Source organism: Phasianus colchicus, chromosome 1 (genome assembly GCF_987193195.1).
Source record: "Phasianus colchicus chromosome 1, bPhaCol1.hap1.1, whole genome shotgun sequence".
Classification (NCBI taxonomy): Eukaryota; Metazoa; Chordata; class Aves; order Galliformes; family Phasianidae; genus Phasianus; species Phasianus colchicus.
This window is the reverse complement of record NC_143436.1, coordinates 73,176,329-73,241,466: the sequence shown is the minus strand read 5'-3', so window position 1 is coordinate 73,241,466 and position 65,138 is coordinate 73,176,329. Positions and strand designations below refer to the sequence as shown.

Genomic DNA, 65,138 nt, shown 5'->3' with positions numbered 1-65,138 from the left:
ATATGTCTATTTTTGAATAATTCTGAAACCTTTTCATTACTGTTCACTTTCTATTTTTTTTCCTGTAATTTCCTTGTGGATGTCCTCATCATCCCTTGACGCTATTGTGTATTGAGCCATTCATGACTCAACTGCAAAGCAATTCTTGGAAGTCCAAGAATCCTAACCTGGAGAAGCACTTAACACACGAGGGGAAAATCATTCCCTTGACCTAAGGAGCAACTGTCTCTTTGGTCAGCCCTAGGCCTGTGGTATTACAGTCAAACTACTCTGTCCAGAACCTCAAACGGAGATTCTCAGAAAAGTATCAGACAGTTTGATAATATCTACTGTATGCACAGGGAACAAGGACAAGGACAACAACGAGGTGAAGGAGGAACAAGTTCACATGAGACTCTTGCTGTTTACTAAAAATACAACCAACATGATGCCTCTGATATTTTTGTTTGCAGTTCTGACCCAAATGGAGGAAGTGCAGATGGCTGAGAAGATATAAAAAAAACTTCTGTTTTTTTTTTTTTTTTTCTCCTTGTGACATATTGTGCAACTGCAGCCCTGGAGAGATCTGTTAGTGAGGAGTATCAGTTCAGGGCCTGCCTGCCTTCCCCTGGTGCATACCAGGGTAAACACTGCTCCCTCACCACCCCACTGTTTCCTCCCTAAGAGGCCATAATCTAGGATGAAGATATAATCTACTTTTTCTGTCCATTTTTTGCTGGCATATGGTTCTTCTTGCTAAAATACAGTAAGCCTTTTTTTTTTTAACAGTACATTTTGTGAAGTAATATACCTGCTTTCCTGCACATGCAGCAGAAAATGGATGACAGTGCAAGAAAACAAGGATTTCAGTAATAAAGCCTTCATCCTCTATATAAGGATGGATATATGCAAGCAAAATGAATGACTTGGTTTCTCTGGACCAGCCAGGCAGGGATGAAGGCTCATTCACACTTGGTGAGGGAGCTCATGTGTGAAAACCTTGGGGTTAATAACAATATCTAGATGTCAGACAAAGAGAGCCCTGAAGTAAAGTCCTAAAGGTGAGTAGTTCTGTTGCCCTTCACAAAATGCCTGAGCCTGACCTTTCTATCCAGGTTGTTGCTTTGGAAGTCACTTCCATACCATTAACTTCACAATACAGTCAGACTAATAACTAATTCCCAGAAATACTCAGGGAGTTAATGCCAGCGATGTTTGGTATGTCATCCAAAAAAAAGCCCTGTTTACCCACTAACTCACAGGGAACAGAAACTGGGATGTCTAAGTGACTTGTCCAAGGTCACCCAGTGACTCCTCAGCCCCATTGCCCTAGTAATTAGACCTTCCTGCTCTTGCCTACAAAGGCTTGCCTCACTCCAGTCCACTGCAGCTGTATTGCACTATGGCAAATTTCAAATACAGACAAGTGAGATCGTTCCAATGTAGATACTGACTCTTTATCTTGACCTGTTCATGCTGGACTGGACTCTGGATCTGTTACCTCCCTGCATGTGATTCAGGTTTTAGGCTTCTGTTCTGCACCGGTTTGGTGGTAACAGGAGCAAAGTACAGTCCTGAGGTAGTCACCCGTGTACAGCTAGTCATTCAGAGGCACAAAGGTCTGTTCTACATGTGCTTTACGAGGTGTCCTGCAACAAACAGGTTACATCACATCCTTTCTACAGTGGGCACAAGTGACTCATTGAGTCCCCTTTTCCACTGCTCCTCACACAGCACATGCTGCACAATGCTGCCTCAAGCTGAGAGAACCACAAGGCACAAGTGGTTCATGACAGGTGGCTGCTTATCTAAAAGAACTGGTCATCAGCTGATACTGAATTGCAACTATGTTTTAGTAAGCTCACTGAGTAAAGAGACTTTTCTTTGTTTTCAAATCATCCGTAACTGCCTCAAATTTCCATTGTAAAGCCTTCCTGGCACAATAATGCCATTATTCACATACACATTGAATACTGAATCTGGCCAGGTGGGGCTTATACCATTACCTTTTGTGTTTGCTAAATAGGGTCTAAACAGGGTCATGCAATCTTTACATCCAACAGAGATACAAATGCAATTGAAGGATAAAACCCTAATACAGTTATATGCTCCATGGGAGCAGAATCCAGCTCCTAACTGCTCTTTTTTCTGCCTGCAGGCACCTAGCATCCTCTGGTGCACAATGTCATTGTTCTAGCATATGTCCTCTTGAAAACTCATATTTCTCTGTACTGACATCACAGATGTCATTTACCTGGACTTGAGCAAGGCCTTTGACATGGTCCCCCACCACATGCTTATCTCCAAATTGGAGGTATGTGGATTTGATGGGTGGACCACTCAATAGATAAAAAATTGGTTGAAAGGCCGCAGACAGAGGGTGGTCATCAATGGCTCAGTGTCCAGGTGGAGGCCGATAATGAGTGGCATCTCCCAGGGGTCTGTCTTGGGACCGGTGCTCTTTAACATCTTTATCAATGACATCAATGATGGAATCGAGTGCACCCTCAGCAAGTTTGCTGATGACACCAAGCTGAGTGGTACAGTTGACACGGTGGAAGGAAGGGATGCCATTCAGAGGGACCTCGACAGGCTTTAAAGGTGGGCCTGGGTGAACCTGATGAGGTTCAGCAAGGCCGGAGGAATCCCAGGCATCCCTACAGACTGGAAGGAGCGGTCCTTGAGAGCAGTTCTGCGGAGAAGGACCTGGGGGTCTTGATGGATGAAAAACTTAATATGAGCCAGCAGTGTGCCCTTGCAGCTTGGAAGGCAAATGGGATCCTGGGCTCTGTCAAAAGAGGGGTGGCCAGCAGGGACAGGGAGGTGATTGTTCCCCTCTACTCTGCTCTTGTGAAGTTCCATCTGGAGTACTGCGTCCAGGTCTGGAGCCCCCAGTACAAGAAAGACAGGGAGCTGTTGGAGAGGGTCCAGAGGAGGGCCATGAAGATGATCAGGGGGCTGGAGCACATCCCCTGTAAAGACAGGCTGAGGGAACTGGGCTTGTTCAGCCTGGAGAAAAGAAGGCTGCGGGGTGACCTCATTGCAGCCTTTCAGTACCTAAAGGGAGCCTACAAACAAGAGGGGAATCAACTCTTTGAAAGCATTGATAACTGCAGGACAAGGGGAAATGGTTTTAAGTTGAGGGAGGGAAGATTTAGGTTGGATGTCAGGGGGAAATTCTTTACAGAAAGAGTGGTGAGGTGCTGGAATGGGCTGCCGAGAGGTTGTGGATGCCCCATTCCTAGAGGTGTTCAAGGCCAGATTGGCTGGGGCCCTGGGCAGCCTGGTCTAGTATTAAATGGGGAAGTTGGTGACCCTGACTGTGGCAGGGGAGTTGGAGATTCATGATCCTTGAGGTCCCTTCCAACCCTGACCATTCTGTGATTCTGTGATTCTGTGTGGGTAGGTTTGGGGTAAAAAGCTCTCCATTCAGGTGCAGGAAATCAGGAAAGGAAGGCAAGAGACTGGCATGGCTGAATTGGGACCTGCTGCTCAAAGTGAGAAGCAAGAAGAAAATGCACAGGCAATGGAAGCAGGGGCACGTATTCTGGGAGTATTGGCATGCTGCTAGACTGTGGGGGGATAGGGTCAGGTAGGCCAAGGCCCAGCTGGAACTAGGCTTGGAAAAGGGTGCAAAGAAGAACAAGAAAGGCTTCTACAGGTTCATCAACCAGAAGAGTAAAATCTAAGAAGGAGTAATTCGCCTAGTGAGCAAAACAGGCAGGCTGGTAACAACAGACAGGGAGAAGGTGAGGTACTCAGCAAATCTTTTCCTCATTCTTCACTGGCAAAAGTTCTTCACACATTCCTCTAGTGGTTCAGTCAGAAGATTGTAAGTGAAGACCAGGTTCACAACCATCTGAAGAACCTGAACATCCCTAAGTCTATGGTTCACAATGAGATGCATCCCAGAGACCTGAGGGAACTGGCTGATACAGTTACCAATGATACTTGAAAAGTCATGCCAGTCAGGTGAAGTCCTTTGTGACTGGAAAAAAGACAATGTCACATCATTTTTAATAATAGAAAGGACGATTCAGGAATCTACCAATATGTAGTCTCACCTTTGTGCCAACAAAGATCATAGAACATCCTGGAAGCTGTGCTAAGGCACATGGAAGAGAAAGACATGATATGACACAACAAACATGGCTTCATCAAGAGCAAGTCCCGCCTGACCAACTTAGTGGCCTATGATAGAGTAACTGCATCAGTGGACAAGGGAAGAGCCACTGATGTCATCTATCTGGAATTCAGTAAGGCCTTTGACATGGTACCCCGTAATGTTGTTTTCTCCAAATCAGAAAGATATGGATTTGATGGGTGGACAGTTTGGTGGAGACAAGAAACTGGTTGCAAGACCATACCCAAGGAGTGGTGGTCAATGGGTTAATGTCCAGATGGAGATCAGTGACAAATGTTGTCCCTCAGGTGTCAGTACTGGGACCACTGCTCTTTAAAATCTTCATCAATGACATCGATAGATCGAGTGCACCTGCTGAGGCAAGTCTGTGTGGTACAGTCAACATGCCCATGGGATGGAATGACACCCAGACAGGCTCTTTCAGTGGGTCCAGAAGAACCTCATGAGGGACAACAGAGCCAAGTAAAAAGGTCCTGCACCTGGGTTGCAGCAATGCCTGCTATCAATACAAGCTGGAAGACAGAAGGTTCAAAAACAGGACTTGGGGGTATTGGTAGATGGCAAGCTGAATGTGAGCCAGCAGTGTGCCCTCAGAAACCAAAAAGGCAAATGTATCCTGGGATGCATCAAAAGAAACACGGTCAGCAGGTCTAGGGAGGTGATTCTGCCCTTCTACTCTGCACTGGTGAGTCCTCACCTGAAGTACTGCATCCAGATGTGTACAGGAGAGAAATGGACCTGTTGGAGCGTGTCCAGAGGAAGGCCACAAAAATGATCCAAGAGGTGGAACGCCTTCCCTATGAAGACAGGCTAAGAAGAGATGGGGCTATTCAGTCTGGAGAAGAGAAAGCTCTGGGGAGACCTGATTAGCAGCCTTTCTAAAGGTGAGCTTTAAGAAAGAAGAAGACAGACTCTTTCACAGGGTCTGTTGTGAAAGAACAAGGGGAAATGTCTTCAAACTGAAAGAGGGGAGATTTAGACTAGATATAAGGAAGATGTTTTTAATAATAAGGGTAGGGAAGCATTGAAACAGGTTGCCAAGAGAAATGGTGGATGCCCCATCCCTAGTGACATTCAACATCAGGCTGGGTTGGCCTCCGAGCAGTCTTGTCTAACTGTAGATGTCCTTGTTCACTGCAGGGGAGTTGGACTTGATGACCTTTAAAGGCCTTCCAACTCAAACAATTCTATGATTCTATGGATCACTGGGCTTCTGGGGGAGGCCCCTACTGCTAATGGGCCTTGGAAACCAGGTATACTGTATTTTGCAAGCCATTCTGCTTCCTTTTGGGATTTGCCCAATCTCAGGCAGCAGTTAAACATTAAGCAGTTCAAACTAAGGCAACAACCTTTTGAGTTTTTGGACATTTCTGCAGGGAGATATGAATGCACATGCTGTAAGCAGCACTTTCAGAGCACATTTGACACACTGACTTAACTGGATATGTGCCACACAAATTACAAAGTTATGTGCAGTTCCAATCAAACTAAGAGTGTAAAGTCCTCAGATTTCAACTGGTTAAGTGTTCCAGGTGGAAAAAGAGAATATTTTTGGTGACAACTGGGCAGACAACTGTATTTGCAAGGCAGATAAAGATGTTTTCATCCAGGACATGATGGTGGATGAATGTAGATCAAAATCTCAGATCTAAGAACCTGAGTTGTATTTATGATTGACTTCTTACATCTTTTGGAGATTTGGCATTTCTTCACCAATTTTGTAACTTAGTGCATGAAAACATTTCAGCTGGGGAAAGAAATAAATCCATATCATTTAAAACTCCTGAAAAGGGTTTATACAGGTGAAAACACATTACATTTGTTTTTTTTTTAGCTAGTCCAGCACACTATTAATTCTTTTCACAACTTTCTCAAGTTGTGTTTGAATGACTGCTTCTTCAGAAGACTAACACTGTTTTCTAAATGGATGTCCTCATTTGCATCAAAATTATTGCTGAGGACCTGGTTAACCAGGAATCTGTTCCATGTGATTAGACGACAACAGCAAATTCTGCTTTAATTACTTTCCATATATACCACACTTCCTATACACATACCATGTGTGAAGACTACATCCTGGTCCTGCAGTGCTCACTCTACTTCCAATGTTGTGGTATCAACAGAACAGGAGCAGTAACAGAAAGAAGAGTATTAACCTTTCAGACAAGATGAGCAAGAAAAGCTGATCAAGAGCACTGAATGGGTTGCTGTATACATATATATACATTATATACATTATACATACAGGAAGCATTCTAGACTTCCAGCATGTCAACTGGGTGATCAAAATTATTGGTATTTACGAGATCTTTTCTTTCCAAGACCACCAGTGAATGGTCAGGGAAATGGCTCACTTCAGTTTGAGGTACAATATCTGCTCCCAATGCAGATTTTTCTCAGTATGAGACAGAAAAGGGAGGATTTTTTTTTTTAGCAGCAGGGAAGTCTGAAGCTTGACAATCTTGTTGTAAACACAAATTAGCAAGGAGGTCATTGTTCACATGCTACAGCTTAGAGGCAGCAGCTACTAAAGAGTAACTGTGGGGATTTCCCTTGTATCTTGTATACTGAACTGTAGCTATAATTAGATCATTTAGATATTATCTTCCTAACAGAGAAAATTCCTCATCTCCAAAATGCGTGCTACAGCTGATCCTCGAAGTTCCCCTATATATTTACTTAAAAAAAAACAGAGACCTGAACTGTGTTGCTTTTGCTGAGGCAAAACTTCTGGTTTCTTGGGAACCCTAGTCCAGGTATGTAGATTGCTCTGAAAGTAATGTCTCCTATTTATTTCCATTGAAATTATAACAGATGCAAAGAGCACCATGACATTATACGACAGAGCAAATTCTCTGCTACAAAATGCTGGCTTTCAGTATAGTCACCACCATCAGCCAATCTGCACAGATGAGCTGATCAAGACACTCTTCATTTGTGGTGTGACAGCTATGCATGTGTTGCCATTGCTGAAACACACCACCCACCACCTCACTGTGCTCACATCCATCATTTGGTCTCCATAAACATACAGCAAGCATCAATGAATGTCAGTGGGTGCCATTTTTTTCAGCATGGAGGAATTCAATTGCACACCTTTGCTTCAGATGTATTTTCATGTCAGATGCTATTTTGTCAGACTGTTCCTCTGCTGTCATCTGTCACATGGCAACAAAATGTAATGGAATATTGGTGAGAAGGTTCAATGTCTACTGCCATACCATCTGCCTCTGATGTCACTGGCCAGCATACTAAAATAGGAGACATTACTTTTGGAGCACACCTCATACATTACAAATTGTGCTGCATGTAAGTGCAAAGAGGATGGGTAATCCAAAAACAACCTGTCAATTAGTAAATTTACACAACATACCAAAGCTCCAGATCTTCTGCAGGCAGAGGACAGCTGAGGTCCTGTTCAAAGACCTCCTTCATAGCTAGGTTCCCCATCCTGCTCCCAGTTTCCCTGGGCACTAAAACCTTTCCGGGTCATTCTGTCCTACTCTCTCTGAAATTGAGTTAGCCTGTTTCCCAGAGGACAGCACCCTCTCATCTCACCCATCATAGCCTGAGCTCATTTCCACAGAAGATCTGGTTTGCAGGGAACATAGGCATCACTCAATTACCTATACTCTCAACCACTTGCCGATGGACACTTTTAGCTAATTTTCATACTCTTGAGAAATACTAGACCATGGAGGTTTCAATATTGTTTCCTTACAAAAGAAAAAATGTCAAAATTGTTTAAGGTGGCTGCTAATAAATACTTTGCATACCCACTGATTTCATCACAATAACATTAAGAAACTTTGCCCCGGAACAGAAATGCAAATGGAATCCACGGGGGTTGCTTCAAGTCATTTTCACTTACTTTGTAGCTCTGTTCCATGGCCAGCAGCTGGGTAACTATCTTCCAGACAAGCTCATTCTCTCTTTTCATTAACCAGTTAGGAAATAGTTAAGATTTAAGGTCTATCTGAGAGTTTCAGCAGATGTTTAAGAAAAGGGGTTTGCCTGGCTAGTGAGAGAGGAAGGCTGCATGCTGCTGCATTGAAGAAAAGGTCTTATTTTGAATTTTCCTCTGTACCAAGAGACAAAAAAAAAAAAGAAGAGAGACTTGGTCTTTCTATTAGGCCTTCCTTGGACTGGTGAGAGCAGCTGTCACATTGCTGTTGATCTGCCAGTGTGAGCAGTTCCAAATGCACCCCAGGCTGTGAAGCACTTGCTGCTTAGGCCATTTAAGCAAACCTGGTTTATGTCAAATCAGTCCAGAGCTTTGTTCAGAACTCCAATCAAATCTAAATTTCTTGGGCATTTGGGAAAAAGTTACCACTTTTCCATTTACCTCAGTATTTGGTGTAAAATATCAGAGCTCTGATCTAAACCCTACTAAATGCTGTTTTTAAACTCAAAGAGGTTACAGCTATTTGCACCGGTAAGCAGGAAACCTGCATTATGAACACTAGAATTATATATGAAAGTTTGTATCATCATGTTTTGAGGCTGGCCACAATTGCTGTGTTTTCTTAAATTTTTCAGCCTTTAGATGATCAAACCAATTTTTCACATTTTAATGGTAGAATAAATCAGAATTTAGTATACTGCAAGGATAAGCAGTTAGATTCAGCATGTAGTATTTCAGACACTGACATTCACACATTGGTACACAGTCCCCAGCAGCCAGGGACATTCCTCATGTATTTAGGCACAACAGGGACTTTCCATACTATTATCCCACATATGCAATGTAGATGATGATGGAAAGCCACACCAGAAGGCAAGCTTCCTGTCTGCCCACTCCTGAATCACTGTATCATACAGCTGGAGGCATCGAATATCCCCTGCCACAAGATCTTATGGTACTTCCTCTTTGCTCTTAAAGACACCTGAAAAACCTGACATAGAGAAATACAGGAGAATCAAGTCAACTTGTGTGATTCTCCACAGCTTTGCACTGTAGGGCTTTTCTATCTTTGTATGAAACAAATGTGAAAGACTTCTTCATTGCTGTATGTACTGATTTGACCACGATTCTTCTGACCAATTTCATTAATTATGGTAAACGAGATGGCTCCAAGCTTGCCATCACCTATGTATATTTGTAGTTAATTAAAAGCACATGATTACCTTACACTGAAGTTCATAAAAAAATTGGACAGGCTTGTCCAACCTGGCCCAGCCTGTCTTGCAGCTAATTCCTGCCCCACACCATCAAGGCAGCAGCTCTTCACCATCAAGTGGTCTGGCCCAGCCCCAGGAATGCACCTATCACTCTGCAATATCCAAACATTGGTATGTGACTGGCACTGCCTGGGCTGAAGCCAGGACGTGGGCACAGTGCAGAGCTAACTCGAATTACGGCAAATGATTTTATGCATTTGCATTTATGCTCTTATGCATTTTGATACATTGGCTAAATACAGTCTTATGAACAGTGAAAAATATGCATCTGTGCTTTCTGTTTTGATGAAGGAATCCGAGAATAGGTTTCAAGTTTGCTGGAAAAAATCATCTATTTCTTGGTATATTTGTAACTCCATTTTCAGACATTACATTATCTGTAAATTTTCAAATGGAATCTAAAGTTGCAATCAGATATGCAACTCAAAAATACAATCATGTCTCCCTACCAGACTTTCATAAGACCTCTCTTATCAGAGAGAAATATCCCTCGCCTCACAATCATGCCTTATTTATGTCGTCACTTTTTGGCAGTATGCACATTTGTGAAAAACTATTTTCAAGGGTGATACACAGGAAAAGTAAAATTTCATCAAAAATCTCTGATAAGCACCTTGAGAACTCACTAAGAATTGCAGCCACTTCCATCAAACCAGATTGATGCATTAGTTTCACCAAAACAAGGATAAATATCTCACTAGTTTTATGCATTGATTCCTTTTTTAAAAATGTTTTAATATAAAATATTGCAAATTAACATAAGTTTTGTCACTTACATACACTAACTATAATATACATTTTATGAGGCCTGCTCCAAAAGTAATGCCTCCTATTTTAGTATGTTGGCCAGTGACATCAGAGGCAGATGTTGGTGGTATGACAGTAGACATTGAACCTTCACACCAATATTCCATTACATTTTGTTGCCATGTGACAGATGACAGCAGAGGAACAGTCTGACAAAATAGCATCTGACATGAAAATACATCTGAAGCAAAGGTGTGTGATTGAATTCCTCCATGCTGAAAAAAATGGCACCCACTGACATTCATTGATGCTTGCTGTATGTTTATGGAGACCAAATGATGAATGTGAGCACAGTGAGGTGGTGGGTGGTGTGTTTCAGCAATGGCAACAGTGAAAGATAATCCACATTCCGGATGGCCATGCTTAGCTGTCACACCACAAATGAAGAGTGTCTTGATCAGCTCATCTGTGCAGATTGGCTGATGGTGGTGACTATACTGAAAACCAGCATTTTGTAGCAGAGAATTTGCTCTGTCATATAATGTCATGGTGCTCTTGCATCTGTTATAGTTTCAGTGGACATAAATAGGAGACATTACTTTCAGAGCAACCGATACATATCTCTGTCTCTTGTATTTTCACTTGTAAAAAAATATAATCTTTCCATTCTTGCTCAAAATTCAGAATTTACTGTATTTCTCTATCAGTGACATTCATTTTAACAGATTTAAAAATTAAAGTCTGCACGCAAAGCAGATTATTTTTAAATTGAAATAAATCACGGTATTAGAAAGCTGTTAAAACTGAGTCTGAAAAAAGAAAGACTAGATTGATTCACAAACCAAATAGGTGTATGTGACTTGCAGAGTGTGCATAGACATCTACTCATCTAGGAGTGTGATTTTTTTATATTAACTACAGGTTGAAGGATTTTTAAGTTACATGAGATATAAATGTATCCAAAAGCATATTTGGAGGTACCATTGTACACATTATCCACCTGTTTGAGAAAATTATTTCAAGTAGCAGAACAAGCTGGCTATGATCCCTCAGGTCTGTGATGCTTTACCAAGGATTAATCCCCATGTCTTCAGTTATGGCACCTGTTGTCAGAGCAATCTGACAACCACATGCAGTGCACCTGATGCATTGCTGCTCAGCCCTTGACATGGCTTTGCAACTGGTTCTGCCTCAATGACAGTAGTGGCTCCCCATCCAGGTGGATCCATTTGCAGGAAGCTGAGAGGGGATAGTGGAGACTTCCCCAGTCCTCTTGGGACACACATGCACACATGGCACTCAAGCAAGGGATCCCATGAATGGGATGAAGAGCTGGCTGGAACCCTGTGCCCAGGGGAAGCCATTCTCTTTAGATGGTATGAGGGAGCCATCCCTAGGAAAGGGACTCTCAGCCCCCGTCATCCTTCCTCCTCCTTCAAAACTGGGTCAACTCTCAGGCCATAGGCCCCAACTTCCAACACTGCCACATTTGGTCACCATCAGACATACTTAGAATGGCAGCACCATGGCCTCCTGATGTCATAAATCATCTCACAGCCTTTTGTTCTGAGGCCTATAAATAGGGGGACACTACATCCAGAACTCCAGTCACGGAGCAAGAGACACCAGCTGCAACTGTGAGCTTGATAGCCAAGTGCTTTTTTTTGCCAAGGAGGCAGGATGGTTTGCCCTTCTGCAAAGAAGAGGCAGCTAATGGGGAAGCTCCATATCTTCAAGCCCACCTGAGATAGATAAGGAGCCCATGCAGGTGGATCCAGAGCCAGAGGAAGAGCTGGTGGAAGAGGATCCACCTCTGTCAGGATGCAACCATCACCAGTCCATCACTCTCAGGCAATGTAGGAGGAGTTCCAGACTCAAACCCCACCCCCATCATTGCAGGGGCATGGCTGTCCTGTCCTCCCCACAAATAGCTACCTTGATGTCAGCAATAAGACTCCTGTTCTGTAAGTTTACCATTAGCTGGGAAAGCCCAAACTTTTGGACCTCAGAGGCTCACAAGGGACATTCATTTCCTGGGAATTCTTCTTTTGACAGCCAAGGTTCCTATGAACCCATCCTTCCCATTCCTAACCCCATCCATCACCAAGATCTGTCATCTCTTCTTCATCAAGAGAAAGAAGGGAGGGCAGGGTCTGGCAGCCTCTGAACTGCAGTGCCAGCAGAGGGATTTGAGCTCCTGGGGCCATAAGGAGCTTTCAAAGGTATTACAGAAATGGCAGTTCAGGACTTTTTGTCAAGATTGGACGATAAATATTTAATTTATATTAAAAAAAAAAAAAAAAAGGAATAGAATAGAATACCCACAAAAATAATCAAAACAATAAATGTTCCTTGAGAGTCTGCATGTGAATTCCAGTGTCTCCTCTTGGTCTCCCCAGTATGAGAAAGACATTGCCATGTGGGGTGATCACCCAGCCCAAGGCCATAGGTCTGGAGAGGGGCCAGGGCACATGGCATCCCAGGGCAGGCTAAGGGAGCTGCCTTTGATCAGCATTAAGGAAAGATGTCAGAAGGGGTTCTGAGTGTTACCAACAGCTGCTGCTAAGAGCATGGAAGAAAATGAGGCCTGGCTTTTCTCAAAGGTGCTTGGTGGTGGGAGAATGAAAGGCATCAGGCCCACACTGCAGCCTGGACAACTCCCAGCTGGGCAAAAGGAAAAGACTCTCACTATGAGGGTGCTCAGGCATGGAACTGGTGCCGTCTCCCCAGGGTATTCAGTCTTGACTGATCTTGGCTGAACACAGTACCTTTCCTGTGAAGAATGGCATCAAGATATAGAATCATAGTATTACAGAATCACCAAGGTTGGAAAAGACCCCAAGATCATCCAGTCCAACCGTTCATCTACCACCAATATTTCCCCACTAGCTGATGTCCCTCAGTACAACATTTAAATGATTCTTGAACACCTCCACGGTTAGTGACTCAACCACCTCCCTGGGCAACACATTCCAGTGCCTTACCACTTTTTCAGAGAATAAATTTATCCTACTATCCAACCTGAATCTCTCTGGTGCAAATTGAGGCCATTCCCTCTAGTCCTACTACTAGGTATGCAGGAGAAGAGGCTGCCATCCACCTTGTCACAACCTCCTTCCAGGTAGTTATAGACAGCAGTAAGGTCTCCCCTGAGCCTCCTCTTCCCCGGAATGAACAATCCAGTTCCCTCAGCCACCCCCTCACCAGCTTTGTTGCCCTCCTCTGGACATGCTCCAGAGCCTCAATGTCTTTCTCATAGTGAAAGGCCCAAAAATGAACACAGTACTTGATGTGCAGACTCACCAGAACTGAGAACAGAAGGACGATTACCTCCCTTCTCCTGCTGGCAACGCTATTTCTGATACAAGCCAGGATGCCACTGGCCATCTTGGCCACCTGTGCACACTGCTGGCTCATGTTTAGCCAAGCATCGACCAACACCCCTGGGTTCGTTTCTTCCACACAGCCTTCCATCCACTCTGCCCCAAGCCTGTCACGTTGCCTGGGGCTGTTGTGGAAAAAGTGCAGGACCCAATACTTGGTCTTGTTGAACTTCATTCCACTGGCCTCAGCCCAGTGATCCAGCCTATCCAGATCCCTCTGCAGGGCCTTTCTACTCTCAGGCAGATCAGTACTTCCTCCCCGCTTGATGTCATCTGCAAACTTACTGAGGGTGCACTCAATGCCCTTATCCAGGTCATCAATAAAGATATCAAATAACACAGGCCCCTGGAAAACACCACTTGTGATCAGTCACCAGCTGGATATAACTCCATTCACCATCACTCTCTAAGCTTGGTCCTCCTGCCAGTTCCATACCCAGCAAGGAGAGTACCTGTCCAAGCCATGGGCAGCCAGCTTCTGCAGGACAATACTGTGGGAGACAGTGTCAAAAGCCTTTCTGAAGTCTAGGTAGACCACATCAACAGCCTTTCCCTCACCCACCAGGTGGGTCACTTGATCTTAGAAGATCAGGTTGGTCAAGCAGGACCTGCCTTTCATGAACCCATGCTTGCTGGATCTGATCCCCCAGTTGTCCTGCACATGCCAGGTGATCTCACTCAAAATGATCTGCTCCATAACCTTTTCTGGCACTGAGGTCAAGCTGGCAGGCCTGTAGCTCTTTAGATCCTCCCTATGATCCTTCTTGTATATGCAAGTCACATTGGCAAGCCTCCAATCCTTAGAGACCTCTCTGGTTGACTAGGAACACTGGGAGATGATGGAAAGTAGTTTAATAATCACCTCTGCTAACTTCCACAGCACCCTTAGGTGGACTCCATCTGGTCCCATGGTCCTGTGATAGTCCAGGTGGAGTAGTAGGTCTCCAACTGTTTCTCCCTGAATCATGGTGGGGTTGTGGGAATTCTTTACTGCAGCATTTTGATACATAAAAGAAGCTTATAAGAAAGATGGAGACTTTTCTTCAGGGCCTGTAGTGGAAGGGGGGACAATTTAAACTGAAAGAAGGTAAATTTAGATTAGGTGTAAGGAAGAACTCCTTCACTATGGGAGTGGTGAAACAGTGGAACGGGCTGTCCTGAGAAGCTGCGGATGCCCCATCAGTGGAAGTGGTTGAGTGGGGCACAGGAGAAACTTCATCTAGTGAAAGGTGTCCCTGTTCATGTAAGAGGGGTATTACAGCATAAATCATGCAGCACAAATTGTTCTGTGCACACTGAATTTAACCCAGAGAACCAACAAGCAGTTCTCTAAAGATTTTATTTGCTCAGTGACTTTTCCAAAACCAGCAGGTCATAAAGAGAGAAAAGACACTATGAAGCAACTGAGAGGACACACCTACCCCAGTCTGTCCAGTGGAAAATTTGGAAGTTGGTATTACCTCCTTGTAGAGGAAGAGGTTTTTTGATATATGTATACCCGATTTGAGATTAAGAAACAACGGTACAAATGTTGGTCCGACCAGTTTATTACAAATCTGAATCAATCAGGGAGATGGAGAAGGGGAAGCCAGAGACTATTACAAATTAGGGTGTTGGGGAAGGGAAAGAGGGCAATAGAAAAGATGGAAAGAAGCAAGAATTACATAAAGAAGGGATAGTCACCACCAAGATTCAGCAGCTTCCCATTGCATGCCGTTCCAAGGGTCCGAGGCAAAAGCACAGGGGGAGAGCAGCAGCAGAGTGGCCAGCCTTAGGCAGCAAGCAGGTACAGCAACAGAGCAAGTCCAGGAGGAAGGGGCAGGTCTCAGGTAGCAGGGCCAGGAGAGTTAATCAGCAGGCAGGCATCACACTGTGAGGCATCTGATGCCAGACACCAATCCTCATGGTTGTTGGTCCCTTTTTTATCCTTCTTCTTCTGCCAATGTGGCATTCCTAGGCGCTTGGGTCATGTGCAGTACTCCCTGAGATAGCCCTCTTCCTTGAGATAAGCCCACACAAAAGACTGCTTCCCTAAGCTGTGGCTTATCTCTCTCTTGTTCTCCCTGGCCTGCAGATCTTCAAACAAAAGATTTTGCCAACTTTGACCAGGACTTGTCCATCTGTGTTCCTCAGCAAGGAACACTTTGAGACAATGGTGCAAAAAATAATCTCTTACACTCCTGCATCTGTACAAGGCACAAAAGCAAAACACTGGAGGCATCCAGGAAAAGGGGTGCATTGCGACTCTCTGATGCTGTGGTAGCACAGGCACAGTAAACCATCAACAGATACACCAACACAACCAGCTTAGTTTTCCTTAGTTCTACAAGAGTCTGTACAATTTCTTGGCACACTGTTTGCAGTTTAGTCACTGCACAGGAAACAGAAAACATTCTCTTTCATTTTTACCTGATGTTAAGTGCTGAGCACTTTCTTGTTGCTTGAGGTACATAGTGGTCAAGTGATGGAGGACAGTCACCAATATGGCTGTGCCCCTTCCATGTAAGGATGACTCCCACAGGACCTGAGGGAACAGTCAGATATTATGAAAAGGTTCCTGTCAGAATTCAAGAAGCATTTGGACAACAGTCTCCAGAATATAGTTTGAATTTTACATGGCTCCGTGTGGAGCCATGTGTTGGACTCGGTGATCCTTACTGGTCCCTTCCAAATCAGGACATTCTATTCTATGTCACCTACCTGGATTTCAGTGAAGTGTTTGACACTATTTCCCACAGTCTTCTCTAGGAGACGCTGACTGTTCACAGCTTGGACAGGTGTACAGTTTACTGGGCAAAGAACTGGTTGAGTGGCCAGGCTGAAAGTGTCACAGTGAATGGAGTTCAATCCAATTGGTGGCTGGTCACCTCTGGCTCTCCCTAGGGCCCAGTACTAGGGCCATCTTTGTTTAACAGTGAATGATTGAGTGCATCCTCAGTAAGTTTGCAGAAACCACCATGTTGGGCAAGATTGCCGATCTAACTGAGGGCAGAAAGGCTCTGCAAAGGGGTATGGATAGGCTACATCAGTGGACTGCATCTAATCACAATATGACTAAACTGAACCCATTAACATTCATCAACACTTGCTGAATGTACTTAAGGAGACAGTGGTTGTGAGCTCAGTGAGGTGGTAGGTGGTGAAGCTCAGCAGTAGTGACAGTGGTATGGAAGACAAACTACATTCCAGATAACCACACAGATTTTCACAAGCACAGCATACAGGTGCTTGTTTGTTGCTGGTGAAAACACATAGCTAATGGTGGTGACTATGCTGAAAACCAGTGTTCCGTAGCTGAGAATGTTGTGCTCTTTGTTTTAATAGTAGTTTCCCTAGAAATAAACAAGAGGCATTACTTTCAGAGCGACATTTAAGAGGAGAAAAGTCTGCATATCTTAGGACAGATTCATTTAGTCACAGACCCTTTGTGAATACCACCAGTAAACAATCTCTCAGTGCTTTAGGTGGCTGTGTCCTACTTTCAGAAGTGGTTTGGCTCCAATTTTGAAGAGATTTAGTTATGTAAGGATGCAACTAACAGTGAGATCTCTGCTTGAACTCTTGAGACTAGACATCTGGGACAGCTAGTCAAAAGACATCCATCAATAAGCTCCACATCCACAGATGCCTTAGCAACTGAAACAGGCTGCTGGTTTAGGATCCTTACAGGGTTACAGCTGAATGTTTTGAAAACTCTAAGACCAGTAATAATGCTACTTTATCCTTGGTGCTGGAAGCTGCAAGTCAACCAAAGAGTGGGAAAGACCAGGTAGCAACTCCAGTTGCTCTAAAGTGCACTTTCCACTATCAACCCTTGTGTGATTCTGTGCCACGCATCAAGTTGTGTGCAGAGCCTCGGACAGGGATGGCTGGTGAAAAGAGTATGACAGAGAAAGAAAAGCCTATAAAGCTCAGGAGAGTGGTATCAAGAAGGCTACCGGGCAGAGCTGGGAGAGTTACAGGGAAAACTCAGCAACAGTATTAAGGCATGAATGAAGAGGAAGATCTAGAGTAAGAACAGCTCCAGAACTGAAAGGCAGGACTGAAGGTTCCCTTGCATCTCAGGTACCCAGCTGTAGCAAGAAGGATTGACAGGTATTCGCAGGCTCTGCCCTGAGTTGAAGGAGGCTGCAGCCTGGGGTGTACTTTGTTTAACCACCTACAATGGCACAGACAATTAAATTCCCCCTCCATATGAATTCAATTTTCTTGAAATGATAGAAAATAACGAAATAACTAGAAAATGCCCAAACAGAGCTTCAGCTAATGCCTTCCTGTTTCTGTATAAAGTAAGTGTATTCATTTATTCAGGTGACAGTAGAACAAACATGAGCAAGGAAGACAAGAGCCGTACCTACCAGGGGCACATTTACTGTAAACAGTGCTCTCCAGACAAAGATCTCTAGAAAGGTCTGTGCCTGTATCTAACTGTCATTTTCCAGCAGTGTGATATATCCAACAGTAGACCCCTTAAGTAATGGAGTAGAAAGAAAACAGCTGCACACATCAGTTTACAGTGAGATTGAGGAGAAACATTCTAATTAACACCCCAGGAGATGTTCCTCCCATCCACACAGTGTCAGAGCTAGCAAGACTTAAATTTGCCAATGTCATCAGAGAATCTGGGAAGAAAACTCTCTAACTCCAATGAGGCATTAGAAGCTTTTGCCTTCCATCTACCCTGGGAAAATGATAGTAGAAAATAAAACTTTAGACTGTTGGACAGAAAGAGCAGGTAGAAGAATGTAACATGACATGGGCACCTCTTGCCCTTCATCAGCACGTGCTATGAAAAATATTAGTAAATTTCTGACAGACAGACACAAAATCCTATCTGGAACTGGGAAAGAGCATTCTGTTTTACATCAAGAAGCCTTAATGTTCCACTGCCTAAGAGAAGCCCAGCCCATACTGCTAGGGAATGAGCTGACACTGAGCTAGAGCACAAGCATCAATCCAGCTCCTCCCTCCTCCTGCTCAGATATCAGACTTGGCAGCACCAGGGACAAGGCTCGGATGAAGCTTCAGCACAGACCCTCTCTCTCTAACACTACAATAGGTTTAGAGAAGAGGGGAGAAGCTCATCTGTCTCTGTGGCTGTCAAGCTCTCTTCTCCATCAAATCTCTTTCTTTACTGCACCTTCTATAAAGACTTTATTTTTTAGTATTGTAATAAGAAGAAAATAAAGTCAAAAATAAAAAAGCGCCTCTTATTTCCCTGAATTTCCAAATAAAGCAAAAGATAGGCAAAAATACAAGCTGGGAAACCAAACTTCCCTCTGGCTAAGCATAATATGAATTCACCAAGTACACTTCCCCTGTACACACACAACTCTATTTATAAAAACCCTCTGCCTGTGTTGCTCCCAAGAGCAGAAGCAGAAATGGTGACATAAGGATGAGAACCGTGTTCCCCTTTCTAATATTTTTGGAGTGTTCCTCCCACTCTTTTTCCCTTTCTTTCAAAGAAAACTGTTTTGTTGTTGAAAACCAGTGGCTCCACCACTCCCCTCCCAGCTCTCAGACTTGGCTGTGCCTGCAGAGCCAATGCTATCAATCCTTTCTCTCCAGCTGCAGTCCTTGTGACTCAGATTCTCCAGAAAACCCTTGGCTCAGCATCAGAAGAAGGAGGGATTAAAACCCATGAAAAATGAGCTCGTACCAGCCCTTTTTATAAGTCTCTAATGAAGGGTCATATGAGCTGGTCAGATCTCCTGCATTCCCTTCCCCCTTCCCATTCTCTGATCCTCCTGTTATTCTTGGCTACAGGATTCTGGGCAGTTGGATCCAGAGAGGATATCCCGTTCAAAAGCCCAATTCCCAGCGTGGCCTTTTCCTCTGTAAGCAGTTGTAAAATTTATTTTCTTTCTATTTTTTTTTTCTGGGTACAGAGCGCTTGACCTACATATTCTAGCATGGTGTGACTTAAGCTCTATCACTGACCTACATTTTCTAATTGAAAAATAAAAAGTTAGGGATGGGAGGCCAGCAGATACAGATGGAAAGCAGAAACCCCACCCTGCAGAGAGAGCAAGAGAGATCTTCAAGCACTTGCTCAAAAGTAAGGCCAACACAGCTTCTTTTTATTCCAGCCCCCCAGCTCCCATCCCCTGGCTTTATCCTTTTACCCCAGCTGTTTCTACTCAGGAATGAAAACAAAAGACAGATCTGCTAATTCAATTTCAGATTGGGAAGGATTTTAAACAAATCAGTAGAGTTGCTCTAGGCTACCCCCCTTTATCTTTAGCTCACCTACAAGGGGAGGCTCAGATCTCCTCAAAGGGATTAGGTCTCTTGCCATCCCTGGAATTTCCAGGATCTGGAATCCCCAAAGATCATCATTGCCTGTGGGCATCGGCAACCATCCCTCCTTACCAGGAGACCCACAGGTTCTTCATTCCTGTTTTTTTCTCCACTTACAAAGCTGTAACTAAGTTGAATTTTTTTGGTACCATACACAAAATTTAGCATTTCCCCTGTTGTTGCAACAGCAGAATAGCTGTTCTCAAACCATCCTCTTCTGTGCCCGTGTGTAGAGCATGATGATCTGGTACCAACTCATTGTTTTCTTCCAGCATCACTAATGACTGCTGAATTAGGTCCCTTTTCTGATGATCTGAAAAGGACACAACCCACCATGGCTTTGCCCATGGCATCCCCTTTGACTGCTGCATCAATTTTAATCTTTCTGTTTCTCCCTCCAAAATTCACACACAGCAGAGCTTAAAAGACAAACTCAGCCTAATAAAAAATAGGGTTCAGATAGAAAAAAAATCTTTAAATGATAAGCTTAGGTCAGACCTTAACACAAAAATGTTAATAGGCATTGTGGAACAACATGATACACTGAATGAGTCCTATTTTCACAAGGACACAAGCTCTGGCTGTTCTATTTTCCCAAAATCAAGAATGAAAACATCCCATGTTTTCAAGAGCATGAGGAAATCCTGCCATATAACATAAAAGTTTCTGCAGAGTTAAAGCTATCCTATATGTTTTAATACAAAGGATGGAATCATAGCCTGGCAGACGGTGATGCCAAAAACCCCATTAACTTCCATCAGGTCAAAAATGCCTTCAGGAACCCCAGAGCTATATTTGGAGTGCACTCTCCATGGCTGATATGCTCATGAATAACAAAGCCTTCCCGGCAGCCATCACCCCTATGAGGGTGTGCAGTTGGATGTAGATGCATACAATTGCTGTCCCACTGCTGGAATTTTCAGCAGCAACCAGAGCTCGGCTAAAGCTGATCTTGTTCAAGTCTCAGAGAACAGTCCTTGGACTTCAGTGGAAAAAGGTTCTGCCAATATCCTTTTTTAAAAAAAAAATATCTCCATAGCAATAAAATATTACATTCATGTCTAATGTGTCTCTAGTGGACAATATTAGGTTATCTTTGCTGATACATTAAATTACTTTCCATTGCTATTACTGTCCTTGCTGCTTGCCATGACAGTGTTTATTCCACAGAATTCAAACGTTACAGCTTCACTACATAATACATGAAATATTTAAAGCCTATAAAGCCAGAGAGCTGAGGGCACAAATCCTGCTGAATGACAGCTGGATGCCTAATTCTCAGACATCTTCTCTCTGGCAACCACAGTTGCAATACCAACCTTAGGCAATGGGATCACATTCTAGGCCACCTTCCACAACTGGTTGCTAACAGTAATACAAGTAATAGTTGAATATCTGCTAAAATATTCCAATGGATTATTATTATTAATTCTCTGCTAGTGAATCAAGATGGACAGAAGGTCAGCAGATGTAAAAGTGTGCAACCCAATGGGCTTCCATTTGGGAAAGATGACTTCTTCTTGCTGAACAGCTGATCCTTGCTTCTGCAAGTTGTTTCCCTCTTTCTGTGAAGCAATTTCCTAGCAGCTATGTGCTACGGTAGTACAGAGCGGTACCACTTAATATGATAATTCCAGCCTAATTAAGGCTGTTAATAAAAAGTTAGCTTTCTTTTCAGACTTAGAAATTGTCTTCCTTCTTTCCCCAGTTATGCTGCATAAACAATTTATTACTGAGTCATGTAAAGGGTTTAGCTTATTAAAATGCATTCTTCATGGCCATTGTAACAACTGGTGCTGCTCAGGGTCAGAGCCAGATCACTGAGGGACTTCCCATTGCCCCTTAGACCCTGGCCATGATTTCCTATCACGTTGCTCTGGCTACAGTGAAAGCCTATGGATTTCAGTGGAGTGGAGTGGGTCTGACCAAAGTCCCTCTAGTGAACCCTACAGCAGGAAAGCAGGGGAAATTCCACAGGAAAAAGAGGCCCAGCCCATCAGAGCACTAACCTCCCTCAAATCCTCCTGGCTGTAGTAAAAGTTAACACCATTCAACACCCCACAAGGTAAAGCTCACTCTTTTGGCCTCAAAGCCAACATTACCAGTCTGCCTGTACTTAAAATGCTACATTCTCCCTGCAGTCAGGTGGACTACCCACTTATTTTAATGGCACAAATGCAGGAATGCCTCTCCAGGCTGGGTTCTCATTAGATCTGAGGGGGGAGTGAGATAGTCAAGGCCCCTGAGCTGAAAATACCATGTCCAGTGCACAGCAAGTGCTCTTAAGGGGCCCACCTCAGCAAAACCTGTAGGTCCACAAAGCTCAAAACACTCCACAGCTAATAAGCAGTTACCTCAAGAAGGGAGTTCAGCAGCAAGAACACTGTGTCACAGACTTGGCTGGTTTGCCCTTCTCAACAGGTAATAAAGGAGAAAGAAATTAGACTGTGACTCCCATTCACAGTCTGTCCTTATGTTACAACAACCTGACAGGTCTTCTGCTGAGACACAGCCATCTGCCATTCATTTTCTCAACTATATAAACCCACACACTATTGCTAGTGTTTAATGGGGAATTTCCTGGTGAGTACTTTGTACTGGGCAGTCTGGTCTAGCATTAGGTGGGATGGTTGGTGGCCCTGCGTGTGGCAGGGGGGTTGGAGATTCATGATCCTTGAGGTCCCTTCCAACCCTGGCAATTCTGTGATTCTGTGATGCCATGTCTTATCAGGGTGAGGAGGGAAGCACTGCTGGATTTCTTTCCCCCCTTTCCCCTGCCACATGACTTTTAAGAGAGCACAACTCTGTTTTAAGAGACAGTTGGCACTCCTATCCTTCAGACACAGTCCTCACTAATCATCTGGGCAATGAGAGGGGAAGATGGGGCTGAACGCAGCCAACATGGTGCACTGGGAGGCTGAAGCAGAACACCTACCTCCATGGTGGGGCCACCACACTGAGCACGTATCACCCAAGAGAGTGCATAAAGCGCTCTGAGCCAGTGCATAAAACCATTCGGTCCCATCCTGCGACTGATGGGAGGACGATGAGGACAGGAGAAAATGAGGGAGGATGCAGGGAGAGAATAGCACCAGCATGGGGTCGGGGGAAGCCAGGAAATCTGTGGCAGTGTTAACCAGTGGTGTGGATAACCTGTTCCAAGGTAACAAAAAAACAGAGGCAAATTTCACCACATAGAAAAGAATTTCCTCATTCTGCTGTTTATTTTGAAACCTCAGTAGCTTTGAGTAGGGTGTTTGTGAAGCCAATACCAAGTCAGGAGAGACTCCAGACAGGTGGGAGTTAAAACCCCATTTATAGCATAGGGCTGAAAAGTAGTGTCTAAGTACTGACAGGGAAACAGAGACTCAGGATACCTATGGAAAAATACAGGACAAGAAGAAGAACCAACCCACATAGTTTTGGCAGAGTTGAACCTATGCATTGTGACATCCATATGAGAATTAACAAAGGAAGAAAGGATGCTGTAAATGTGCTTTCTTTGCCTGATCCCAGACTGAAGCCCCACGAACCATGGTGTTGTTTTCCCAGCACCTCTGTAAAAGTGCCTGTTGGGAAAGCAAGTCACCTCTGAGAGCCAAGCCAGCCATCTGCTAGGACTCAGACATGAGCCGATCACCTTGTGGGACAGTCACAGCACTAATAATAGCAACAATCAGAACAGACTAACACCACTGCAAGTGGTGCCTAATACACAGTGCCTTATAGGGGCAAGAAGTTCCAGTTGCTTTGAGATCCATGACTGGGACTACCAAAACAAGCCTAAGTGAGTCAGACACCACTATACAACTGAGCCAGGGACTATCAGGGGTCTGATTCATGCAGCCCAATCTCCCATTACATACTGTGTATAGCATTTCAAGTGAACATCCACCTATAAAAGCCTAGAATCAGCACAGAGGGAAGGTGAATAAGGATCTGGGCAGAGTTTAGAACCAGTGCTAGGGCTGGGTGTCTGCATCTCTGTACATTAGCTCCTCTAGCAAAATGGTCACTGAAGGCCTGGGAGGAAAACAGGAAACAGAGAAGAGCTTTGACTAACAAGAAGTTTACTTCTAACACATGGTCTTCAGCTAAAAATGCCATGCCAAGCCCCAACTCTTGAAATAGCATCAGGGGATCATATAAGCACGTGCAAAATAGCATGAAGATTAATCTTCCACAGGTTCATGCAAAAGGCCAGTCAAGGATCACAAGAGTGATAATAAGAATTCAGTTTAGACACTCTGGATTTTCCAAATAACTTTAAGGGGACCTCCAGGTTTTTTAACCTATTTTTAAGATTTTACTACAAACAGCAGGGACTGCTTGGTGTCAGGAACTCCACGTAAGAAACAAAGAGAGATTTTTTTAAACTTAGAAAGATAGAAAGCAGGAATCTAAATCTGTTTCTTGACCCCCTAGAAGTAAGTGACCCAAATTTTCAGAAATGCAGGGCTCACACTGCAGAGCCAAAGCTGAATGGTACACAGTCTGCCAGGAAATGAAGTGAGCCACAAACCTGGAAGCCCAAATGACCTGGTTTTTTTTTTTTTTTTTTACAAATAATGATTTCCTGATCTGGCTGTTCATGACTGCAAAAATTTAAGCACAGATCCAAAGCCTGTATCTAAAAAAATCCAGCCAGGAAAATTCACTATGAGAGTATGAATACAGAGAGTTCGGGTACTTTTTTTCTCCCCTAGATGACTAATGAAAAGCTTTCAGGACATGGAGGGAAAGAACTAAGAAAACAACTCTGACATATGATGCAGCAGTCACATTGCACAAAACTGATGCACAGAAGTAACCCACAATCCTCATTTATAGGGTGGGAGGGAGAAGGTGGCAAATGAGCCAATGTTTTGATGCTGTAAAGGCTCTAGTGGAGCAACATTCATCAGGCTCCAGGAAGGTCAGTAAGCTCAAGCCTGGGCTTAGCACAGCACGGAGTGGGTGAGGTTTCTTGCCTACAGGCAATTGAAGCACAACACATTTAAGATCCCTAAGATAAGCAAATCTGACTTTGCCTTCTTATGGATGAAAAGAAGTCTCCAGCACCAGTTTTGGAACACTGTAAAAAATGCATACAGACTAGCAAAAAGCTGAACTAGTGAAAAATGGGAAAAAAGCTCGTTTCAAATCAATTAAGGGGGAAATCACAATATAATTACTGAGAGGATCAAATAAACATTTATGTCATGCTTTTGATAATGAAAAATATGTACTGAAACCATTTCAGAATCCTTTGTAAGTCATTGAAACTGACTGTCTGGTTTGTTTGATTAACGTTTTTCCAGATATGCTGCTTAGTATACTGGATCCTATTTTATCAGTCAGCACAGATATACAACACGTCTTTCCAGAACCACTGCTGACCACACCAAGAAACAACTGAAAACATTCACTTGAAACTGAAACTGAAAACATTTGCTGATGCTCAATTATTTGCACACTCAAGAGTTCTCATCAGGGCCTCTCAGGTACGTCAGTCTACCATGTCAAACTATGGGAAAAAAGGGAGGAGAGGACCAGCTGGTAAAACATGCTATGGAGCAAGACCATGAATATTAAGAGTATATGAGCAATATGCAAAGGGAGGAAAGCCCAGAAACCACATAATCACAGCATGGTTGAGGTTGGCAGGCCCTCTGAGTCCATCCGCTTTTATCTCTGCTCAAACAAGGACACCCTGAGCAGGGACACCCAGGCCCAAGTTCAGTCAGCTTCTGAAGATCTCCAGGGAAGAGACTCCACAACCTCTGCCAATGCTCTGTCACCTGATAGCAAAAAAGTGCTTCCTAGCGTTCAGAGTGAACATCCTGTGCTCCAGTTTGTTTCCATTGCCTCGTCTCCTGGCAGTGTCTACCACCGAAAAGAGCCTGGCTCCATTCTCCGTGCACCCTCCCTTCAGGTTTTTGTACGCATTGATAAAATTCCTCCTGAGCTTTTCCTGCTCCAGGCTGAATAGTCCCATCTTTCTAAACAGCTCCTCAAATGAGTGGTTTAGAAACAACTGGGGGTTCTCCAGTCACTTCATCAGCTTATTCATCAGCTTCACTGGACTCTATCCACGTTTCTTTTGTACAGAGGAGCCCAGAACTGGACAAAGCATGCTATCTGTGGTCTCACCAGTGCTGAGCAGAAGGGAAAGATTACCTCTATTGACTTGCTGGGAGCACTTTGCCTGACACAGCCCAGAATGCTATTGGCCCTCTTAGACACAAGGGCTCACTGTTGGCTCATGTTCTGCTTGTTTTCAGTCAGGACCCCCAGGTCCTCCCCTGCCAAGCTGCTTTCCAGCTGAGTGCCCCCAGCATGTTTTGATGCTTCTTCCCAGGTGTTACTTCTTCCCAACTTTGCATTTCTCCTTGATGAACTATATGAGTTTCCTGTCAGGCCATTTCTCCAGACTGCTAAGGTCTCTCTGGAGGCATGATCCACTGGCGTACACATCACTCCTCACAGTTTTGCATCATCTGTAAAGTTGTTGAGAATGCACTGTGCCCACCATCTTGATCATTAATGAAGATGTTGAATGGTCTTGGACCAAGAACTGACTAAATCCAACTTAACAGAACTGTTGAAAGCACATGAAACTCTATCTATGTAAATATCACAACTGGTAGAGTTAAGAGGTGAGTGACAGTCTAAGACAGCAGAGTTTGGCAAAACCAGGTCATACAGGCTCATCAGAAACTGATGCACAGGACACTTCTCACCTGAGCTAACATCAGATAATTGAAAAAGATATCCCTGTTCTACAACCATACAGGACACATTGCTCTCAGGTTTCACAGAGACTTTGTGTCAGCAGAGGAGAATCAGCTCCTCTCAAGATATGAGGAGCTGTGCTCCTTGGACAGATATGTCTTTCCAAACTATTACAGATTATTCCCTTCCTGCACTGTCTTGTTTTTTCCCTTCCTTATTTTGAGTCTTTGATCTAGGCCCTTTCTTCCCAACTAGCTAACATTTTCCCCTCATCTCCCTGTTTCTCTATAAGACAACCAGCTTTTCTTTCTCTACTCCCACTTTCCATGTGATCTTTCTTTCACTGGTCCTCTTCCAGCCTGCCATCGTCCCCAACCTAATCACCAAGCAGCCTTCCACTCCACACACAGCTTAACTTCATTTACAACAACTTGCTCATATTCACCACTGTGGCCCCTTCATGCCACACAAGAAGCTGTGGGTGTCCCATCACCTATCCCTCAGCTTCCTCAGTCCCTTCATTTTCAGTAGGGATTCCCACTACAGACCAAGGAAGAAACCCTAGAGTACAGCAATGCAGCAGCAGCCATTGGATGAATAAGGAGAGCTTTCAGCCCATGTGTGTGCTGCCCTTACCTGGATGATCAGTACTGAAGCAGTACTGAAGCATTTGTATGGCAGCACAGACATGCTGCTCACACTGCAGTGCAGCATGCAACACTACAAACACCAAACCCATGACAGTGTTGAATTCAGACATTCCCCCACAAACTGCTCAAGCACATCAGAAGAGAATAGCTGTCTAAAACTGCATCCTCTTCTCTGGCCTTTTGTCTATCTAGAACAAGAGTCTCACTTCCCTTACTCTGCATGATAAACAGTGTGTTATTCATCCAGCCAAGGTTGAATTAAAGCCATCACTGAAATGGTTTGCCTGCCTGTTAGAGCTAAGCTTACTGCAAGTCCTCTGTGCCACTGGCAAAGAATGACAGCATCCCAGTAGAGATAATAATTAATTAACAATCTTTCACACTCTGAACGTTTTGATTTGCATAACTTTCTGATGCCAGAAAGCCAGGATTGTAGCAATGTCTACACCATCTGTCTCTTGTCTGCTGAGGAATTTATCCCTGTTTTCAGACACCAACAGGGAAACTGGGTCTGTTTAGCATTCTCACCTAGTTACAGAACGCTTTGTGCTGCTACTGGAAATGAATGTGTGTGTCTTGCCTGGACTTACGATAAAATGCTGCGTGCCAATTTTTTTTTTTTGTATTCCATTGAAAAACATGATTACTTCAAATCTGGGGAATGTTTTATAGAGACTTCCTTACTTGGTATAAATTGCAATGTATGCCTTGCTTATTTGTTGAAAGAAACAGCAACAACAGTTTAAATGCCTAACCCACAGGGAAGTGAGAAGTTTCCAGCATCACACCTAAGTCGTGAGCCCAGCTTGCCCCTGCATCACATTTTTCCCACTGTACTGCCTGATGTGCTGGGAGTGCTCTCGCACTGCCAACTGTGCTCCACCTGCCCTTCCTAAACAGACAGGTCAGACAGCACCCACAGGAGTGCGGGAACTGCCAGCCAGGGGAAAGGATTTGAGATGAGATATCAGAGGACTGAGTCAACCTATTCCTGACCCTGACTTGCTACTTCAAGTAAACCTCTTCTATTGGCTACCTCTCAGCTACCATGTAAAAGCAAAATGGAGAAAACAGTTTTCCCCACCCTTTATAAGGTACAAAAGGCTGAATGGATGAAAATCTGTGCCTTCTCCTTAGTGAGCTGCTAGCATTGGACCACAGCACACCACAGCCCTCCACAGCAATTAACTCACCAAGACCTGGAGGAAAACAGAACCATGAACAAAAAGAGATCCAGCCTGGCCTCTGGGGGCAGATAATGGGGTGTTAGAGGATGAGAGGAAGCAAGCATAGGAAGGAGAAGGGAGGGAAAGTATCCAGGAGAAAAGTGGGACAATGGGAGAGAACAGACCATGTAAACAAACATCCCATACATTGTGGCAATTTGTATAATTAAGGATTAATGGAGAGGAATTAACTTGGGAGCAAGAACCACAGACAGCAGAAAAGGAGGGAGAGGTGCTTGTTTTTCACATTGGGCCAGTTTGGGACAGGTTTTGTTTGTGCATTTTCTCATTCTTTGCTCCATTTGGTTTTAAAGATCTTGACCTAGTTATTTCCCCTGGGAAACAAATCAATCAGTGTAACAGCTGACAGAACATCTTTTCTGAAACTGAGACTAAACATTCCTTTAATATATCCTGTGCCCCAGTCTTTGACTCCTCATTACTCACAACGTGCCACATGAAACACTCCCCCTTTGTCCCAGCCTTAACACACCTGAAATGCTAGCAGGCTCTTCTAAGCTTCCTACTCTCTCCAACTCATTATCTCTTAATCAGATGATGCTGATATTAACTTGTATGCAGCTTTCCTCATCATTCAGAAAGGAAGCTAAGGGACAGCACAGCAAGAACCATCTGCATGTCATTTCTAACTCATATATGTGCTAAAACAATCCTAGAATGGCTTAGGTTGGAAGGGACTTTAAAGACCGTCTAGTCTCAACAGCCCTGCCACGGACAGGGTTGCTGCTCACTAAATTAGGTTAGCAAGACCCCATCCAACCTGAACACCTACAAGGATGGGGTATCCACAGCTTCTCTGGGCAACCTATTCCAGTGTCTCACCATCCTCTGAGTGAAGAATCTCCTCTCAGCACCTAACCTAAATCTCCCCTCTTATAGTTTAAAACCATTTCCCCTTGTCCTACCACTATCAGACCATGTAAAATGTCAGTCCCCATCCACTTCATAAGCTCCCTTCAAATACTGCAAGGTCTGAATGAGGTCTCCCTGGAACTTTCCCCTCTTCAAGTTAAACAAGTCCAGCTCCCTCAACTTTTCTTCATAAGAGAGGTGCTTCAGCCCTCTGATCATCTTCAAGGCCCTCCTCTAGACCTGTTCCAACAGCTCCACATCTTTCTTGTGCTGGGAGCCACAGACCTGGATGCAGTGCTCCAGATGGGACCTTAACAGGGAAGAGAAGAGAATAATCATATCCCCTGGTCTGCTGGCCACCCCCCTTTTGATACAGCCCAAGATACAGACCTTCTGGGCTGCAAACACACACTGCCTATTTCATTAATTAAAATTTTGAAGAGCACTAGTCCCAAGATGGTTCCTTGAAGAACCATGAGGAACCACGAGGGGCACAACTCATGACCAGCCTCTATCTGCTCAAGGAGCCGCTGACCACAATCCTCTGGCTGTGACCATTCAATCACCTCTTCATCCACCAACTAGTCCAGCCTTCATCTTTCTCCAATTTAGAAACAAGGATATGGTGTGGGATCATGTCAAAAGCCTTGCACAAGTCCAAGCAGAAAACATCTTTTGCCCTCCCTTTGTCTACCAATGCCATCATTCTATCACAGAAGGCCACCAGATCAGTCAGGAACGATCTGCCCTCGGTGAAGGTGGACTGGCTGTCTTGGATCACTTCCTTTTCTTTAATGTGCATTTACATCTCTTCAAGGATGATCTGCTCCATCATTCTTCCAGTCAGAGAAGAGATCCTGGGTCTCCCTTTCTCCCATTTTCAAATATGATGGAGAGCTCCTTGGCAACCACATCAGCCAGTTCCTTCAGGACCCTGGGATGGATGTCATCTGGCCCCATAGACTTGTATCCTTCAGTCTCATGAAGTGGTGTATGTCTTACTCTGCTCTTACAGGGAGGGATTCCACTCCTCCAACCCCAGCCTAGAGGTGACGGGACATGGGAGGCATGGGAAGCCTGACTGTCACTAAAGAGAAGGCAAAGAACATATTGAGTATATCGGCCTTCTCTATGTCTGCTGAAGCCACTTATCTCTTCTCATTTATTATTCTCCTTTACTTATCTCACACATCCAATGTATCTAAACAAACCCTTCTTGTTATTTTTTACATCCCATGCCAAGTTCAGTTCCATATTAAACTACTTTGGTTTTCCTGATCCCATTTCTGCATGTCAGGATGACAACCTTATATCACAGAGCTGCCAACTCTGTCCCATTCCTTTGTCCCCAAGGACAGTTTCCCAGGGAATCTCATTCATAATTCCTTAAACAGTCAGAAGCTCCTGAAGTTCAGGGTCCTGACTCTGCTCTTTGCCAGGCCCACGTTCCTTGATATCATGAACTTAATGTGGGTATGGTCACTAAAGCCCAGGCTGTCTCCAATATAAATCTCTTTGATGATCTCCTCAATAGACAGGTACCACTACCACTGCTGTGACCCGTCTTCACTTGAAAAGTTAGTTGAATTATTTTTTATAAAGGGGGAAAATATGCTTGTGGCTATCTCTTTTACTACAAAGCACATAAACCCAAACTGCAATCTCCATATAGGCTGTCGGAGTGAAAAAAAAAACAGCCAACAGTGTCCTCATGGATGGTTTCTAATCTCCTTCTACCTAGCACTGAGAAAAAAGCTTCCCTTCTAGCATTTTCTTGGGGTTAGTCTAGCCTTCAAACTTCTGCGCCTGTTTTTAATCTTCCTTGACACTTCTGTGGCAACGTATATGCCCCCAAGACTTAACTTGTCCCACTTGAGCTGTTTCAGAGCACATAAATGTGAAAAAAGGATAAAATATCTGCCGTCTCCCTTGACAGCATGGGTTCACTTTAAACCCTGATGAAAGCACAAGGGAAGTTCAGCCAACTGGCTAACTGCTTCGGCTGCAGACTAACCAGAACTAAACATTTGTGCTGGAGACAAGAATATCTGCCCTATGAGTGATGTTGCAGGCCATTGCCTGGGCTATCATTCCTGGTGTTTGGGAGAAATGAAGTAAGTAACTGAAACATGGAAACTGAAGGAAAAATGAAAAGAGTCCCAAGAAAGGTTCAGTTCTGATTAATGTTGTGTTTGGCTCTTGACTCTCTCCTTCTCTTTCAACATGTCAGGTGATGGGTTAAGATATGAGGACAGCTGCGTTTATACCAAGGGAAACTGATCCTCAGAGTTCATTTGCAGTTGAAACTATCGTGGGGTTTTGTGGTAAACATCTCCCATGTGATATAAATGTTCATTCCTGTATTCCCAGCAAGGAGAAGAGAGAAGGGGAAGCACTAGTGCCCTGGTCAGGCTTCACCGAGGTCCTCTCCTCCCTCCCCACTTCATGCTTCCCTTTCTCCTGCAGACTTTGCCATCCCCAGAGAGATAGCAAAGAGAAAGGGACCAGGAGAGACAGCTCATTTCCAAACACTTGTTTCATTCAAATAGCCTTATTTTCAATAATTGAGGCTGTAAGCATTTCAAGTGGCAGATGGTGCTAAAATTCTGTCCTGGGCATATAACCAGCTGGAAGGATATCACAGGACTTCAGCCCACAAGGGAGATAGGAGCATAGGCACTGCAATACTGGGGCAGATAGATGCTATATCTAGCCCAGCATCTATCTCAGACAGTGACTAGTGCCAGATGCTCCAGAGGAAGGCATAAAACACCCACCATGCACTGACTTGCATAGTATTACACAAGAAAATATTAGCTTTTTCACCTGCTGATGATCAGGCACTGCTCTGAAGCACACAGCCTTCAAGGATGTTGAAGTTTTATTCCAGCCAATCATAGCTGCAGATGCAGCCTGGTGACTGAAAGCAGACCCCCTGTTCATGAGCTAAATTGCTGGAGAAGGATCAAAATTGAAGGAGGGATTTTTCAAAACTGAGCAGGGCTAGCTCAAATGCTCTCCCGCTGACATCACTGCCAGCCTCAAAAGGAGGCCTAAGGCCAAGATTCTGATTCAGCTCCATCTTTCTTCAAAGCCTTGACAGATGTGGGGCAGCTTTGATGGCAGGAAGGTTACGGAAGCACTTGCTCTTATGACTAACCAAAAGCAAGTGCTTCCACTAGGAAAACATAACAAAAAGCAGAAACCAAAATGAAGCTCAGTGCTGTGAACTCCCTCCTTCACCATCGACTGACTCCAGGTGACCACATTCACTGGCCATCATAGCTCCCACCTAATAATGCCAGCCAGACCACTGCATTAGAAAGGTTGGTCCCAAGTGTTGGATCTCTTCTGTCTCTCACAGTCCCTAGCTGAATAAAACAGCAGGTCACCTGCTTCCAAGTACCTCCCCCCTTCAACACCTTTCACACTGGCCCATTCCATTCATGCTGTCTTTGGGAATTCATTTTTATTCTCAGACAGTCAAAAGGCATAATCCAACTCATAATGACATACAGAGTGCAGTACAGTCTCTGAATTAGTTTGAACTACCATAGGTTTAGTCTCCTATGTTGATATTGCACATTTCATAGAATCACAGAATGGCCAGGGTTGGAAGGAACCTTAAGGATCATCAAGCTCCAACTCCCCTGCCACATGCAGGGACACCAACTTCCATATCTAATACTAGACCAGGCTGCCCAGGGCCCCATCCAATCTGGCCTTAAACACCTCCAGGGATGGGGCATCCACAGCTTCTCTGAGCAGCCCATTTCAGCACCTCACCTCTCATAGTAAAGAACTTCCCTGACATCCAACCTAAATCTTCCCTCCTTCAACTTAAAACTATTTCCCCTTGTCCTGCTGTTATCTACTCTTGTAAAGAGTTGATCCCCTCCTGTTTGTAGGCTCCCTTTAGGTATTGAAAGGCTGCAATGAGGTCACCCTGCAGCCTTCTCTTCTCTAGCCTTCTTTTCTCTAAGGTGAACAAGCCCAGCTTCCTCAGCCTGTCTTCATAGAGGAGGTGCTCCAGCCCCCTGATCATCTTCATGGCCCTCCTCTGGATCCTCGCCGACAGCCCTGTCTTTCTTGTACTGGGGGCTCCAGACCAGGACGCAGTACTCCAGATGGAGCCTCACAAGAACAGAGTAGACGGGGACAATCACCTCCCTGTCCCTGCTGGATGGACAGGATGGAGCCCAGGATACCATTTGCTTTCCGAGCTGCAAGAGCACACTGCTGGCTCATGATAAGTTTTTCATCCATCAAGACCCCCAGGTCTTTCTCTGCAGGGCTACTCTCAAGGATTGCTCCTCCCAGTCTGTATATATGCCTGGGACTCCTCAGTCCCAAGTGCAAAACCTTGCACTTTGTTGTGTTGAACTTCATTAGATTCCCCCAGGGCCCAGCTTTCAAGTCTGTTGAGGTCCCTCTGAATGGCATCCCTTCCTTGACTGTGTCAGCTGCACCACTCAGGTTGGGGTCATCAGCAAATCTGCTGAGGGTGCATTCAATTTCATCATCGATGTCAAAGATAAAGATGTTAAAGAGCACCAGTCCCAAGACTGTTCCCTGGGAGACACCACTCATTATCGGCCCCCACCTGGACATAGAACCATCAATCACCACCCTTTGTTCTGCAGCCTTTCAACCAATTCCTTATCCACTGGGTGGTCCACCTGTCAAATCCACATCTCTCCAATATGGAGATAAGGATGATGTGGGGGACCATTTCACTCCATTCTACATAGTACTTGTAAGGCTCACTCACATACATCTGCTGTAGAGCCTTACTGAATAAATGCCTTTCCAAGGGAACCTGGAACATAACACACCTTCCTCATGTGATGAGTGAACTTTTCCCTTGAGGGCATTGGCAGCATATGTACTATATTCTCTTATCTCCCACAGTTTAAAACCTCACTCAAAGAATTAGTGCTGCCCTAAGTTGCCCTATGCATACCTTATTATATAACTGAAAAATTATTTGGCTGTTGAGGTTGTCAAAATTAATCTGATAAACGTTTAGATAGAGTTTTTGGTACTATTACAGGTAACTGTTCTCCAAAGCACACCTTAGTCTTACAAATCCATTATCATAGTTGGATAGACTGATTTTACTTTGAATTAGGATAGAAAATTTTAACAAAACAGGAGTGGAGAAGCAATATGTACAACACTGAGTGAAATAGGGCTAGGGACCATTCTCTGGTTCTGAGATTAAACAACACATACTGCACACACCCACACAGGTAGCATTTGGACCCCACGTATCCAACAAACCCTGTATGCCTTAAGACCTGATTGATTTATTATTTATACATTATTTATTTATATTTGCAGTTCAAAATGGCAAGTGCTACACATCCTGGAGCATGGCATGAACGCATGTACTGGTTTGAGGGTGAAAAGCCTGCCAAAGTAGGACTGAAGGACTGTGTCGCATGAAAAGCACCAAAATTTATGCTGTCCCATTCACAGTCAATGGAAAAATGGACTTTGGCACATGGATCCCCAAAACATGGCAAGGCATCACCTCAGAAAGTCCAATCTGCACCTCACTAAAGCCATACCAGGGAGCAAGCTAATGTTTATGAACTATAGGCAACACTATAGTGATACACTAGAGTTAGCTGATGATGTTGTCAAGCCCCTCTCAATGATATTTGAAAAGTTGTGGCAATCACGTGAAGTCCCTGGTGACTGGAAAAAAAGGCAACATCACATCCATTTTTAAGAAGCGTAAAAAAGATGACCCCAGGAACTACCAAACCATCTCACTTCTGTAATGGGAAAGATCATGGAGCAGATCCTCCTGGAAACTATGCTAAGGCACATGGAGGAGAGAGAAGTGATACAGGAGAACCAGCATGGCTTCACCAAGAGCAAATCCTTCTTGACCAATCTAGTGGCCTAAATGGTGGTAGTACTGCATCAATGGACAAGGGAAGGGCCACTGACATCATCTATCTGGACTTCAGTAAGGCCTTTGGCACAGTACCGTACAACATCCTTCTTTCCAAATTAGAAAGATATGGTTTAGATAGGTGGACTGTTTGATTAATCATATCATAAAATCATATCATATCATTGATGGACAGAGAACTGGCTGCAGGATCAAGCCCGGAGAGTAGAGTTCAATGGCTTGCTGTCTAGATGGAGATCAGCAACAAGTTGTGGATGTCCCCGTTCACTGCAGGGGAGTTGGACTAGGTACCTTTAAAGGCCCCTCCAACTCTAAGTATTCTGTGAATCCATGATTCTAAATTCATATTCCAATTCATGAGAAGATCTAGGACAAACACTTGCGTCTCCACTAGGAAGACTTTGGCCACCTTTGTTCTTCACAGATCTCACAGATCTTCCAGGTAAACATTATAGAGACACTAAGATGCCCTAACTTGCATCCTACTTTTTACGTCTTCTTGCTCCTGCTCAGAATGCATACAGGATGAAGTAGAAAAAGGATGCGTAGGGAGCAGATAACAGCCATAACATACTGCATTTGTCACGTCCTTAACAAGCTGCCATTTTTTGCCTGTTCTCCAAGCATATGAGATTTTTACTCACCTACTCTTCTGTCAAATCTCCCCTAACAGCTTTGGAATTCATTGGCACATTTGGTAGAACAGCTTTGGAATCTTTTGGCACATTTGGTAGAAGGGAAGAAATATCAAAGAAAATGAGGTTTTCACAAGTTTTCTGAAAACTTGGAGTTGAATAAAGGAAGAGTGCCCAAATCAAAGTGTCAGTGCAGAAGGCAAACAGAACTCAGTAATGTAACCTGATCCAACAGCATCCAGCTGGTCATTCTATGCATGCATAGTTTTAGCCACAGATCATGTGCATTTATCAGCTTGCTGAGCACAAGAGTGGGCAAATGACTCAGATCCTTAATAAGCACATTCATCACTTCTGACATTTAGGGAACACTGGTTTCAGTGGCCTTATGGGAGAAAATGAGTGGAACCCTTTTGCCTTCCCACCTCTCTAAGACTCCTACCCTTGGGAGAGTGGAAAAAAAAGGTAGAAAATACAATATCAAATTTGACTGCCAGATAGGAAACAGACAGAAGCTGTGGACTGCCTTTGGCTATGGGACAAGCACTGGCAAAACTTCACTCTACTGCTTGATGTTATTGGCCCAAAAGTGACCACTGTATATTAGTGAAGAACACATTGACTTTTCAGACCTCCATAATGTTTTGACTTGCAGACAACCCAAAAACTGTTTACAAAACTAACTTATTTAAATTCATTTCTTCTATAGTTGCTGGACTCTGCAACACTCTCCAGAACACACTGAGAACATCATATAGTAGCTTTCACCCTAAACAAAGGGTTGAATTCTGAATTACAACACTGAAAATATAGTTAAAAATAAGAGCCTCTTAAGAAAGGCTATATTGAAGTGAATGAAGGAGGATGAAATTACAAAATGCAGCTAAAGAGCTTCTCTTCAGACGTACAGTACCAATTTACACAGCTTTGTTTTGCAGTCTTGCTGCTTGTCACATAAGAAAAACTTGACCGAAAGCAAAGGATGATTGAATCTGGCAGCTTGAAGACTGAGCACCAAAAATTTGACTCAGGTAATAACATAGAGCAGTTCCAAACATCCCTCTCACATACAGTGATGAGGAAGACTTGTGGCCAGAGCCCAGAAGTAAACAGCAAATTCTCTGGCACCCTTATCTTTATTTACCTGTTGTCAGCTGTCCCGATACAGAGAGCACATCCTGCCTGGATGGAGGGAACAAGGCAGGACTGTGATGGACTCTCTGCCTTTGCTGCTGATGCACGAACTCTCTCCTCTCTGGCTCTGCCAATCTGCAAGATCACAGAGCTGACAGAACTACAAGACAGGTGATACCATACTTCTCTTTAGGAAATACATCCTTTTTCTACTTTTCTTGCCCTCCCAACCCTCCTCATTTCCCATCTTGCCATACTGAATCCAGTCGGAGCACAGGGTTACCCCATCAAAGCAGCTCTGGACATAAATAATTGCAATTTGGGGGTTCTGACCTACTCGCGAGCAAGCTGAAGACACCTAAACCACCACTTCTTTTCACAAACAGGCTTTTTCTCCCTACAGAGAAGGATCTCCCTACCTTTCTCCCAAAACTGAGCCTTCAAGCTACGCTTTTTCATAAGAAGGTTATACTGTTTCAGTTATTGAGTTATTGCATATATGAAAACTAATGGAAAACCTGCTTTAGGAAGCAAAGGAGGGGAGAAAAAATTTGGAGTTTTCCTATGTCCTTAAAATCAGGGTCAAGTTTCTGTGATGATATTTTAAATGAATAAGAGGATAAACGGAGTGTGGATGATTGTCTGGTCCTTAATTTTTCCAGTGTTTATGTATGGGTTTTATGATATAGTCAATATTCCTAAGCCTATTTGAAAATTAATCTCTAGTGAACAGGTGAATAGATACTGCAGCACTGACTCTTCTGTCTCCATTTATCTTTCCACTTATGAAGTTAACTGAAAATAGGAACTTACTCAATAGCATTTTTCAAGGCACACATTATTAGAGCATTCTGACCTATAGCAGCAATTTGTTCACTCAGAGAGGCAACAAGTCAGAGAGAACACAAATCCTTGGCATTGCAGAGACCAAAACTGACGTAATAGTAACAATGATGTCACTCTTCATATCTATAATACCTGCCTTACGTTAACAATTCTTTCTCACCAAAACCACCGATATCTTTCTTTTTTTTTTCTCAGTTTTTATTCTAGATGTCACATCCAGTTCAGAAATAAAAACAATGTATTTGTTTTTTATTTACTTCTTGTTGGTATGTATCAAGTCAGGAAGCTGCAAAATGCTATACAACCAGAACTGAAAAAAAAAAGTACTTTTGCAAAGATCTAACACAGTGGTGCTTTTGCCTTCCTTAACGTGTTTTTCCAACTAGTACTCTACAGGCAGCACTGCTTCCCAAAGTACAAATTCTGATGGATCAAAGGACATGGAAGACATGACAAGTACAAGACAGAAAGACAGGCAACATACATATGGTCTTCTTTTTACAGCAAGCCCATTCGTCACCTGTATGGGAACTGCTGAGTCACGGCCTGAACCTCTGATTAGTCACCTGAGGCGAGCAATGAGTCAGCCCTGGGAGCACAGGTGAAAGCAATTCACCTGTGCTGCAGGAAGGGGTGGAGCCTGGCTCCACCTCTCCTAGACCCATTTAAGAGCTGACTACCAGCGGGGAAGGATCTCTCTCTCTTTAGAAGATCCACTCCACTGGAGTTTCCTGAGCAAGCCAACAACATGGGTAAGTCTCCTATTTATTCTCTTTGTCTTGCTGTGCCTAACTCTCTTGCTTATTTCATTATTATAACATCTTAATATTATTAAATTATATAATATTCCTTTATATAATTTTCATTGATTATACATCACCCCACTGTATCTTCCCCCTCCTGATAAACTGTAAGATGTTTGTATCTAGGAATCAAGTAGAGAGTGTGAAACATCAAAAGATGTGTGATCTCAGAAAGTCAGAATGGATGGCAAATCCAACTTGGAAAATAATCCTTTGGAGCACAACCCCTGTAGCAAGGAGAACACTGCAAACCAAAAGCAAATCTTAAGAATGAATCATAGAATCACCAAGGTTTGAAAGACCTCAAGGATCACCTAAGTCAACTATCTACCTACCACCAATATTTCTCCACTAAACAATGTCCTTTAGTACAAAATCTAAACATTCCTTCACCACCACCAGGGATGGTGACTCAACCACCTTCCTGAGCAGCCCATTCCAGTGTCTGACCACTCTTTCAGAGAAGAAATTTTTCCAAATATCCAACCTGAACCTCCACTGATGCAACATGAGGCCACTCCCTCTAATCCTACCACTAGTTACTTGGGAGAAAGAGGCTGACCTCCACCTTACCACAACCTCCTTTCAGGTAGTTGTAAAGAGCAGTAAGGTCTCCCCAGAGTGACTTCACCAGACTAACAAGTCCCAATTCCTCATAAGACCCCAGACCCATCACCAGCCTCACTGTCCTCCTCTGGACATGCACCAGGGCCTCAATGTCTTTCTTCTAGTGAGAGGCCCAAATCTGAACACAGTACTTGATGTGCAGACTCACCAGAACTGAGTACAGAGGAATGATTACCTCCCTTCTCCTGCTGGCAACACTATTTCTGATACAAGCCAGGATGCCACTGGCCATCTTGGCCACCTGTGCACACTGCTGGCTCATGTTTAGCCAAGCATTGACCAGCACCCCTGGGTTCGTTTCTTCCACACAGCCTTCCATCCACTCTGCCCCAAGCCTGTCACGTTGCCCGGGGCTGTTGTGGAAAAAGTGCAGGACCCAATACTTGGTCTCACTGAACTTCATGCCACAAGGATCACCATCAGGAGATGTATAAATATGAATCGCCTTTGTAATCTTATGAAACCTCAGATAGTGATTTCAAAGAGCTAAACGGATGATTCATAGCATTTGGCACAAACACATCCAAGTGCCTAAGATAAGCATGACTACATACAGTTATGAGGCAAATATATATTATTAATTAAAACTTCTCCCTGTCCTCCCCCAAAAAATCCATTAAGAAAAAATCAGAGTTCTGTTTCCAAAGTGTTCAACTGTCTGTAAAACAAAACAAGGACATAAATGGCTTTGTTACCTCAGTAGGAAATTACCTAGACTACATTAAAAAGCAATATTGCCTCAAAACACACAGTTATAAAAATGTTTAAAACACATTTTCTTTAAAAGCCCAGGCCAAGAGTGGGTGGGCTGAAATGTGAGCATTCTGCGTTCATATTTTCACCCAATTGTTACCTTCCTACTATAGAAACACAACCACAGCATTATTCCCTTTGCTGAGCACAATGGCTTAAGGCTGGTGGGCTAAAGCATGTGGTGGGTCAGGATGTCTATGGGTGTTATGGGACACTGGTACGGAGGTTGGGACATAAGATGGTAGGCAGACTGATGAGAGCTGTGGAATGCTCTGATGGGAACAGTTCAAAGTCATCCTCACATCTGCCCTTGACACTGCCTAGATAAGTCTGTCTGATCATTAATGCTATTCCTTCTGGTTTGTAAATGAATTTAAGAAAATCATAGCTTTTCTGGTTTGTAAATTGAAGTAAATTGTAACTTTTCTCCAGTTTCTCTCTCTCTTCCAACTCATGAACAACATGAAACAGAGCCCAGAGCAATACAAACAAGCAGACCTTTCAAATGCAGAAATGGAAATACCAAAGTGCTCTAGTGCTAACAAAATGCCACCTCACTTCTCACCTATGTTTTCTAACCTGAAAAATGCAGAAAGCAATGCAAGCCTGCCTTATCACAGAGGGGTTGTTCAGCCTTCTTCACACACTGAAAACACTTTCCTTCTGTGAAAAGCTACATACTGTTAAAGCTCAAGAAAATACATCATCTATCGCAATGATATATAAACACGTGCTGCAGACTGATCTCTCTCAGAGTTGTTCTTAGACAGCCACCTCACAGATAGGGCCACCTTGCCGAGAAGGACAGCAGATGCACAGGGTGGCACAAGTCTCCTGACCTTGACTATTGTCCATACCCAAGAAAAAGGGTCACAAAAGGTGATTGAGGTGTGGGAGCACCTCTCCTATGAGAAGAGGCTGAGAGGGCTGGGCCTGTTCAGGCTGGAGGGGGCTCAGGGGTATCTGAGCAAAACCCATAAACAGAAAAAGAAGGTGCACAGGGGATCGAGCCAGGCTCTTTTCAGTGGACCAGTGCCAGGACAAGAGACAATGGGCACAAACTGGCATGCAAGAGGTTCCCTCTGAACATGAGGAAGCACTTTTGTGCTGTGCGGATGACGGAGCACAGGTTGCCCGGAGAGGCTGTGGAGTCTCCACAAAGATCTTCAAAAGCTGCCTGGGCACAGGACTAGGCACCCTGCTCTGGGCAGCCCTGCTCAAACAGGGGTTGGGACAGATGGGCCCAGAGATCCCGCCAACCTCAGCCACGCTGTGATTCTGTGCAAGCATAACCTGCATTCCCATCCTCGCAGCCCAGCCTATCTGTCTTCAGCCACCTCATCCTTGGGGGGCAAAAATTCCCATTTTGCCCATTCACCTGAGAAGTTCTGACACTAGAAACACCCACTTTCCATGCGACCCTTTCCTCAGTCTCGCAGCCGCCCCGCGCTCCTCCCCACACGAGAGACGCAGCCCCGCCAACCGGAGGCCGACCGGCTCTCCACGGCCTCGCCGAGCTGGCCGGAGCCGCTCGGGGCCCTCACGTTGCGGGGCTCTCACGTTGCGGAGCCACGTGCGACGGCGCCTGGCGAGGCGCCCGGCTCAGCCCAGCCCTGCCTGGCGGCACGTGAGGCGGGGCAGGGCGGGAGCCGGGCTACGCCGCGCCGCGCCGCAATACGAGCCCGGCGGCAGCTGCGACCCCGGCTGCTTTCCTCGTCGTCCGCCGCCGCCGGGGACACCCCTTCCCCGGGACGTGCGGAGGAGAGCGCGGGCGGCAGCACTCGGGGTGTCCCCGCATGTAAGTGAGCTCCGCCCATCGACGGCGGTGGGACGGGAGGGAGCGGGTGGGGGCTGCGGTGGCGGAGAGCGGCTGTCCGTGGCCGTGCGTGGCGGGGTCGGAGCTGCCTGTGCACCCTGTGCGGGAGGTCTGTCCTTCTGCAGCAGGGTCTGTATCGAGGTGTGTGAGCAGCTGCCGCAGGCAAGCGGGGTGCTGGAAAGCAACGTTCATAGCTGGCGACGCTCGTTCGGGGTCAAAATTAGGACAGACCTTCATCGGAAGAATGAAAAAAAAAAATAAAAATCCACAGCATCCATTCCCAAATTATCATCTGTCAGTTGACTTATATGTTTTTAAACTGTGTGTATGTGGGAAGTCCGGAAATGCTACCTACTGCTCCTCTGGTACTCTGAAAGCATGACCCGAGAAGCAAGCACCTCAGGAAGTTTGTGTTTCTTTCCGCTGAAGCTAGCCCGTAACACAGCTCTTCCACCTCCAGCGGAGAGCTCCCTGTAGCTTTCTTTCCCTCATCCTGCCTGTAGGAGCAGCGCTTGTACGGGTAGGTCTAACGCTGGCAGCGCGGGGCTTGCAACTTATTGGGTGTCACAATAAACGTGGATCAAGAAAGGAGACCCTACCAGTAATGTTTCTGCATTTCTGAAGGGTTTCAGTCAGGTTCTGCAGGTGTTTAACGCAGCCGTGCAGCTCAGACCAGCATGTGGGAATAGTGATAGTGCAGCCCTGGAGTGAGACCTGGAAAGAGCCCTGCAAAAAGCATCCGAGCTCTGCAGCAGTAAGCCTGCACCAACTGCAGCTGGGCCAGGATTAACCCTGGATGTGACTATGAGTAATGGAAACAGCAACGGTCCACATATACACATGATGTAAGTTTAGGAGAGTTATAAGCATGTGTGATTCATTACATAATTAAGAGCATTAGGAGGAAACTTTCTGTAGGGAAAGGTTATTCTATAATTATCCTCTCTGCAGGCTTTTTATCTTCTTTTGAAACACCTGGAATTAAACAGCCCTAAAGACAAGACACATGGTTCATAGTCTGCCCTGGAGCAGCTCTTCCCGTGTTCTTGTAATCATGAACAGAGCAAGACAGATTATCTCCTTGTTCATTCATATGCGCTATTAAAATAAATTAAAAAAAAAATAGTGGAGGCCGCAAATGCCTGATGAACATCTTCTTTCTTCCTGGCCCTGATTGGCTCTTTCCAAAATGCCAATTTGTAATGCAATTCCTAGTGCACGTTTCCTTCAAAGCACTGGCTGTGCCTTCCTGAGACTGATGGATTGCCTTTCAATGAGCTTAGTTTAGGTTGCTGGCGTCTTGGCACCAGATGAAAAAGCAGCACAGCAGCAGTGTGATTGTTGTTAGCTGTAGTGACAGCCAGCACCACTGAGCATCCCCATGGCTGAGGGCAAGTTTACACACAAATCGGGGAAAAGTTTATGTTAAGTTTTGGGATTGTGGATGCCTCCTCAAGGATTATTCTTGTTGGCATGCTCTCAGATGCTTCTTGAGAAAGCCTTTGCTGTGACCACAGAGGAGCAAGGAGCGTCTGCTGGGGTTATAGTCACAATGTGGAATGATGCAGTAGCACTGACAGGAGCCAGCTGGAGCCAGGGAGACACCATAATTGCATGAAACTGCACTGCTTTCTGTCCTGACACTCACATGTGCCTGTCTCTGTATTTGGGAGCCATCAGCCTTCCACACATATTTGGAAATAAATACACGCACCAGAAGGGCGACCTACACCTGGAGGTCCAATTTCAGTTTCCAATGACTGTGGGCCATGCATCCGTGGTCCACTATTTCAGAGCCACTAGGGGCAAGGAATAAGGTTCAGAAATGGATGTAAGAGCCCATCCTCCTCACTAGTGCTCTACTACTCAGCATTATCACCTGCAGAACTGATGCTCAGTTTCCACCTGAAATGAGGCAACTGCATCCCCTCACTGCCTGAGCTTTTTGCTGCAGTTGGTGTGCAAAACAATCTCTGCGCCAACAGCAGCCTGTTGCTGACAAGCTCTTGATTCTGTAGTCACAAAGTGACAGTCAGGCACTGGGGCATGAGTGCAATGGGATGCTCAGAGTTTGCTTAGATTAGATGCAGACCTGCAGAAATAATAGGGAAGGGTGGTTACACAAATTGCATCTGGGTTTGTGTCTATTGCGGTGGAAGCACCCTTTGGGATGTTGGAGACCAAACCTATACATGTGCCTCTGCAAAAGCTATGCTGCTCCATTTTTAACTATCTGCATGGTCTGCAGATAGTTGCTAAACTCTCTTAGTTCAATCTCTAAATTCTTCATGCCCTTCAGAATTCAGTAGTGCAACAGATCCAAAACATGGCTGTTTGCTAATGTTTCTCTAAAGTTTCGTAGCCTGTCTTCTGCAATGCATCTGCAGCTTTGGAGAAGGGACTGAGTTTTGGGGTGCAAAAAGAGGAAGAATGAAAGACACTGAAGATCTATTTTCAAGCTCTTCCAGAAGTTGAGGATTTGAGCAGAAATTACTAGGTGAACATACTTGGTAAATGTATGTACCAGCCCTTGTTGGTCTGTGAAATTGCAAAATGCCTGATTTATTTCCTCATCATTGCCATGTCTCCACCTTACCTGCCAGGGGAAGATACAAACCTTCCCCTTGCCCACATGCTGGCCTGCCCAATGCTTGAGTGGGATTTGCTGATACCAGAAATGAGATCCTGTTGTCTGGACTGGGACATTTCTCAAGCACTTGCTTCAGGAAATAGGAATAAAAGTATCAGGCAACAGCCAAGTGATATCTCTGGTCATCTTTGTCCTCTAACTGGCTGATGCTGTAAAATAAACGGTTAGAGTAGTTGGGATAGTAATACTACCTCCACTGTAAAACTAGGCTAGTTTGTATATTTTCTTGTTTGCCATCTCCATTATTTGTTCTAGAAGTCCTCCTTTTCAGTACATTTCCTTTGTTTAAAAAGATGCTCTTGGCAGTTTTCTCAACTCCCACCTCTACGCTCTCTCTTTTGCCTTCGTTCATACTACAGCAGCTCCTAGGAGTCCAAGTCCTATAAGCAAGACTGCTCACTGCTAGGCAGTGTAAACAAAGCACAACAAAGAAAAATAACAGTCACTGCCTCCACTTCCTTGTACAGCTCTGTCCCCATAGGGCAAACTTTTGCTTGGGATACCCTGGAATATGGATGCACAGAAGAGGTGAAGGTATTTCAGCTTTACCTGTTCCCTGTCAAAGCTGCTGCCACAGACAAATCCAATAGAAGTCAATGGGAATTTTCCCTCTGGCCTAGATACTGGGATAAATTTCATCCAAAATAAACCAGGACTCTCCACAGCAGAATCAAAGGGATTTGTGTTTACTGCCACACACAGATGATGATGGTCTTTCTGTCCTTGGCAGGGAATCGCTGCTGGGTACGCTCGCCAGAGAGCAGCACCAGGGAGAAAAGATGGAACGGCATCTGGGGAAGATAGTGCACACCCAGCGGAATCTCTTCGGCCCGGTAGACCACGAGCAGCTGCACTGGGACTTCCAGCACATGCTGCGCAGCAACATCGAAAGGGCCCAGCAGAAGTGGAACTTCGATTTCCTACAGGATGTGCCAATGGAAGGATTCCTGCAGTGGGAAGAGCTGAGGGGCCACGAGGTGCCGACCTTCTATCACAGCTGTGTGGTGAGAGAGAGCCGGAGGCCACTGCGGCACCTGAACCGGCCCCTGTGCAGGGAGGAAAAGGCTCACCGGTTGACCCTGACAGCACTGGCAGAGAAACCAAAGGCTTCCAAGCAAACAGCAGTTGGGAAGGTCCCAGAAGGAAAGAGAAGAAGGCAGACGTCTTTAACAGGTATGAGAGGTCTTGGTGTTACTCTGATGACCAAACCTGGTTCCAAACAAGAAATTCTATGGCAGGAACATGCACTGGCCTTGCTTTTAAAAAAACGCAGCCTTTTAAAGGAGCATCTGAAAGAAAATAAAATATAAATAAATGGGCGTGTGATGTGTTTTTCAGAGGTATTGGGCCACAACCACCTCCCGGCCCTCAGGGTCCCTTTAGGACCTACCAGAGCAGTAAGATAGTGACGACTTGATTGGGATGGTTAGGAGGGTTAGTGTGAGAAAAGCAGTGGAGTTATTTCTCAAGTGGGAATCAGTTCACCTTCTGACTTCAGCTTGGATATTATTCTCAGTGAAGGCATCTGAAAAATGTAAGGGCAGATCATTGTTAAACTTGGCCAGGTGGCAGAAGAGGCTAGGTTTTCAAATGCCACTGAGCAGAACTTACTGCCAGATGTAAAAACAGAGAAGTTTCAGCACCCATAAAAGAGCTTTTGGTTCTTGAAAGTCTTCAGCATCCTGCATACCAAGATTTTTTGGGAATTCCCCCCCATCCCTGCCCCCTTTACTGTTCTCAACAGGAATTTGAGCTTGTTTGAAAAATCTAATCCCATATATTAGATTTTCCATGTCCTTTTTGAGGATTTTGTTAATCCAAGTCTGAAGTTTTCAAGACCTAGACCAAAGATTTCCTTCTTGGAATTTGATGTAAGACACCAGCTTGAAATAGCCTTGGAGATAATTGAAGCTAAGGTTCAGGAAACACTTTCTGAACAGCGATTTTGATCACAGTAAATCAGGGAATAGAATAATTTGCTATTTGAGGGTATGAAACTTAATTGGTAGAGAGAAGTTCGGGGTGAGATTGGTGGTTAATGAAGAGTGAACACTGTACACTAGCATACAGAGCAGTGATATTTAATGAGTACTCTTTTCTTCTCCAAAGCACTTTACAGCCATTAACTAATTAACAGTATAATTTACAGGTAGGAGTACAGAAGAGTAATTCAGAGTACAATGTTGTGATGGTTTGAGGGAACTGCTGTTCAATTGTAAATCTTTCACTGGGTGTGTGGGAGTAAATTATGAAGATATTTCCAGGGGATGTTTTTCTTCCGTTTTGTTTTCCTCAGGCAAGAAACATTTCAACAGGGAATATGGAAACCAAAATACTATGCTACACAGTTTAACGCTTTCCCACATATATTTTCATAAAAGAAAACACTTTAGTCTAATATCAGTACCCTTCTTCCCAAGGAATCTGCGTCTATGAAATGGGCCAAGAAAATAGTTTGCAGTTGTCTTTTTTGGTGAGAGTTGGAGATCAGTCTCTCTCTCATTCCTTCACACAGAGTGACAGACAGATAGACACAAAAACTTACAGCCTTCATATTGCCAGCTGAACTATGCTTTAGAAGTTTCCCTCTAGTATCAGAAAACTTCTGGGTAAAACTGAAGTAATTCAGGCAAAACTCAGACAATTTTATGGGAAACTAATGTCTACTAATACACTCTGACCCATTGCTTCTGCCCATTCAATCAGCTTCTACCATCCTCTGGTGAAGTTCATTTAGCACTGAGATCTGAGGTTGGATCTGAGCACAGCTATCTGCATAGCTGCATTCTCCTTCAGTCAACAAAAACACTGCGATGCTTTACATTAAGGTCCAACAATGTGTGTTTAATTTAGACTTTAAAAGACAGCTGTGGGTCATTAAATAAGTATCAGCATATTAAAAGTCAGCTGTGGGGTTTTGTGGATGTTGGTGCCTCCAAAGTGGAAGGAGCAGAGGTTTTCCTGCTCTGTTTGACTCCTTAAACATGCAGAGTGCTAACCAACACATAAGGTAGGTTTTTCCTTCTATCTTCCACCCCTTTTATGTACACTGCTTCCTCCTCATTCTTTTTTCACTGTGGTCCCAATGTAGTTCTACTGTTTTCTGGGAGAGCCTCAAGTTCAAAAACAGATCAGCTACAGGCTATAAGTCTTCTTTGTATTTTCCCTTTCTTTTTATTTATTTATTTTTTTCAATAGCAAAGGTTGGTGAACCACATCACCTCTACACTTCTTTTCCTAACTTGTTGGCTTGTGTCAGTCTGGTTCAAACCTTGGCTGCTCTTGGAGAGGTTTTAAGTCTCCTTTGCTTAAAGGTCAGAGTTGAGAAAATTCCTAACAATCTAGCATTTTCACTAGCTGGTACTGCTTCAGAAACAGTTCTAAAGTCCCATCTTCTGCAAGGCAGATGGGACAAAATGGGGATGAAAGGAAATCCAGTATTTAGGAAAGTACGTTTAAACAGAAATTATTCCCTCCTAGGTCCCTGAGCTCAGGTTTTCCTACTGATGGGCTTCAGGAACTGCTCTTCAGAGGCCCTCAGTGAAGTAGTCAACTTTCATGGACTCTGTATAGTGTCTTAGAGAAAGGCTGGACCTTTTAAATATGGCTCTGGGGAATCTGTATCCCCCTATTACATGCTTCCATCAGTTCTGAAACTGGTCTCAGCTATGAGGCATGTGAGCACATAGCAGCTGGCCTCTAGCTGAATTCTTCATAGGCAGAAATGGGAATAACGATTGTCTGACTTTCACCTGCTAAGCATGTCCTTCATGCATTTATTTTCCCCAAATAAAATGAAAGATAGCTATGTAGAAGTCTTATAAATGGGCGTAATAAGGATTACATTACTTTCTGCTATTCTTTTTCTCTCCTGAGAGAGTGCAGTGGATTATTGCTCTTCTTCAGAGTTAGCTTTGCTTGCTCCTGCCCAGGAGGATACATTTCCAGTCATCCTACCAATAATACTTGGTATTATGTCTGTGCTGCCGATTTGACTCTACACAAATTCAGGTTTAAACATTGTGAAGCCCATATCCTTAGTTAGTTTAAACAGTACTTTTGTTATTGGATACGAATAAATGACACCAGGTAAACCCCATCAGTTCTAAACATAAATAAGCATCTATCTTCTATTTCAGCTAATTTAGCCCTATCTACCTGAAAAGAGTATTTTTTTCAGTGTGAGGATGGGAGGCAGGAGGTTAATTTTTATATAAACCCTTTGTTGTATTTGTAATTCTGTAGTTAATACTGACTTATATTTGCCCCTGAAAACAGAAACTCAACCACAAGACTGTATGAAAAAGGAGTGCTCTCTCCTTGAGTTCTTGAGTACTTACTATCTGAGTGAAGAATGAGTTATAATTTAGTAGCAGTGCAAGGTTTTATGCAGCCCTCCCTGAATCCACATTTGATCTAATAAGCAGAAATAAAGTGGTCCATAAAGATGCTTCTTCTTGGTGATTTTTTTAAATTTTTATTTTTTTTTAATGTTTAAGGAGGAAAAAATAACTATTTCTGACTGGAAAGCACTATAGCAGTAGATCTAAAAACTGGAGTGAAATGTCACATTGCTCATCTTGTGTAATAGAGCCGAGAGTCTTTTGATCAAAACTGGATAAAAGCCAGCACATTTCCTTTGTTTTGCTTGGTATTACACAGTTTTATATGGAACATACTAAAAGTATTAGTTTTATCCATTCACTAGCCTTAGAGGAGTCTAAATGACAAAAACAAGATTCGAGAGATTTCTTTGAAGCAGCCCTTATTAGCATCACAGTCGTAATTCTGTCTGTTTGCATGTTATTCTCTAGATTACTACTCAGGGAAGAAGCGAATCAGGACGAATACACAAGCTGCTGCAAAGAAGCCAACTGCTCGAAAGCAAGCATTGGTCTGTCCTGTACCAGAGAGGCTACAAGCATCTGCTGGGTTTCCTCAGCATTGAAAAACTTCTGTGCAGGATTGGACCCTTAAGGACATCACACTAAGGTGTATATTGATGATAGTGATCTCACAAATACAAAAACTTTTGTTGGAATGAGTTCAGGCCAAATCAACTGGAAACACTTCAGTGAGAAATTACTAGCCTTAAAAAAACACTAGTTAGCACATGTGAACTCTCCAGGATTCGGTGAAGTTTAATGTGCACTAAAAATCACTGGACATGAGAAAATGATGAACACTTTAAAAAAAAAACAAAACAGCACCTCTATGTGTGTAATGCTGTTCTTGGACATGTCAGTGTACTGTTGGGATTTTTTATATTGTTATGTCTTTGCATATCCTTTTTTTTTTCCTTAAAGCAGGGTGACTCATAGCACCATCTCATTTTTACAGATCTGACAACTAAAAATAATTCCCAGGCACATCTGTGGTTTTTATCAGGTACAAAATTTTTTGCTTACAGCTATTCAGAGCATAAGTAACAGCACTTGGGTGCCAAGTATTACTGGATTGTAAATGGAGAAAGCTGAAATTATTTGGGAAAGTTTCCATTTATATCAGCAGCCATGTTAACTCTGTATGTCTGCCCACCATGGAAGATCTGGGTAGTTCAGCTTGTTATGAGTACATGTTTCCAGATATACTCTTGCATCTTTCAAGTCATTCCTGTTATCAGCTGCGTAAAAATTCACTTGTTATTTTCAGCTATGCTACTCCATCTAGGACTTTGAATTTGCAGTGTAAATTAGGATAAAATTTGCTGTGCATTCATCCACAGTTTTCAAAAATGCCTGCTGCTTGTAAGAACGTGCTACAAAAGAGGTAAACTATTTAGTTGCTTTTAGTACTTTTTTCATACTAAGAATGTTTTTGTAAGAAGAGAAAGGGCATTAATAACACCTCTTGACATTGTGTGGACTACTTTTTCTGTGGCGTTTATTAACAGACTTTTCCATCACCTACTTTTTATTTCCCTTTTTCATTCCCCTGACTAGTTTGGATAACTGAGGTTTTACAGCACATAATAATCAGTGGGTAAAACAGAAAAAGAAACCTATAAAATATACACTCTAAATTATACTGCTGCATATAGCCATAAGATGCACGTGATGTTTAATGAACACATTTGGTAAGAGCTTTGTAAATGTCAGCTTTTTTAGGACATTGTGCAATGGTGGAATACTACTTTTCATCTTGAATCTAAACAAGCCAAGGTTTATCTTGGGCAGGAAGAGCCAACATGCGCATGCATGTGCATGTCAGTTGTGCACACAGCAATTGAAGTAAGGAAGTAATACATCCTGCACTGCACGCAATGTCAGGATGGTTTAGAGCATTTATTTTTTTCCCATTAAGAGCTACAGTGATCAGATGTAAATAATGTTTGCCCCCAAATGGCAAAAAAACAGCGATGATTTGTTTCTATATGCTGAGACAAATATGCTCAGCAAATTGCTCTTGGAACCTGTTTCCAGATGCATGCAAGAGAGTCACAAGAAGAGATTTTCTCTCCTGGGTTTGTGATGTAATGAGGAATAAAACTTGCTCCAGCTGATGTCAGAGGCATTTTTACGCAGCTGAAGCCAGATAAGGGTCAACCTTGGCAAGTGCTGCTAGGCATGCATTCAGTGTGTTTATGACTGGACCGCTCTGTAACAAGCTTCTCACCACATTGAGATATAGGTGAGCAGTTGGACAATTTGTGTGATTATTTTTAAACTTGACTTGTGATTAGAACAGACTAATCTACATTTTTTTAAGTGTAGTGTTTTTCTTTAATCAGAAAAATTGCACAACAGTTTCTCCATGTGCTTGTGACTTTCAAATCAGACCAATGACACTGAGCTACAACTTTTTGTTTTGTTGCAAGGTTACTTGCAGAATTACTTTCTGACCAGGATGACATGGGTTGTGCATAAAAGGCTGTAAGTTTGTCATGGACATGTGAAGTAGTGTGGGGTCTTTTTCTTTCAAGAGGAGAAGGGGTGCTTCTCCTTATTAGGGGTGACGATGACTGTTGATGCATTGCTGTCCCAGAAGAGCAAGGAAGAATCTTTGCATTTTCACATCAGTTCTGTAATACCCCACTGCTTAAATGGACATTTAAAGTGAAATATGTGCTTCAAATACTTTGTCACCAGGACTCATAATGTCCTATGAATTTTGTTGAAGGGTTATTTAAATGTTCAGCAACAGGTTTTTTTTTTGGATAATAGGGCAGATACTGGTCTTAGAGTTGAATGTCAGAATTTCAGAAAGAAAGGTAAAGGCCCTGGCTGAAAATGCAGCTTGTGTTTATTGCATCTTAATTAGCTATGACTGTGAATTCAGTAGTAGGTCAGAAAAGAGATTTCTGACAATGAGACAAGGTAGTATCCTTCTGCTTGCTGACTGTGCTTACTAATGTTCTTTTCATTTCAATGACAAAATTCATTTCAATGACAAAATATTGGAAATAAGTGTACAGAACAGATAGGGCAAAGGAAAAGTTTTCATGCCTGTGTTTTCAATTGGAAATTCTCATACATGCACTACAGGTCCTAATCGCCTGCTTATTGTATCTCCACTAACCTGCAGTGGAAGTGCTTTGGTTTACAGCAGAAGAGAATGAGGTTGAGTAGTTTTGCACTAGTTCCTTTAACTACCTTAAATCAACAAACAGCTAACCATGTGAAGTCATTGCCTCCTTTCTACATGCATGAGTTTTTAAAGATTTATTTTTTAAAAGAAGGTTTCTGCTATGTTTTTTTCATGTGTGACAGCCAAAAATAACAACAAACATCTAATTACTGCCTGAGTTTAATCATCAACTGAGCAGATAAAACATATCAGTCTTTATTTCATTACTGTGCTCAACAGAGAAACATGGAAACATGGAATATTTCATTATTTTGTTCATGTTGTAAATTGCACTTTTTTGTTAAACAGACTATACAGAAAGGGAGATGCATCATTGTTTAGCAACACTGTAATAATGATATTTTGTTTTTATACAATGGATGTCTAGCACATTCCTGTTCTTCAAGTGAGGCAGCAGACCTGACTGAACAAACAGTACGCTGAAGCTTTGATCTGCTTCACCATGGCACAATCAACATACTGGATGCACTAAGTGTAATTCCATACTAAAGCAGGTCAGGGCTGCTTTGCTGACCTGTAAATTGGATCGACAGCATGGGTGCATGCCTTTCTATCAAACCTCACAACTGTTCTCTCTTAGAGGCAAGGAGGTATGTTCTGAAACATAAGGAATCAGAGCATTAAGGAAATGATAGCAGCACTGTTTAAGGTCTTATGCAGCTGAGTAGGGGCTGCACAGCAGAAGAGAGACCACATCAGATATCCATGGTACACTGTAACCTTGGCATGCTGCTAACGAGGTACAAGCATACCTGCTTGATCCCTTTCCTTCCCATTTTTAGTATGATCTGTGTGTGTGATTCGGGGCCATATAGTACTCAGTATCCATAGTCTAGCTCCCACGGTACCATCATCTGACCAGTGTGTACACTTGGGAAATACATAGTTCAGATTTTTTTCTGAATGAGATATATGCATCCCACATGCAACACAACCTTAGCTGAAAATGGGATAGAACATCCCCCAGAACAGCCCTTGCACTAGCTTTATATTTTGTATAAAAACAAATATAAACTCAGGTATACATCATTTTAACAAATTCCTGTCAGTAGCAACCAGAGAAAGTTGTTTCATTTGGGCAGGGTAGCCAAGAAAAGAATTCCTCTGCACTCTTTCATTTTTTTTTCAGGATGGTACTTCCTTCTACTTAAAGCAGCTCCTGTGCAAACTGTTGGTAAGTATCCCTTTGGAGGATAGCTTTGGTTTCTTGGAGAATGTACTCTAGTACGTTTCATTCATCCACCATTATCTTTCTGATTCTTGTTTACACACTTCAGAGATGTGCCTTAATGTCACAGAAATGTTGGCCTGGAAGGGAACCTAAGAAATCACCTAGCCCATTACTCTGCATCCTAGCAATATCAGAACTGACTTATTCCAAAGATTGTGAACTGCTGTGGGAGATTATTTGCTCCATCCATGTGGCAAATTTAATGGGTAGCCCAAGTCAACAAAATTCCTCAGGAGATTGAAAGGATATGTGCTACACAAGGTGCTTGCTTTCAGGTATCAATTTTCCTCTGCTTGTTTTATTGCAATACTGTCATTTCAATTATACCTAAAAAATTAGTGTGCTGAACCATTTGATTGTTGGATGTGGATATTTGCAAGGTCATCAATAATTGCTAGTGCATATACTTGCTTTAATAGCTAAAGACTCTTAATTGTCTTCCATGCAGATAGGTTCCTCTTTTGTTTCTGCACTGCTCTAACCTGGACCCCCTGTGTTGTTCTCCCTGTGGAGTTCCACTTTTTACAATTGATCAGCTTCAAACACAATGTTGGCAGAGCTGACCTGCAGCCCAGAAAGTGCGGTTCTGTGGTGAATGTGTCATGGTTTCCCACTAAGGTGTCACAAGAGAAAAAACTTTTTTTTTTCTTTATTTATTTTCTAAGGTTTTTTGTTTGTTTGCTTGCTTAGGAAATGCTGCCTGTTTTAGTTTGAACGATCTGTTTCCTTGGCAAATAAATAAATAAAATAAATACATACTTACATACATAAGGCTATCAGGTGTTTAAAGCTGTTAAATTTCCAAAAGCAAGAGGGTTTGCCCTAGTGTCCTAGACACCATCTTGGTAATTGCATCTTCCCTAACTAAAACCTTCTTGCAGGTTCATGCCATTCTTCCTGTCCTGCTGAAATATTTTGTAGAGAGCTGCTGTGACATTATGTGTTAAACATCTGCCACAAGTTTGCCCAGAATTCAATCACAGATGAAGTGATCCATGATACATGGCATGCATATACACAGATTTTTATTACGGTGGCTTCTATTGACCTGTAAGAATTATTTAGGAGAAGCACTTTCGAAGAAATCAGCTCAGTGTCTAAATATGGCTTCATTTGAGGCCTCTATTTCAGATTATTTTTTCCCATCCCATCTCTTATAAGGAGGCACTGAGAAATGGCAGATGCATGTGATCAGCTGTGTTTATAAGACAATAACCTTTACTCTGCCCATTAATCCACTCCATAAATACAACATACATTCCAGAGTGCTGTGCTGCCCCTACCATCAGCGGATAAAAACAACACGTATGCACCTGCTAAATAAATATTTTCCCCGACCTTGTACAAATGTGACATTTCTTCCTTGCAATTATGCTGGCAAGAGGTCAAAGAATACCAAAAAGTTCATCCTACAATGCTGATGGCTAAGATAAACTCACAAGGAGAGAGGAGCACACTGCACAAGTGATTTTCTGCACTAGCTGAGGACATCTAGTGGTCCATAAAACTTCAGACAATCATCCACATACCAGTTATAAGCATTATTAAAAATAACAAGCCCTACATATTCTCACGCCACAGCAGTAAGGAGAAAAAAATGGAGAAAATAAGGATGTATGGAAGTGTCTGGTGTTTAGCTGCTGTAAATGAAACTACTGTGGCAGCAGCAATATAATTGGTGTAAGGTTCTTTATCCTAAAAAGTTAGGTGGTCCTTGTCTTAAAGAAAGTGAAGAACCACTCTCATGAGCCTACTGAAAAAGAGAAACTCATAGGATCCAGGTGATGCATAGCACTGGCTACTGGTTTAAATGAGCCAGGCAATTTTACACTTCAAAATTATAACATTATACTGAGCAGAAAACTTTACTGTGGATATTTTTAAATCCCTATCTCAGATATGTCTGTGGAGCTAGAGCTGGGTGAGAATGTATGTGATGAATGAAATCTCTTCAGAACTCTGTGATACAGAAATCAAAGTTGTTATTATTTTGAATCATCCTGCATCCTGTATTTGTTTATATGGACTAATCAGAGACCATGTACACCTGTTCTTTCCAATATGTGTATCTCTGTGCATGTGTGTGTCTGTTCACAGAAAAAGTACACCCAAATGCATGTTAATAAAGTTTTCTTACTCAGGAATGGCCGGTCTTTCTGATTTTACAAGCCACATGTGAATTCTTCATGCAGCCAGGAACCACAAGACACATAATCTGGTATGTCAATGGAAGCAGGGAACTAGGAATGACTGGAAAAGAACAGTGACTCCCTTTTTCTCCCACCAGCTTGTTGTGACACAGAGCTTGTCTGGGCCCCCCAGTAACCCAGCTGCAGTGAAACTGTCCTTTTCTTAAACCACAGAAAAGTTATTTAAATGCTCATCTCAGCTAGATGAGTTTTCAGCTAACTTTAGCAAGAGTGGATGCAGCAGACATGTTTTTGCCAGGCTGCCCAAGAGGAGCGGACTCACCAAGCCACAGCTGCAGTCAAAATGGGGCTGGGGGCTGCAGTGATTGTGTCACTGCAAAAGGGCCTCCCTCTGCCCCTGTTGGCAAGGGGACTTGGGAGCTATAAGTCAAACACATTGGAGCAAGGTAGATACGTTAAGCTGCAGCTCATCCTTTGGCCAATACACCATTTGCAGAGTTACTATAATATTTGACCTTAAAGACAGCCAAGCAGTACAGCACATTTCTTGACTCAGATTAAAAGCAGTTTGAATACTTGTGGCTAGACAATTTGTCTTGCCTTTAAAAGAAAAAAATAAAGAAGCCATACCAAACAGTGAAGCAGCATAAAGAGTCTGAGATGTAGAACTGAGAGACTGTGGGGAATTTTTACCTCGCCTGCTGCAAATCAAGATAATCCATTTTACCTTTACACAGTCCTACTCCCTTTGGAATACATCGTTATCATGAAATCTTATTCTTACAGTCTTTCGGATGCTAGAATTAGATAATGTCTCTGGAAAATGATACCAGTCTGGATAAACTGAGCTGTGCAAATAATGCTTTGTATTACAATACCTCTCATCAACTGAGACTCCAGAGAAAAGCATATATGTATGAAAAAATAAACAGATGTATTATTTAATAAATAATATAATGTTAATGTATGTATTATTCTTTATTATGTATATATGTCTATATACAAATACAGGGAGATATCTTTGCATCTTACTTGTTAGGACTTCTTGGCCAAAAACAAAGCAATCCTGTTCTGGGAATGAAACAGAGCAGCAGCTGGGTAACTCAGTGTATCCGTTGCCTTTTGGGCATGACACCAATATCTTCCTGCAAGAGGGGTCTTGCACCAAAAAAGCTGCCCAATATCAACAGCAACAACACACTTCCCGTGGCTGTCAAATCCCAAGAAGGAGAGTAGGAGATGGATGGAATTCAATGTGTAGTACATGTTCATGGGCACAAGGATACTTGAATTAAAAAAGGAGGAAGGCACTTGTCTACAGCCACTGCAGTGTCAGTCTTATGCTGGAATAGGAGGCTTTGCTGTGAGTCCCAGAGCTCCACATGTCCACCCACTAATGCTCTTGCCATAGTGTCGAAAAAAAGAATGAAACTTGATTTTCTTGAAACCACATAATTTACAGTCTCTATGTAAGCATGTAATTATTTTGCTGTAGTTTGACATTGGAAGAAAGCATCATATAGATAACTACTTTCATCAGCAGTCTATGTTATGAAGGGAATCCACATTAATGGCTCAAAAATATACAATAATATACATTGTCTTACAGGTAGATGAACCTATACACAGGCAGAACTTATTTAATAACATCATCTTACTAAATGCAGGTATTTCTTGTGTTTCTTGTGTTTTTTCAGTCCCTACTGGCTCCAGTAGCATGAGAACTGCTGCTCAGCAGTGTTGCAGGATCCAGCTGCAGGTCTTCAGTTCCAGATACCACCATTTGCTTCAGCCAGCTTGCATCTTTATTTTTTAACTTCTCTTCTTAGGGAACAATAATGATTGTATGATAGTGTGAAGGTAAGCACCTCTTCAGTGTTGGAAAGAAAGTAGCAAAGAACCCCAAGTCTTGCTCTTGCAGACGAGACCTTTGGAAGGAGTATTTCATTCATTTCTTTCAAAAATAACTGTCAGACACAGGGTTTCATGCTAAATACAAGCAAGCAGGCTGCTCTGCCTTGTGCATTTGTACATGAGTCCGGCCTAGAAAGGGAAAAAAATAAAAAAGAAAAGGCAGCTACTGAAGGTATTAAAAAAAAAAAAAAAAATCAGTGCATGGAAAGGAGCTTAATACGTTCACAATGTTATTTAGCTCTAACAAAGAACAGCAACCCCAGATGACCTTCTGGCTCCTGTCTCCACCCAAGTTCCTGGCCTCCGGTCAACGTCCTGGCAAAAGTTGCAGACATCCGCAATGCGATGCCAAGTGGCTGTTTTGTCTGTAGATATGTAATAGAGATTAGAGGAGTGGTGGGGGGAAGCTGCTACACATAAAACAGCACCTCTAAACACAGCTCTGGCACCAAATTCCCAACCACAAACATTCTCCCAGCAGCACCAACCACCTCCCACAGGTTCTGGAGGCTTAGCAGGACCCCAGAATGCCCACCATTGCAGCCTGTGGGTCCTTCCCCTCCACTTGGCCTTCTCCCAAGGCAAGGCCTTCGTATCAATGATTAGCTCCCGTCCATGAAGTTCCAGGCCCACACAAGAGGTGGGCTTGTGATATAGGGCTGGTGAGATGGGTCATGGATCAGCAGTCACCTCACAGTGCGAGCTGGTGCTTGGATGGAAAGAGGAGCGTAGCCCCGAGCACAGCTTGTTAACACTTCCTGCCTGCAGTCAGTCTCACAGAGCCGAGCCTGTGGTGGAAATGGCTTTTGTTTTCCCGTAGTAAGCTTTGAAAGAAAACCTAGTTCTGACTTCAAATACTTTTTTTCTCCCTTTTTTCACTGGAGACAGGAAACAGTTCTTTCATGTGTCCAGAAATACAAATTATGACTGGCAGGACATTAGAGTGCAGAAAAACAGCTTTTGGAAAATATCCTGGAGGAGCAAGTGAGGCAGATTAAAGGTTAGGACCTGCATCTATCCCTTTGAGTCACACACAGCAGCTTTCAGGAGCTTGTTTGTATTTTCATCACAGAACTGAATAGATCTGCAATTTAAATAAAATGCGAAGTGGAAAGGGAAAACACTGTGCTCTCCTTCTCTTTCCTTCTCCTTCTTCTCCTTTTTTCTCCTTCCCCTTCTCCTTGTTTTCCTCCTCACTTGTGTGGAGAATAAAGCAAGCACCAAATATTTTGTTTTAAAATGCATTCATTATTACCATTTTTACTTTTACCAAGACCAATATTACTGGGGAATAGCAAAGGAATCTTTTCTAGAATAATACATTCATTCTGTATAGTGTAATATGTATGACTGTAGTGTTTATGATAGCTTGTTACAATTATGCAATATGTTATTAAATTCTCATTGTGCTAATATTTGGGGTGAATTTAATAGTAGGCTGCCAGAAGAAATCAGGTCAGAGAACATGATGTCTCTATTAAACACACAGATTCAGTAAACACTTTGGGTCTGTTAGGGGAGACAGCACCAGCTACCTGCCATGAGGCTTTACCCCCAGTCCTAGCCAGATACCAGTCTGCAAAGCTCTTGCTGCTTTCCCTGCTCTGTGGTCTGTTCCACCACTCCTCCAGCAGGCTGGGATTTATGCAGCAGTACAGCCTTATGTGGGAGGAAGACGTGTATATACATTCACACTGGGAATAATTAATCAAGGTGAGCATTATTTGATCCTTAGATAGAAAATCATCAAGGAAAAAAACAGAAGCAATGCAAAAAACAGTGATATGCAGGAATTTGATATGCAGGAAACTGTCACTGAGTCGAAAATAAACCAAACCCTCTGCATAGCAGTATTCAAGCAGTGTCCACTTTATTCAGGCATCACCACCCTCAGGTACTCCTTCAACACCGGGCACTCCCCACTCTCCTCTCCATCTGCCACTGGGCAGGCACATGGGAGGACAGCAGCAAATCCAGCAATGAGGGCTTGTTACTGTGTATTGCCAAAGGTGGGCCTAGGGCTGATGTGAAAATAAATTGTGTGCAACTCCAGTTTTTCCATAGCAAATCAGCACTTAACATTATGTATGATGAAATGCAGCTCACTTGACTTTCACTGTTTCACAGCATCTTCCAGACTATCCCAAATAATAGAATCAATCATAGAATCATGGAATAGCTTAATTTGGAGACGATCTTAAAGACCATCTTATTCCAGCACCCCTGCTGCCACTAGATCAGGCTGACAAGGACCCTAGTCAACCTTGGTTTGAACACCTACAGAGATGAGGCATCCACAGTTTCTCTGAGAAATCTGTTCCAGTGTCTCATCTCCTTTTGAGTAAAGAATTTCTCACCAATATCTAACCTAAATCTCCCCCCTTTTAGTTTAAAATCATTCCCCCTTGTCCTATCACTATCAGACCATGTAAAATTGGTCCCCCTCCTGCTTATAAACTCCCTTCAAGTACTGAGTAGCCCCAGGGAGATCTCCCTGGTGCCTTCTCCAGGCTGAACAAGCCCAGCTCTTCCAACTTTTCTTCACAAGAGGTGCCCTCTGATCGTCTTCATGGCTCTCCTCTGGAACCAACAGCTCCACATCATTCTTGTGCTGGGAGACCAGGCCTGGATGCAGTGCTCCAAATGGGGACTAAAATAATAAAAATGATATTAATAAATAATTCAGCAAAGATAGAAAACTGAGGTCCCAACAGCATGTTCTATTGCAGTTTTCACAGAAACAGGTATTCGAAACTCTGAGCAAATGATGTGCTCAGCCTTCCCCTGCTGAACTTGTGTTTGGGGCAGCATCCACCAACAATCCTCATACTGTGCAATAGTAGGGCAGACACAACCACTTTGCATTTTTCCATACTTCACAGCAGTGTAGTTTACAGAAGAGCGATCCCTATTCAGTTTGTAAGACAGTTCTGAATCCTTTGGAAAGGAGGATGTCAACAAATGATTTCTATCCCACAACCGTAACTCCTCTGTATTGTTTTTCTCCAGTTTTCCATACGCTTGAAATTCCTTTTCCCTTTCTCTTCTGAACAGATACTGCCTGATTTTTTAAATCTAATTAAGAAAAAAAAACCAAAACACTCTAATAAACTAAAACTAATATAAATAAATAAATAAATAAATAAATAAATAAATAAATAAATAAATAAATAATGGAAATAACAAACAAATGTTTGAGACTTGAAGAAAGCTCTGCCCAAAAAGTACTGATATGTTGTGGGTGAGAGAAGAAACCTTTGGCTATGATGAGACACAGATGTCTAATCCTGCATGTGTCCAGCAAAGATACTAAGTCAATATTTGTTTAGATTGGGTCCCATCACACAAGTGTGTTTATTAGCATAACAAATTTGCAGTGGCCAATGAAAGGAAAAAAATGACTTGCCTAATGGAAACGAATTGTGCAGCATAACCTGGTGGTACTTAGGACTCTCTCATGGTTTTTAATGTCTTTCCCCACTCTGAGAGAAAGAGTCTTCACTCAGGCGCCAGTAGGTCTGTAAAGCCATTGGTAGAAAGCCAGGGCATACCATTTAATGGAAGGACATCATTAAATATGCCTTTACTTTTATTACTTTGTAATATTATTATGCAGCTGAAATAAATCACAAGTTGTTTTTAGTGGGATTCGGTCACAAGCCACAAAAGCAATGAGATGGGGGGCTTGCTCCTTGATCTCCCTCCAAGCAACCTTCTGTACTCACTGCAAACAGCAAAACTTGTGCATAGAGGTCAGCCTAGGGACTTTTGTTCCTTCAATATTTTTTAAAGCATAATAAACAAGTTCAATTTCTTAAATTCACAGGACCAATTTCCAGGCTACTGCAGCCCATGTCTGCAGGCAAGCATGTGCTGCAGAGCCCTCAGACCAAAATGGATGACTCAGTACTGATCCTACATCACCAACTGACCAAAAAAAGAATGGAAGAGGCTTGGTGGAGGTCAGGTGGGTTTCAGCTCTCTTGCATGGTCCCAGCATGACTCCAAATTCCCTCCCAAATCAGAAAGTACAAAGGTGTTGCATGCTCAACTACCTAGTTTGCTGCTCTGCAGCATCACTGAACTAGAAAAGGGATTTGGCTTTGACCCCACAGCCACATGAGCAAAACAGAAGTCTTCAGGCATGCGAAAGAGAAGTTAAAAAGAACACACAAAAATCTGTGCTTCACCAAACTGTGACAAAATATCTCAGTGGAGAGGTTGTCCTAAGAAACTAAGAAATGCAACTCCAAAGCTTTTAGCTGTTGGTGTAGCAGTTGTTTTTTTGTTTTGTTTTGTTTTTTTCAGTGAATTAAGTGCTGATGAAAGGTATGGATTGACAGCTTTGAAAACTCAGAGCTGCTGTTTAATCACGTAACCTTTGGTAGTGTCTACAAGCCCGGTGGGAGCAAATAATCCCAACCCTTTGCTGCTTCTATTTGTAGGAATAGGTGGTCTCCAAGGCACTGGGCTCCAAGGTTTGCAACCCCAAGGCATTGCTCAATCACTGTCAGGCTGGGGAGGTTGCCTACCAATCCTGAGTGGTGAGAAGTGGAAAACCACAACTGCAGTGAGGGAGCAGATGTCACACTGTCTTAATCTGTCCTTCTCCAACCAAGGTTGGTGGTAGTGGGGACCTCTGTCACCACATGGCAAGGACAAAGAGGGATTCCCACTGGGAATTCAATTCTGGAAATTGTTGTTTTTGAAAGGAGGTCAATGTGGATTAGGCTAGGTCATCTTTTCTTTTGTTGAAACACACCATTGTGGTTCTCCATTCAGACAGCAGTGAAATGGTTTGCATCATATGGAAGATTTTTTCAGCCTTTTTAATTCATAGCTTTCATCCTTCCAGGTCCATTTTAAAATAGAAACTATCCTTATTCAAAATTAGAAGTCACATGTTTTATTTAAAAATAAGAATTTTCAGACCTACATTTTGAAAATATGAATTAATAATTAAATATTTGCTTGCTTTTTACAGACATTTCTACCTTGTTTCTTGTGGCTGGAACTAGATGATCTTTGAGGTCCCTTCCAACCCATACCATTCTATGATTCTATGATTCTAAACCACACCTCACTTTCATACATAAGAAAGCATGCAGAGTACCATTTGTCTTTAAATGGGAGAAACCCTTAAAAATTTGTTACACAGTCACTTATTTTCTTAACTCTTATGTAAGTGAGATATTAACTTTGTTATACAAAAAATTCTGTAGAAAAAAATATATATACCTATGTAAATAGGAAGTTACTGACCTTGGTGTGCTAATAATGTTAGCTTCACAGGTTTTGCATTTGTACTAGGTGTGCAAGTTTTCCCTTGAACATTTATTTTCCATTTTTTTAGTTTAGATGCTCATATACAACTTTACAGAGAAGAATGTTAGACTGCAATTTAGAGAGTATTGGTGAAATGCTGATGTTTTTTTTGTGTGAAACAACCAATAGCTCTGTATGTTACCTTTAAGGTGCCTTTTCATTTCTTTCCGTTAGGTAAATGTTAGCAGGAGGTTTATCATTTGTCACCCTTTATTTTTATTTTTATTTTTATTTTTATTTTCATGTTACATTATTCATGTGAACAGTATGTGTTGCAAGGCTCCTTTGCCCACTACTTAGATACAAGAGATTCAGGTTTGAGTTTTGTCTTAAAACATGTCCAGTCCAAAAGATTCTGCCTCAGAAGGCAACCTTGAAAGGCTTCAGTTTAGAAAATTCAGTTAAGTTGCTGAAAATTGCAGATCAGAGAAGTGAGTTACCACGCTTCCAGTTCAAGAAAAAATCATTAACAACATGATGTAAAGATTGTTTCACTCAAAGAAGGGGAATCAACATTTTACTCAGGTAGATAGTGATAGAAGGGGTTTAAGCTTAAGGAGGAAAGGTTTAGAGAAGGATGTCAGGGGGAAATTCTTCACAGAGAGAGTGGTGAGGTGCTGGAATGGGCTGCCCAGAGAGGCTGTGAATGTTCCTTCTCTGGAGGTGTTCACGACATTCAAGATCAGGTTGGATGGGGCCCTGGGCAACCTGGTCTAGTACCAGATCTGGAGGTTGGTGGCCCTACCTGTGGCAAGAGGGTTGGAACTTGATGATCCTTGAGGTCCCTTCCAACCCTAGCCATTCTCTACGATTCAGTGCAGAAGTTCAAAAAATCCACACTGGGCCTGTCCTTCTCTGCAGTACAGTTGTGTTTCAGTGAAGACTATTCTTACTTTTAAAAAGGGCAAAAAGTGGGTTTAAAAGTACACCTTATCTGACTCACAAACATCAGAAAGGATACAAATGACCACTCTAGTAAAATTCCCACCAATACATTGACACCCCTGTGAAAAAGCTTGCGATCTGGTAGAAGAGAGGAGCTCTGCTATTTTGTAAGCAAAGCTGCTAAATATCTTTCTACAATGAAAGAACCACTGAGTCCACCAACTTTCCCAGTGCCAGAAATTTTCTGTCAGCACAGAGCTCAGGTGCACCACGCAGGTAACAGCAGCAACAGCAGCAGAATGGGCTGGATGTTCTCAGGGGATTTTCTTTCCAAAAACACGAAGAGACTGCAGAAAAGAAGCTTCTGAACAACATATGAAGAGAGGCAACAAATCCAGGCCCAGTTGCTGACTGGTTCTGCTGCAGATTCCCAGCAGGCTCGAAGCCAGTCCTCTTATCTCAGTGTGCTTCAGAGAACATCTCCGAGACAATATCTCATTCTTACAGTCACCACTGGGAGAAGCCATGAAGGGGAGGGAGGGAGAAGAGCTAGAGGTTGCCCACAACCATTCCAGCATTTCACAGCTATCAGCACCTAAGAGATCCTGTAAAGGTGCAGGTCTGTAGGCAGAAATATCCAGCAGGTTCCTCCTGTATTTCTGATGATCCTACTGTTCCTAAACTAGAGGAATGCTTCCTTACCACATGTTCTTTATATCCCCCTGCTCTGTATAGATGCATACGACCTTCTTATTTGCACATAGGACTTGGATTACAGAGGAGGTCTGTTCACGAACCTAGAGGGACCCGTGCTCCCAGGCCTGTCCTCCAAAGCACTAATTCACCCCTCCCTCTTTGCTGTGTCTGCCAGTGGAAAAAATTAGCAAACTCTATTTACAAATATTTTTGCCTCTTGGCCCTCGGCCTAATGCTTTGCTATTAAGACTGTGTTGTTCCACTAAACAATTGCCAAATATTTTTTCATGCATGCTTTGACTTGTTTTTGAGTTCAGATATTCTTATTCCACTGCCCACTGCTTCATTCACAGTGAATGCTCTAGAATTCAAGCTTGACAGAAATTTTCCCCTTTACTCTTTGCGACACCACTAAAATATAGTCTCCCAGAAGTACAGGTAAATTTCATCAATTAAGACATTTTCTGTCCCTTCATCATGGACAATGTTCTGCTAACCTTGGAGCACCATTGCCCAAAACTTCACTTTCATCATATGAGGTCAAGGATGCTGTAGCCACAAAAATTGACACCCCAGTGGAATTTGGGTACCCAATTCTGAAAACAATATCCTGGAAAAACCTTTTCTCAGCTGGAGCCTGATTCCAAAGACAAGTAATCTTCCTTTTCTGCATGCCCAAAAATGTCACCTTACTGCCTAAGCCAAGTTACAATAAAGAAACAAATATTTCTCCTCTTCTCCTCGTGGCTCTTGATGTAGTAGACATACTTAGAGCATATTTTCAGGTTTTTTCTTCCTCCAAATTGCCTTGGTGACCAAAAATTTCTTTTAAAATGCAGAATGAAGAATTGGTCCTTGTTCACCTTCCTGCAGTCTTCCTTTTTCTTTACACCTTTCTTGAGCAGTGGCCTAGAAAGTAAGACACCCTCTTTTCATCTGCAAGGACAGAGTCCCTGGGGA

General features: G+C 43.1%; 1 protein-coding gene and 1 pseudogene across 5 annotated transcripts; both read left to right on the top strand.

The window, feature by feature from the left end:
* Positions 1 to 11,813: 11,813 nt before the first annotated feature.
* On the top strand, positions 11,814 to 14,339 carry LOC149919734 (uncharacterized; annotated as a pseudogene).
* A 27,216-nt stretch (positions 14,340 to 41,555) lies between these two features.
* Positions 41,556 to 56,195, top strand: LOC116235198 (cyclin-dependent kinase inhibitor 1-like). Of its 5 annotated transcripts, none has more exons than XR_016469853.1 (5): positions 41,556 to 41,722; positions 42,377 to 42,585; positions 45,121 to 45,563; positions 49,205 to 53,151; positions 53,255 to 56,195. XR_016469853.1 is itself a non-coding variant. In XM_090147766.1 (5 exons), exons 3-5 carry the CDS (start codon positions 42,545 to 42,547, stop codon positions 49,336 to 49,338), a joined length of 618 nt encoding a protein of 205 aa, XP_090003892.1. In that variant the 5' UTR covers positions 41,556 to 41,722; positions 42,078 to 42,260; positions 42,377 to 42,544; the 3' UTR covers positions 49,339 to 56,195. The 5 variants fall into 5 exon arrangements, 3 of the variants coding, with proteins under 3 accessions (XP_090003892.1, XP_090003890.1, XP_031459061.2); XR_016469859.1 differs by having other exon boundaries at positions 49,205 to 53,483; positions 53,657 to 56,195; XM_090147766.1 differs by adding an exon at positions 42,078 to 42,260 and having other exon boundaries at positions 49,205 to 56,195.
* The last annotated feature ends 8,943 nt before the right edge of the window (positions 56,196 to 65,138 follow it).

Bases quoted from the DNA above. Each gene is read 5' to 3' on its own strand.
- LOC116235198 (XM_090147764.1), top strand. From the start codon at position 42,545: ATGAGTAATGGAAACAGCAACGGTCCACATATACACATGAT. The intron at 42,586-45,120 runs GTAAGTTTAGGA...TGTCCTTGGCAG, and splicing joins GGTCCACATATACACATGAT to GGAATCGCTGCTGGGTACGC. The intron at 45,564-49,204 runs GTATGAGAGGTC...GTTATTCTCTAG, and splicing joins AAGGCAGACGTCTTTAACAG to ATTACTACTCAGGGAAGAAG.